General features: G+C 35.7%; 1 protein-coding gene across 1 annotated transcript; it reads left to right on the forward strand.

The window, feature by feature from the left end:
* The first annotated feature begins 16,618 nt into the window (after positions 1–16,618).
* USP38 (ubiquitin specific peptidase 38) lies at positions 16,619–54,840 on the forward strand. Its single transcript, XM_047717543.1, has 10 exons — positions 16,619–17,806; positions 19,397–19,532; positions 26,376–26,505; positions 28,199–28,300; positions 32,296–32,454; positions 34,917–35,110; positions 40,605–40,698; positions 43,848–43,954; positions 45,344–46,709; positions 52,753–54,840. The coding sequence occupies exons 1-10, from the start codon at positions 17,125–17,127 to the stop codon at positions 52,912–52,914; spliced, it is 3,132 nt and encodes a 1,043-aa protein (XP_047573499.1). The 5' UTR covers positions 16,619–17,124; the 3' UTR covers positions 52,915–54,840.
* The last annotated feature ends 17,249 nt before the right edge of the window (positions 54,841–72,089 follow it).

Raw genomic sequence — 72,089 nt, forward strand, 5'->3', positions numbered from 1 at the left:
CTGGAAGTCACTTCAGCCTGGGGGATGGGGGATTGTTACAGTGGGAGGAGGAAAAACAACACCTGCATCTCTGTGATCAGACCTTGAGATTTGGAGGAAAGGGTCTCTTTTACCCAGTTTGGTTCCTGCAAGCTATGTGGAAACTGTTCCAGGAACAGGTCCACAGCTGCCTGCCACGGTGGCTGGTAATAGGGAGTTGGTAGTTACTACTGAAATTGACCAAAATTAACTGCAGTTTGCCATCTAAGATATCCCCTGCAATCTGCAAGACTTCAATAGATCCGAGTTTCGAAAAAGTTGCAGCAGACAGATTCTGCCAGTGTAACTGTTATCTCAATGAGAAGACAGCTCCTGGTGCTTCCTACTCTATCAGCTTCTGAGACTCCTTCATAATGTGTTTTTAACATTAATAATTTTATTAATTTTCCCACAAAAAAGTACGTCCAACAATAATATAAATTACATTAAAAATCTAACATTCATGGATTTCTTTTGAACTTTATTACTATGTATATTTTGTGAATTTATTTCTCTAATTCTTGAAAGTACAAAATTAGGTATGAATGTAATTTTGTTATCTGGTTCTATATAAGATGCTATTCTAATATATAAACAGGTGGCCCTTGGTAATAATGTTTTGATTGTGTTAGTGATGTATTTCAATCATACCAGTTCTATTAAATAATCTTATGAGACATATATTTTGCCATGTGATGAAAAGGTAGTTGTTAGGTTATTTCATTGTGGTACGGTGGTATTTAAATGATACAAGCAATATGAGGTGTTTTTAAAGTAGTTTTCAAAAGGTTATATCACTCTTCTTTCTAGGGTAAGGTTGGCCTTGATTAGTTCCTGGGACAGCAAAGTATCTTAGTAGTTGTATAACTACAAAGTAGTCACTGAAATAATGACTGTTTTTCAGGGTAGAAAATCATAGACTCAGAGAGATACAAAAGTACCCAAGAGGGGGTTCTTCCTGCAAAAATAATATCTCTTTTTTCTTGGTAAATGATATCGATCTTTGTCTAATAGATCACTCTTGAGTAAAATATGAACAGAGGAAAATAATTTTGTTATTAAATTACTAAAATGAGGATATATTTATAATCACATAAATAATAGAAATCTTTTTCAATAATTTAGAAGTGCATATGCCAAAGTGAATTACATGGTTAAGGCGAGTTTCACTGGTAATTCTCACTGAGGCTCACTAAAGCATAACTCCTGAGCTATAAGTGTATGTTCTTTTTCACACAGTTTAGACAGTGTAAAACATATGTTACTTTATAAAGTTTTGTTAAAATACCATGAACTCCTAAAGGGTAAATATATAAGATGATAACAAGATTTAAGAAAGGAACATGTACTTAGAAAGTGAGGAGAATGGAAAGAGACTGATAATACAAGGATAAAATTGATGAAGCAATGTATCACTAAAAGGTGAGAAGAGATGGAAGTCACAAGCATCAGAATTAACAAAAAGAGGACGTTTTCTTTTCTGAGATTAGAAGGAAGATGGGAAGTGTATAAAAATTCAAAAACTTTTTTCCAATGAAGAGAGAAATTAATAGAATTGATGTGATAGTCCTCAATCTTTCTAATAAAGAAAGAAGGATATTATCAAAAAAAAAGCAGGGGGAGGGTCCTTGGGTACTGGGGGAATATGAAATATTTAGAGATGAATGTAAAACTTGTTTAACAGCAATGAGTATACCTATTTCATGAGTGGATAACATGAACTAGAAATATAATTAATTAGTGCATTTTCCTGACTTAATATTTCAGCAAACAGGGAGTAAGAGAATTGAATTATAGGACTGACCCAGCATTTGAATCCAATTAATAAAAATTTCAATAAACTAGATAATGCCTACAGCCTGTGACTACTGACTAGTTGAAATTTCTTTCCTTTCTGTAAGGAAGATCTGTTATTAACCATAATAATTCACAGGGAGTTAAAGCTACTGACTGTGGTATACATCACTGGTAAGAATCAAAAAACTCTGGAGTAGAACAAATTAATCATTTGTATAATTGTATCTGTTGTAAGCTAAATTGAGTAAGTTGGTTAATTTATTGTTGTGATTCATCACTTCCAGATGATTTACCAGAACCAAAATATGGAACTATGAGACAGAAAGTGTCCTGTTAGATAAATACAGTTGCACTGACTACTCCAGAAGTGACATTAAAAGGGGACAGGCTTTCTTTGGCTTTGGAAGACTATGCTTATAGATTACAAAGTTCTTACTACAAGCTTAGAAAAAAGTGACTCCCCATCCTTTTATCTCAAACAAACAACCAAAACAAACAAACAAGAAAATTCTAGCCTGCCCACCAATCCAACTTCTTTCTTTTCATGGGTTCCTTTGTAATATAGAAACTCTGTAATTAGCACTTGCACCTACATTATGGACTCATGAATAATAAATACATTTAACAATTCATTAGCTGTTTTCCTCAATGCTTTTCTAAACAATTTCTTCTCCAAAACTTACAACCCCACCACCCCCAGTTTTCTGAGCTGTCTAAACCAATCCAAGGTATGTGCTATGGTGAGTGCTGTGAAGTGTGTAAACCTGGCGATTCGCAGACCTGTACCCCTGGGGATAAAAATATATGTTTATAAAGCTGTAAAAAAAAAAAAAAAAAAAAGAAAGAAAAGAAAAAAGAAAGGATGAATACCCAAGTTTTGTAGCAACATGGACGGGACTGGAAGAGATTATGCTGAGTGAAATAAGTCAAGCAGAGAGAGTCAATTATCATATGGTTTCACTTATTTGTGGAGCATAACAAATAGCATGGAGGACAAGGGGAGATGGAGAGGAGAAGGGAGTTGAGGGAAATTGGAAGGGGAGGTGAACCATGAGAGACTATGGACTCTGAAAAACGATCTGAGAATTTTGAAGGGGTGGGGGGTGGGAGGTTGGGGGCACCAGGTGGTGGGTATTGTAGAGGGCACGGATTGCATGGAGCACTGGGTGTGGTGCAAAAATAATGAATACTGTTATGCTGAAAAAATAAAAAAAAAAATTAAAAAAAAAAAATCCAAGATATAGACATGGATATTTGAGAAAGTATGTATGTTTCATTAACCTCACATCCTAGTGAGCTTCCTCATAAAAACAAAGGACAACCCAAACCACAACCTTTACTTTTCAGATAGAAGGGAAAATAGAAGCAAGGAATGACGGGAGGAAGGAAAGAATGGGAAAGAAAGGAGGGAAGGTGGGAGGAGAGGAGAGGAAATTGGAAGGGTGGGGAGAGGAGAGGAGGAAGACCTGGTCTGAGTGTCAAAGAATATGGTTCAGTAAAATCCTACATTGCTGTTTTTTCCTCAGCCAAATCACCAACTAATAAATGAGGAAAAATAAATATTAGTTGTGTGCTATCATGTGTCAAACTCTTTATGTACACTGGATTATTTAATCCATAGAACATTCCTGGGAGTAAGGACTAGAGTGCATTTTGCAGATGAGGAAACTGACTGAGGTCCAAGCATGTAACCCAAGGCCACACCATAAGAGTAGGGTCAATGCATTTTGGTCTGTTTTGAAAAACATTTGAAAAAATATTTTTTCTTCACTAATCTATAATTGAAAGTGAGAAAAAATATGTAACATATTAAAAAACAGAAAGATAACTTGCCCTGCTTTGTTCCCAATTCTCTGGTTCTTTGTTTGCCACCACTTAGAGTTAGAAGGGATACTTCAAATAAACCCTCTGGATTGTTCTTCACATGAAAGTGCTTTATAGCTAAATCTGACTCAAGTACCATCTTCCTAAAATACAAATATTTTTTTCTACATTGGAACCTGTAACAGACTATCACATCTTGTTTTATCTAAGAAATCTAAGCTAGCTGGTGATACATTTTTGAGAAAAAGTATGTACAAGGCCTCAGAAATAAGGCATTAAAACATTATTAAAAATATTTAGGCATTAAAATATTATTAAAAATATTTAACAACCTACAGACTGACAATGTCCACATTATCTTAAGAAAACATATACACACACACACACATATATATGTGTATATATATGTATATATATACACACACGTGTGTTATAGCAGTTACAGCAAAGGAAGCTAAGATACAGAATTACTAAAGAGACATAATACCACTGAAGAACTTATTTCCTGTCAAACCTCTCTTTAAAAATATTTATTTTTGCCAAATGAGCATATCACCAAAAACATCTTAACTAAAACCAAGATTAATTATTTAATATTATTGAATGCCTGTGCTGGGTGCTGGGTTAGAAACAGGAATGAAGATAAATATGATCCCTGTTCTTATGGAACTTAGCTCCCAGTGTAGAAAAAAAGATATTCAAGAATTACAGAAAAAATAATTATAATCATGATGAGTGCTAGAGAAAGATACAGAATGCTCTGAGAATATTTTATAATAGTACAACATTAAAGATCTTATCTAAATATTAGAGAAGTTTGTTGCAGCCAGAAGTCATTATTTCTGTAACACATTAAAAAAATGAATAGGCTAATTTCTCAGAAAATTCTTTAGAAAGAAAATTCAACCTGGGCTGCCTGGGTGGCTCAGTGGGGTAAGCCTCTGCCTTCAGCTCAGGTCATGATCTCAGGGTCTTGGGATCAAGTTCCGCATCGGGCTCTCTGCTAGGCAGGAGCCTGCTTCCTCCTCTCTCTCTCTCTCTGCCTGCCTCTCTGCCTACTTGTGATCTCTCTCTGTCAAATAAATAAAGTCTTAAAGAAAGAAAGAAAGAAAGAAAGAAAGAAAGAAAGAAAGAAAGAAAGAAAGAAAAGAAAGAAAGAAAGAAAGAAAGAAAGAAAGAAAGAAAGAAAGAAAGAAAGAAAATTCAACCTAAGCCAAGCACCTGGCTATGTACCTTGCATATTTTATTTAATTTACTTTTATAACAAAACCACAAGGTACCTATTGACAGACCCTGGTTTTATTCTCCGATTTGGTGTGCCAAGTGCATCTTACACACTGTCATGACAGAAACTTTAAAAATTACCTAAACAGTACATGAAAAATTTCTCAGTACTGTTTTCCGTCTAAATCTTCAAAACCTGTACACAAGCATTGCACCATTATCCATTCCAGCCCTCTCCTTGTGTTAGCAAACATGAATTTTCAGATTATGCAAAGACCCCAATCACAAAATAAATAAAACTACTACCATTGCATAGCCCCCTGCTTTCTTGCTCTCCACTTCATTCCTATTTACACCATCCTGTGGTTACATGCCCTTCTCTGAGCAAGGCAATACCTCAGTTGTCCCCAACCAGCAAATTGCTCCTCTCTCAACATATAACAGTAGCAATGGTAGTTCTGAGTTCCTGATAAAAATAAGTGAAGAGGAGACACACAGGTCTAGTCTTAGGGAAAATAACTGTGTTGACCAAAACAAGAATATTCTCACCCACTGTGTTTACTTGTATTATTTTTGGATGATTCTAGGCAGCAGAGGGGGAGCCATAATAGTTTTTTATGTACCTATAAACATTTCTGCCCGTTTTTTAGGGCCATATTTGGAGTTGCCCTACTGTTTCTTTATTCTGAATTCATGTTCAGCCAGTTCTGACTGCATTAACCTTTGGTGACTTTTAAAAATTAAATTTCAAGTTTAAAATTTTGTTTGAATGTAACTATAGGTAAAATGTCTACAAATCAACAAGATGCTACTATTACACAAACTCTTCTCTGGTAAGAGGGAAAAAATTATTGCTTAGCTTTTGAGAAAAATCCCCTTATGATAATGAAAGTCTTTGATATAGCAGCAATAATTGCCTATGACATAAATTGAAGGCAATGAATAATCAGCCTTATCTTCAAGGTCTTCAGATTCCTTCATAACCTCATATACTACCCTGTACCCTTCAGAGGTAGACATTTTGCCAATAGGTATTTCATTCATGAGTAATCTGAGCCCAAGTTTGTCCCTGAATAGGCACTAAAGGGGGACATTTGTTCATTACAGCTTCAATTCTGAACTTAAAGCTTTTATCAAAGCCTTTCATCAAGATTAATTTCACAATGCCTTTTATGCATGTTGATTTCAGTTGTCACAAAAATAGCCTGAGTAAACTCTTATCTTCAAGACTCTAATTCCCATAAGGCTCTGAATATCCCTCTTTTTGGCCCCATTTCTTATCCCTGTCCAAAACCAGAAATAATACCTAGGCCTTTTGAGACTCAATCATCAGCAGAATGGCCTTCTTGGAACATTCTCTTCACTTCTTGCTTTAAAACCTGATCAAGCCTTCAGCCCTTTTCTCTGCAGCTCAAAGTCCTAACTCTACTACTAGAAGGCCTGGAGGTAGAGATGACATTCTCATTTTTTGTTGCTCCTCCCATACCATTCTTCTTCCCTCCTCCATAAACATGTTCCATTTAAATTTCACGACATCAACTACAGCATTAATTCTCATTTCCTTGCTGCAGTGCTGGAACAATCTTGTCTTCCTCCACCCTAGTCCTTGAAGATTTTAGTTCCTAACTCCCCAATACTCTCTCGGACCCTATTCCTGTCATAGATTTCAGTTGACTTCTATGCCCACATAGATGATCCACCCAATGCGTTGTCATTCAGTGCCTTGACCTTCTCTCTTCCAATTTTATCCTCCAACTTACTCCTGTTATTTACTCACATGACCATACCTCCACCTTTGTCATCCCTAATAACTACATCTTCTCAATCATCTCAATTTGAGGCATCCCACTTTCTGACCACCATCTCCTATCTTTCTAGCTTAACTACCTATATTTGAAGAATTCCAACAAGTCTCTGACCCTACAAAAATCTACAATTCATTGATTCTATCCACCTTAAATTGCATGGTCAATCATAATCACTTCCTTGCATATACCACATATACCCTTAACTCTCCTTCCCATCTCTTTGTATTTGGCTAAACCACAACCGTGTTTATGTCCAATTCTCTGCCTGCTCCATATTTGCACCTGTGCATGTAAACATGGCTGGAGGAAACAAATAAATCGACTTGTGCAACCAAAACAGAGGCAGAACCTTTGGTGGGCCTCTGGATTTGGAAGGCAACATATTCTTCATTTGGGAGGTTTAAAAAAAAAATAATTTTAATTTTGTGTGTGTGTGTGTGTGTGTTCCAAAATTCATTGTTTATGCACCTTACCCAGTGCTCCATGCAATACATGCCCTCCTTAATACCCACCACCAGGTTCACCCAACCCCCCACCACCCTCCCCTTTAAAACCCTCAGTTTGTTTCTCAGAGTCCACAGTCTCGTGGTTTGTCTCATTTGGGCATTTTAATCTACCCCATTTACTGAGTGACCTGAAAAGCTTCTAGTTTTGACAGGGGTCTAGAACAGAAGGCTCTGCAAAAGGTCCAGGTGGCTGTACAAGCAGCTCTGCTACTTCTGTCATATAATCCACCACATCCAGTGAGCCTGAAAGGTCAGTGGTAGATAGAGATGCTATTTGGAGCCTTTTGCAAGTCCCTAGAAGTGAACAACACAAGCCCCTAGGATTTTATTTTATTTTATTTATTTTTTAAAGATTTTATTTATTTATTTGACAGAGATCACAAGTAGGCAAAGAGGCAGGCACAGAGAGAGGAGGAAGCAGGCTCCCTGCTGAGTAGAGAGCCTGATTCGGGGCTTGATCTCAGGACCCTGGGATCATGACCTGAGCCGAAGGCAGAGGCTTTAACCCACTGAGCCACCCAGGCGCCCCAAGCCTCTAGGATTTTAAAGCAAAATTCTGTCATCTTCTGCAGATGGTTACTCTGAAAAACAGCTCCTGGCCTGCAACTGGGACTTCATAGAAACTGGTACAACCATGAACCACCAGGATACCATGTAACCTGAGTTTCTAATCGTGAACTGGATGTTAACTGACCCACCAAGGCCCAAATGTGGCATGCATAGCAGTACTCCATCATCAAGTGAAAATGGTATGTATGTGATTAGTCTCAAGCAGGCCCTGAAGGCAAAAGTTACCTGTAAAAGTGGCCCAAATGCTCATGGTCCTCACTCCTGCCACACTACCTTCTCTCTCCCAGCCTGCACCTATGGCCTCATGGGGAGTTCCCTCCAATCAGTTGACAGAGGAAGATTCTGACCTGGTGTACAGATGGTTTTGGACAATACGCAGACACCACCCAAAAGTGGACAGCTGGAGCACTACATTCCCTTTTTCTGGGACATCCCTGAAGGGCAGTGGTAAAGGGAAACCCTTCCAGTGCACAGAACTTTGAGCAGTGCACCTGATTATTCACTTTGCTTGGAAGGAGAAATGGCCAGACGTGATTACATACTGATTCACAGACTGTGGCCAATCACTTTTGCCCCAAACACCCCTGGCATTGTCCAGTGGGCTCATGAACAAATGATTATGGTGACAAGGATGGAGGTTATCATGGGCTTAGCACATAGATTCCCACTTACCAAGACTGACCTAGCTATGGCCACTGTTGAGTGTCCAATCTGTCGATTGAAAAGACAACATTAATCCCGATATGGCACCATTCCCTGAGGTGGTAGCCAGTTACCAGGTGGCAGACGGATTACTCTGGACTGCTTCCATCATGGAAGGGGCGGTATTTTGTTCTTACTGGAACAGACATTGTCTCTAGATATGGGTTTTCCTTGTCTGCATACAATGCTTCTGCCCAAACTATCATCCATGAACTTACAGAGTACCTTACCCATATCCATGGTATTCTACATAGCATTACGTCTGATCAAGGGATTCATTTCGCAGCAAACAAAGTGTAGCAATGGACCCATACTCACGGAATTCACTGGTCTTCTCTTGTTCCCCACCCCCTTCCTAAAGCAGCTGGCTTGACAGAACAGTGTAAAAGCCTTTTGAAGATTTTAGAGACTCAATTACAGTGCCAACTAGGTGACAACTTGCAGGGCTAAAGCAAAGTTCTCCAGAAGTCTGTGTATTTTCTGAATCAACATCTGATATATGATGCTGTTTCTCTTACAGCCAGGATTCACAGGTCCAGAAACCAAGGGGTAGAAGTAGGAGTGACACCACTCACTATTACTCCTGGTGACCTACTAGCAAAATTTTTGTTCCCTCTTACTGAGACATTATGCTCTGCTACTTCAGAAGTCTTGGATCCAAATGGAGGAATGCCTCTACCAGGAAACACAACAATGATTTCAATGAACTAAGAGTTGAGAATGTCACTAGACCACATTGGACAACTCAAACCAATGATTCAATAGGCAAGAAGAGTTGTTGTGCTTGACTGAACCTGACCATCAAGGGGAAATCAGGCTGCTAGTCTACACTAGACATGAGGAATGTACTCTGTCCAGAATATGAGAGATACTTTAAGGCATCTCTTACTATACTCCCTAAGTGATTAAAGTCAGTCTGTAAGAATCCAATAAAAATAGGACTACTAATGGACCAGACTCTTCAGGAATAAAGGCAAAGAACCATAACCAGCTAAAGTGCTTGCTGAAGGCAAAAGGAATAGTGAGAAAAAGGTTCTTACAAATACCAACTATAACTACATGACCAGTTACAGAAATGAAGACCATAATTATCCTAAGTATTTTTTCCTGACTTTTATTTTATGTTTGTGTGTGTAATATGCATGTTATGCATGATATGCGTAACAGAAGTATTCGCTTAGTATGTACATATGTGTATATATATATATAAATATATGCAGCAAATATTTTGTCTTTCCTCTTATTTCCTTAAGTAACATGGAACATATAGTGTGCAAGTATTATTAATTTTATATCATTTGGTATTTAAATTATAGGATATAAAGAAGAGAAAGTATCATTCAAAAATTTTACCTCCTCTTGTAGGGAAGCAAGAAAACAGTATTTTAGGATATTTGGTAAAATTACGATCTTGTCATTGTTTCATTTGGAGATTAAATATGGTTAAGGAGATGTGTGTGAGTGCCAAACACAACTGTGTAATTTTGTGTCACCTTGACTGAGCCACAGAATGCCCAGATATTTGGTCAAATAGTATTCTCTGGTGTGTGTGTAAAGACATTTCTGAATGAGATTAACATATGATTCACTAGACTGTGTAAAGCAAATTGCTTTATCCAATGTGGATGAGCCTCATCCAATCCAATAAAGGCCTGAATAGAAGAAAAAGGCAGAATAAGAGAAAATTCATTTTCTCTGCCTGTCATCAGACAGACTAGAACTATAGGATTGACTCTTCTGGAACTCTAGCTTATCAACTTTAGATCCCAATACTTCTGTTTCCATAACTGTGTGAGCTAATTCCTTATAATAAATCTCATACAGTTCTGTTTCTATTCATTCTGTTTCTCTGGAGAGCCCATGCTAATACACGAAACTATTTCATCACCACAAAAATCATCCTCATGCTATCTCTTTACAGTCATACCCACCCTTCCTCTTCTCCAACCCCACCATCCCTAACTTCTGGCATTCACTAATCCATTCTTCATCCCTATTTTTTTCATTTTGAGAATGTTATATAAATGGAATCTCATTACATAACTTATGAGATTGTCTTTTTTCACTTAACGTAATGTCCTTGAGACCCATCCAAGTGGTGTGTCTATCAAGAGTTTGTTCCTATTTTGATTAGTGTTCCTTGGTATGGATGTAGCACAAGTTGATTAGTCATTCACCTACTGACAAACATTATGGTTGTTTCTAGTTACTGCTTATTACAAATAAAGCTGCTATGAATATTTGTATGTTTTTGTAGAAACATAGTTCTCATTTCTCTGGAAAAAAAACCCAGTGTGATGACTCAGTCTATGGTAGTTGGGTATTTAATTTCTAAGAAACTGCCAAATAATTTCCCAGAGTAGCTGAATGATTTTGCATTCTACCAACATGTATGAGAGATCCAGTTTCTCTGCATACTTGCCAGCATTAGCATAGACACTATTTTTTACTTGAGCTGTTCTAAGAGGTGTGTAATGATACCTCATGGTTTTAATTTGTATGTCCCTAGTGACTACTGATATTGAACATCTTTTCCTGTGCTTATTTGCCATCTGTGTATACTCTTCAGTGCAATGTCTTCATGTTTTTTGCTTTTTATGGATTCCTTAATTTTTTACTGCCCATTTTCTACAAAACTCTTTACTATGGTAAAACATACATAAAACTTATCATTTTAACCATTTTTATGTGTACAGTTCAATATTAAGGACATGTTGTGAAATCATCACCACTATCCTATTCTAAACACTTTTTTCCTCCAAAACAGGAATTCTGTACCCAGTAAGCAGTAACTCCCAAGTTCCTCTTTCCACTAACCTCTGGTAACTTCTATTCAACTGTCTCTGAATTTGACTTTTCTAGGTACCTCCCCTAAATGAGATCATGTAATTTTTGTTCTTTTATGTCTGACTTATTTAACTTAGCATAATGTTTTCAAACTTGATCCATGTTGTAGTATTTCACTCCTTTTTATGGCTGGCTATTGTGTAGATATAACTTATTTTATCCACTCATCTATTAATGAATATTTACATCCTTTTTTAAAAGCTTTTAATTTTGTTGAAGTCCAATTTATTGCAAATATTTTCTCCCATTTCATGTTTAGTCTTTTCACTCTCTTGATAGTATCATCAGATACACAAAAGCCTTTTATTGTTGAACTCCCTGAGTTCTTTATTCTAGATATAAGTCTTTGTCAGATATCTGGTTTACAAATACTTTCTCCCAGTCTATAACTTTTTTGTTCATTCTCTTAACAGGGGAAGGTTTCACTGGGGAAGGTTTTTAATTTGGATGAAGTCCAATTTATTGATTGCTTTTAGTATTACGTCAAAGTACTCTCACCAAGCCCTAGGTCCCAAATATTTTTTCCTATGTCTTCTAAAAGTGTTATGATTTGATGTTTTACATTTAAATCTATGATCCATTTTGAATTAATTTTTGTATAAGGTGTGAAGTTTAGGTCAAGGTTTTTTCTTTGCCTATAAATATCCAATTTCTCCAGCACCATTTGTTGAAAAAGCTACCCTTTCTCCATTGAATGGCTTTTGCATCTTTGCCAAAACTCAGTTGTCTATTTCTGGGTAGTCTAACCTGTTATATTGATCTATGTGTTTATCCCTCTACCAGTACCACATTTTGTTCATTACTGTAATATATAGTAAGTATTAGATTTGGGTTAAGTGATTCTTCCCACTTAACTCTTCTTTCAAAATTATTGTTACGATTTCAGTTTGCCTTTCCATATAAATTTTTGAATACTCTTGTATCTCAAAAAAAATCTTGCTGGGATTATAATAGGAATTATGTTAAACCTGTACGTCTCCTGGGGAACAATTAGCATCTTTACTATGAGTTTCCCAATCCATGAACACAATACGCATCTCTATATATTTATATTTTCCTTTATTTCTTTCATAAGTGTTTTGTCGATTTCAGTGTAAGTCCTGCTCATGTTTTACAAAACTTAAACCCATCGCTTCTTGGCCTTTTGGCTAAGATCAGATGTACAAAACTTAAACCTAAATTGTTTTGTTGTGACTGTAAATAGTATTACATTTTTTATTTTGGTTTCTATGTGTTCATTGCTAGTATATAAAAGTATAATTGATTTTTGTCTATTATCTTGTATTCTGAGAACTTGCTGAACTCATTTTAAGTTATTTTGCTGATTTCTTGGAATTTTTAAAATAATTCCTTCATTTTGTTAAAAAATAAGTTCGTTTGTTCAATAAATTATTAGATTGTTTACTTTGTGCCAGATACTGTTCTAACTACTAGATATGGAGGTTACTGAGAAAATTAGAGTTTCTTGACCTCATGGAGCTTAGATTTTAGAGGAAAGAAAAGGACTGCAGTCAATTAAATAACAATTAAGTTAATTTCACATGATGGTTTAGTACTATAAAGAAATAAACAGAGTAACATAATAGAGTCGTAGATAATCTAGAACTGACCATATGAGGAGATGACTTTTGAACAGATTCAAATTATAGTAGCCAGAGAAGAAAATTTCAGTAGGTACAAATGTCCAAAGACCTGAAAGAGGATGACCTGAGGAAGAAACCATAAGAAGGCCAGTGTGGCTCACATTTTAAGGAGGAGAGTAGTAGGAAATGACTCAAGAGTTACTTCATGTAAAGTCCTGCAGTTAATAGTAGGCACTTGAATCGCTTGAATTTTATTCTAATAAGATAGGAAGCACTGACAGTTTTAAAAGTTGTTAGGGAATTGCTTTTCGGCCTTTTGGCTAAGATCAAGTATAAAAGTTGTTAGGTTAAGTTTGGTGTACGTTATTGAAATCATAAAAAATATCACCCCACCATACCAGTGATCAGTATATTTCTTTCCATCTTTTTAATTTAAAAAATGTACATCAACATAAAATGCATAAAGTGATTATTAGTAATTATTCACAAGATGATTTATTAATCACAGTTCTTTCTAATCTACACAATGAGTTTGCTTTTGATTCTATAGAGAAATATAAATAATCTCATAGTAGTGGTGTTGCAGTTGGCCAACTCTAACCAATGCCTTTGAAAATGTCTTTCCTCTTTGCCTATCACAAATATATAAATGCACACATACTTCTCAACTAATAGCTATTTATTTAATCTCTGGTGCTTTCATGACCTTGTCTGTAAAATGTGTCCACTGATGTCTACTTCCAAAGTCTGTTTTGAAAACTAAGAATAAAGTATACTATATTGAGTCCCAGGAAAACAGAGGGTGTTTAATAAATGATATTTCCCTATCCTGAACTTTTTCTCGTTCACCCCCATCACAGCTCCTACTTTCAGATTTAAGATATTTCTAAAACTATTTAACTCATAACTGGAGTCTTAGAGTAAAATTTTATACAAAATTTTAAAGCCTGTAGCAATAGCACCTATTAATTCAATGATTGGGGGAGAACACACTTCAGCAAAACCTTTCCACAGACTTTTGAAAATATTTTAAGATGTTGAACAAGAACATGGTACTGTATATAACTTTTAGTTGTGGGATAAAATCAATTATGTAGGGGCGCCTGGGTGGCTCAGTGGGTTAAGCCTCTGCCTTCGGCTCAGGTCATGATCTCAGGGTCCTGGGATCGAGCCCTGCATCGGGATCTCTGCTCAGCGGGGAGCCTGCTTCCCCCCCCCCCCCCCCCGCCCCGTCTCTGTGCCTGCCTCTCTGCCTACTTGTGATCTCTCTCTGTCAAATAAATAAATAAAATCTTTAAAAAAAAATCAACTATGTAAAATCACTTTCAAATGAAATCTTAAAACAATAGAACAGCATATTGTGTACATTTTTTTCTTTTAACCAATGGCAATATAGGAAAACATGCTTTGACTATTTGAGCATAAAAACCTACTAGATATTTTATTTCATGCATCTATCACTCAAGAAATACTTTAAAAACACTGAGTCATGGTGCTTTTGGAAGCCTGATAGCATGAAACTATGTTATCTGTGTTACGCAGACTGAGAACAACTTGCACTATGTTCTCTCAGACATCTTATTTTACAACACTCAATTTCTCAAGAGAGAATATTAACAGAAAGAAATGTTATTAATGATCTGTTAAGTTTTTAACTAACCAGTATTTTTTTTTCCTATTTTGGAGTAATTACTTCACTCCTGTTATTCAGCAATCTTCAATCATCTTCAGTTGGCTACCTAGCAAATCCTTAACTAAGGCTAATTCCAAATCTCTGCTACTCCTCAAATTCACAGGCCTACCGTTCATTCCTCTTAATGTTTCACTTTTTATATTATTTTTGTCTTCCAATACGGCACCATTCCCAGTAAAGTACAACCTTCCTCTGTAGTTTTACCCTCTATCTATTTGAAAAGGAAAAGTTCCAAAGTTATTCCTGTGCTCTAGCATGGTTGTCTTTTAGACTCATCAACTGCCTTATTTCTCTTTTATCTTCAAGTTCTTCCTACAAACTCAGTCAAAAAGTTTACTCTACTTGGTTCCTTTCTAATCTAAACTGCTATTCTTATGATTACCACAATTGGCATGTTAAATATTTTGGTGTAATCATTTTGTAAAGTGGTAAGAGAAAAACATACAACTTTATTCATTTTTCTATTGGAAAATATTTCTATTTTATTTCTATTCTACCTTAAACCATTTAAGTTTTGTCATTATTAGAGGCCATTTATGCCTAATTTCACAACTATTATTTAACTATATTAGCTAAAGCTGAACGGGGCTATAATTATGCTCTTTTTCTTTCCAATTTAAAGGCCTCTGATTAAAGGCTATATTCTTAGTGCAAATCTTTGGACTTTAACTTGAAAAAGTACAAGCATAACTGTAGCTGTTTATTGTAAACTATCTTCAATGTCAGCATGCTCGCATAAAGGCATACCTCAGAGATAACGTAGGTTCAGTTCCAGACCACTGTAGTACAAAGTAAGTATCACAAGAGTCAAATGAATTCTGGGGTTTCCCAGGGCATCTAAAAGCTACGTTTACACAATACCGTTGTCTATTAAATGTGCAATGGCTTTATGTCTAAAAAACTACATACCTTAATTTAAAAGTATTGTATTGCTAAAAGATGCTAACCATCATCTGAGCTTCCAGTGAATCATAATCACTGCTCACAGATTACCTTCACAAGTAATTACTAAAAAGTCTGAAATATTACAAAAACCAAACTGTGACAAAGCCACAAAATTAGCAAATACAGTTCAAAAAACAGCGCCAACAGACTGGCTTGACACAAGGTTACCACAAAACTTCAATTCATAAACCAATATCCGCAAACCACTATTTACTCTAGCGCGTGAAGTGCAACAAAATGAGATATTAAACACTGTGAAATTTTCACCTGGTTTTCTATTTTCAAAGTACTCTTCGAGATGACATAGGCAAATATATACCTTTCATTCTTTCTCACCTGCCACCTTTTCCTTACTCTTCCATTGTTTGGACACCTTTTAGTTTTTCAATATGACCCAAAAGCTCACTAAAAAGATACTTAGAGGCTTGACAAAACAAATCCCTACCCATACTGGCCCTCACTAAACGCACGCAACTGCCAGTACAGTTCTTACTTTAATAACCACAACACTGAAGGCACTCACATTTAGGAGCCTTAGCTCATTTCTCGATGAAGGAGCCAAGACCTAAACCATTTCTTCTCAATCACAGTTTTGAGTTCTCTTCCTTACTTACTCCCCAAATGTTTTTCTCTCGTTTCCAAAACGTTTTCACAAAATTTTACACAAATAGCACTTCCTCAGGCTTTCACGAGCAACCTGACCGGCACAGAACCTACAGAGTTTCGAAGGTGGGCATACTAAAATCGTGGTCACTTCCTCAGCGTCCGCTCCCGGCCGCACCTGCCAGAAAACCGCCTGTGACTCGACACACGCTTCCCAATGACGCGAGTGTCGCCGAGCGACTCCACTGGAGGCGGCCGCACCTGCGCAGCTGCGAAGGAGCTGGGCGGGGCAAGGCGAGGAGGGGCGGGAAGGCAGCGGGAGCGTAGCCTGGAGGGTGGCCGCGAGTGGGGGAGGGTTTGGAGGGGGAGAGGTGGACAGAGAGGTGGGGGCGGGGGGGAGGAGGGCCCGAGGGCTGTAGGGCCGGAGGGCGGGCCTTTCCGGAGGGAAAGGTCTTTCACTTCCTGTTTGCGGGAACTTCTGAATCCGGGTCAAGGAGAGTTCGCCTCCTCATCTTCTCCGGGGCTGACCCGGCACTTTCAGTGACAGCTGCTTCTGACTCAACCTAAGCCTGGTTTCATCTTACGACCTGCTGAGCCCGGACGTCCACACCTGCCTCGGGACGCTAAGTTGCGCTTCCTCCACCTATTGGGGGACAGCCACGGGCCTTAAGTGACCGCCGCCGGGGGTCTTCGCCAACCGCTCCGCGCTGATGCTGAGAGGGAGCGTGGGCCCGGGGCGGCGGCGGAGTGCGAGCCCCTGGCTCCCTAGGCCAGCCGCGGGCGCTGCCGGTTCTTACGCTCCCCAGGCTTGCCACCTCCCGCCCGGGCTTGGATGGGCCCCTCTGCCCGATAAATGTGGCTGCTGAGACTGCGGTGGCGGTGGTCGGTCCCGCTGCTGCTGCGGCGCTCCAAGTTCACTTGTGCCGCGGGGCTCTCCTGCCCCACGTCGGAACTGTCGCCCCCCGATCCTAATCCCCCGGCCCCGGCCTTGCAGTTTGGCGACAATGGACAAGATCCTGGAGGGCCTGGTGAGTTCTTCGCACCCGCTGCCCCTAAAGCGGGTGATTGTGCGGAAGGTGGTGGAATCGGCAGAGCATTGGCTAGACGAGGCGCAGTGTGAAGCCATGTTTGACCTGACCACCCGGCTCATCCTGGAGGGCCAAGACCCCTTTCAGCGGCAGGTGGGGCACCAAGTGCTGGAGGCCTATGCACGATACCACCGGCCAGAATTCGAGTCCTTCTTCAACAAGACCTTCGTGCTGGGCCTCCTTCAGCAGGGCTACCACTCGCTGGACAGGAAGGACATAGCCATTCTGGACTACATTCACAACGGCCTGAAGCTGATCATGAGCTGCCCATCGGTGCTGGACCTCTTCAGCCTGCTGCAAGTAGAGGTGTTACGTATGGTGTGTGAGAGGCCGGAGCCGCAGCTGTGTGCCCGATTGAGCGACCTCCTGACCGACTTCGTGCAGTGCATCCCCAAGGGAAAATTGTCCATCACCTTCTGTCAACAGCTTGTTCGAACGATAGGCCATTTCCAGTGCGTGTCCACCCAGGAGAAGGAGCTGCGGGAATATGTCTCTCAGGTGACAAAAGTGAGTAACTTGCTGCAGAACATCTGGAAGGCCGAGCCCTCCACACTCCTGCCTTCCCTGCAGGAAGTTTTTGCAAGCATTTCTTCCACAGGTAAGTGTCATTATATTCCAGAAAAATCTCTCTTGGAAATTCAGTATCTCTTAGACACACACCATGTTTGCTTCTCTGCCTTGAAAACATTCTTAATGGTGAACAAATCTTAATACCCTCATCCAAAGTTTTATTCTCATCCACTTCCGTATTTAGGGTGTCCCTTTGTACCTTTGAGGGGGGGGGGAAGCAGTGTTCCTATTTTAAATGTTGAAAACATTGAGGTCTAAGACCTTTGGCACTGAGTAAGTTGCTTAATTACCTAGCCTCTGCTGAAGTTATGGAATGCTTTGAGGATGACAGCGACTAAATAAAGCTTCTATTCATTAGTGACTAATGATAGCATAATCTTGTTTACCATATTATTATTGTACTGTGACTCTGTCATCTTGTCGTTACAAGTTTTTCTCCTGTTTTTTAATTTTCCCACTTTTTTGTTCATGGGCTGTGTGGTTTGTTTATTACTGGATTATCACAGTTCAACTATGTAGTTTTTGCATATTGACTTTTTTTTCTCTACAGTAGTGTATGAGAGAGAGGGTATAGGTAGAAGGAGGGAAAGACTCTGAGGACTTAAATAGATGTTTTTGTGCTCAGTGTATATAGCCCATGAACTACATCCTTAGAAAGTGGGAAGGAGTCAAGTGATAATTGGCAAGAAAATGCTTTCTCACCAGGAATTTTACCTTGTATTTACATTCCTTTTTTGGACTTGGAGCTTTCAGCTCTGTAAGTTGTGAGACAATAGACCCAAAACTGTATTCCTTTCCTCTCTACTTGGTACAACCATTCTCCTTGGCTATTTGAAATTGAACTTGTGAAGGAGGTGTCTTTTATCTTGGGAACCAGAAATAAGAGTAGAGTTTTAACAAGCTCCGTATATTCTGATGAATTAAATATGTTTAGGAAAGAATAGTCAACTAAATATTTGCAGTATCTGAGTTGTCTTATTTTTTCATTGTAATTTTTCTTTTATTACCTGTGTTGCTAGAACTGTTAGATTTCCCCAGAACTTTTTCAACAGTAGCAGTAAAGGAACTTGTCTTGAATTTGCTTAATCATTATATAGTTTAAACAAAGTCCCCTCGAAATTCACCCTAATTTTTACTTCTTTAAGAGATTTCCTTTAAGTCTTCCTTAGAACAATGTAATGGCTACTGTAATTAATAGTTATAAGTTACTTTGGAAGATCTAAAGTGGTAATTTAAATGATACCTAAATTTCTTTTCTGACTAGTGACTTACAAATGAATATTTTAACACAACTTAATATTAATATGACTTAATATTAACTAATGCAGGAGAATAAAGTAACTTATGAGCTGAATATGGTGATAGTGAACAGTAGTTTTTATATTGCAGTAGTTCTGTCTATGATGAACAATCATTGCTGCTCACGTTTCATCCCTCATTTCTGTAATTTAACGTTCCTTGGATGTTAGCCTGCCCGTGAGGTAGAGCATAACAGCTTGTCCTGAGTAACACCTTTGCTGCGAATACATTTTTTTTTTTTGTAAATTGTTGTTTCTCTCTAAATACTTCACTTGAACCTTCTTGCCATATCCCTTTTTCTTTTTAATTAAAAAAATAGATACATCATTTGAACCTTCTGTAGCATTGGCAAGCCTTGTGCAGCATATTCCTCTTCAGATGATTACAGTTCTCATCAGGAGCCTAACTACGGATCCAAATGTAAAAGATGCAAGTATGACCCAAGCTCTTTGCAGGTACTTCTTCATGACACTGTAGATGGTGTTGTAGATTTGGGAGGAGGAAATACTTTATTGTATTTTGTGGGTAATGAAAAACTTAGATGTTTAAACTGAAATCATAGAATGAAATACATATTCTCCAAATTAATTGGAATGAATTATTTACCTTACTATCTAGGTTTGACAGGTCTCCCAGTAATTCAAAGTCCATTTTCAGTTCAGCTTTTTTTAATTCCAAAAATATACACATGAGTAGACTTACTGTACAATAAGGAATTGGTTGGATTATCAGTATATTTTACTAATTTACTTACTGATTGTGGTTCCTGCAACCTGTTTTCCCTTGGTTTTTGTTTTTTGTTTTTTTAAGCTAAGTACATACTTTTACTTTCTCTTTCAATCAGAATCTCTGGATAATACACTCTACCTTAGTCTGTTTAAAATGTGTTTTTTCTTCCTTATTCTTAAATAGATGATTGGGTAAAATGCAGAATTCTAATTTAATAGTCATTTTCTCAGCATTTTGAAAATAATACTGCACTGTGTTCTGGCATTTATTGTTGCTGATATGGAGTCTGCTGTCAATCTAGTTGTCATTCCTTTGTGAGTAGTTAGGCTTTTCTGGTAACATTTATGTCTCTTGATGTTTTTCAGTTTATTCTTATATTTCTAGGTGTAAACTAAATATATTAATCCTCAGCATTTTCATGCTTTTATTAATTCATTTGTTCAAACCATATTTATAGACACTTAACTTACCATGAGTGCTAGGCAGTGTTTCAAAACCTCTTTGAACAAATGGATAAAAAAAAATCTGTCTTCATGGATTTAGTTTCTAGATGAAGAAGACAGTAAATTAGTAACATATCTCTTTGATTGCAAGATGCATTCTAATTTCAGAGATGTTAAAATGTGGAAATATACAATCACTTGGTATTCTAATCTAATTGGCATGACTTTTCCTGCCTTAGTGGTACATAAACTAATTATACATCCTAAAATTAATTTTGTTTTAGATTTTATTAAATATGATAATTAAAATTATAATTTAGTATTTGAATAGTGATAACTGTTTTTGGAAAAAAAGTAGATAGGAAGGACATAAAGTATGAGAGATTGGTTTGCAATTTTAAATTAGGTGGGTTAGGAAGGCCTCAATGAGAACATGAAGATGAAGTAAAGACATAAAAGAGGGAGCAAAGCCTGTGGAGATCGAAGGGGAAGAACATCAATATCGTCTTACAACTCACTGATTTTTTTTCTTCAGAGGTACCCTTTTATAGGGCTTATTCCAGCAATTGAATTTCTTTATTTCAGTGACTCTATTTTTCTTTAAAACCTCAACCTCTGCTCTTTTTAAAAAAAATTTTATTTATTTATTTGACACAGAGACGCAGTGAGAGAGGGAACACAGTAGGAGTGGGAGAGGGAGAAGCAGGCCTCTGGCTGAGCACGGAGCCCAAAGTGGGTCTCCATCCGAGGACTCCCAGATAATGACCTAAGCTGAAGGGAGATGCTTAACAACTGAGCCTCCCAGGTGCCCCTCAGTGATTATTTTTCTAATCGAGCTTTCCTCCTCTACCTATTTTTGTTTCACATCTGCCTGAATTTTTTTGTAATTTTTTTCTACAGTGTACACATTTGTGCATGTGTATGTGGCACATCTAAATAAAATAAATATAAGGATTTGGAACAAAATAATTTCTGTGTACCTGTTACAAAGTTGTAGTCATGACATAGAAACTTAAGTATTTATGTTGGATATTCAGAAAGCTACATGTATACAAATCTCACTATCTATAACACAAACTTTGGGGACATGGATTTTTTTTCCACTTTTTCCCCCTTTTTGTCTAGTGTTCGAAAAGACCCTTCTCTTCCAGCTTTCCTTCTTTTTTTCTTGCACTCTTAAATTTAACTGAATCAATTTAGCTGTAACTATTACTTTCAGTTTCTTGTTTCTCATTCTTTCAAACTTCCATAGATCTGTATAAATGTTATTCCTGCTTTATGGCCTCTATATCTACTACGTTCAATTTATGGTGATCTCCTTGCCGTATTTAGTGGTCTGTATTTTTGTTTTCATCATCTTGATATCTTTGTATTCATAGTCCTTAAAATTATAGAAATCCTGTGACACCATGCTGTTAGGATTTTCTTCATATTGTTGTTCTTATTTTTCCTTTTCCCTTTCTATATGTGGTTGATTTCCAAGTCTTTATGTAAAGTTCTCATTGTTTATTTTTAATTTTAAGAAACACTCTTACCAAGGCAGCTGGTGGCTTAGTCATTTCAGCCTCTGACTCTTGATTTCAGCTAAGGTTTTGATCTCAGGGTTGTGTGTTCAAGCCCCACATTAGGCTCCACGCTAGACGTGGAGCCTACTTAAAAAAAAAAAAAGAAAAGAAAAGAAAGACTCCTATCTCATCCATCTCTCCATAATGAAATTCTGTATATGTCCTGTTTAGCAGTAACACTCCACTGTAAGTGTGACTTCAACAGCACTAAAATTTCTTTCTCTTCGAGATGAAGATATTATAAATTATGTTGTCCTTAAATAAAATAGGAAGATTCAGAGAATTATATATTTCATAGCTGAAAGTGAAATTAGAAATCCGTTTGTCTGTCACCTTCATTGCCTAGGTAATAATATCTAACATTTTTCATTACATGCCATAAATCATTGCAGCAGAGTCTTCTAATTGGTCTTTTTGCCAACAGTGACTTATACTTCTCTCTTCTCTAAGTCATCCTGATCTATTCAGTTCTCCCTTCTGATTAACAAACTGCAGTGACTTCCACCCATGACTAAATAAAGTGCAAATTCCATTTTTTGACAGTTGGCGCTTTTCATCTTAATTTTCCAACCTTTTCAAAATAGCCATGGTATCCAACTTCTGAATTTGTCTTGTTTTTAAAATATATTTGGTAGTTAATTTTTGCCTATTTGTTTCTGTGGGAAGCTGTGATCCACTTTTTAAAAGTATTGCATTTTTAATTTATCCTGTATGATCCTGTTTAACTCATAGTCTACCTGAAGTAGTTATTCTTGTATTACAGATGTAACTCAACAGGATAGCAGTGTTTATTTTTATCATACTCCCACCTTCTCCTTCCTCATAGTCTGTATTTCCCCACACATAGCACTTACTATGCTTGAACTGTTATTTTCTGTAATCTAAAGAAATGCAAATACCATACCAGAAACAGATAAGTAACATTAAAGTATGAGATTAGCCAGATGTAAGTGAAATAATAAGGAATGGGGTACATAAGCACCTTCTAAAAGAGAATGCTGATCCTCAACTCCAGTTTTCTTGTTGTCATAAGGAAATTTGAATTCAGTATGGCTGATCTGATTTTTCAAAAGCCTGTGAACCAGTTTTTTTATGTGAAATTTCCCAATTTTTAAAACAGTGGAACAAGGTAAACTGAGGCTGGCCATGAAGGTGCCATCTAAAAGTGAAAATTGGTTTTATTCTCTACAAATTAAGAATAAATCTATTTTTTGTCTTTTGTAATATTGCCAGTTTTAATGTTAAGATTTTCAAGTTGCATTTTTTTGCAACTTGAATGGTTTCATTTATTCATCAAATTTGAATTCCTTCTCAGCTCCAAACACTATGCTAAGTACTGGAGATCCATAAATTAAAGGCTAAAAAAAAAAAAAAAACAAGATCACTGCTCTTAAGCTCATGATCTAATGGAGGAAAGATTTCAAAGTACATAAATTATAACTATAATCAATGTTTTTTAAATAGTAAGAAATTAACTCAATATATCAGGGTTAAGTATCCTTAAAATTCATGTAGAAACCAATATATGTTGGACAAAATTAGTGTAGTTAATCATAAAAATAACTCACCCTACAATACCAGTGCCTGAAAGGATTTGGGCATATGCAAGTCCAATCAAATTGAAGCAGAACTGGAATATAATTAACGTGTAGCTCAAAACATTGCATTTATACACCAGCAGAGCTTAGTTCAAACACCAGTACTGCTATTTATTAATTGTATAACTGTTGACAAAATTCCTAATTTTTCTTACCAATTTGAAAGCAGAAATTGTAATTACTTTGTTTTCAGCACTTAACAGAGTAACTGTTATGGAATAGGCACTCAAATATTTGTTGAGTGAATGGCTTCTTATTCATTTACTTTTGACTGGAAGTTTCTTTAGTATGCTGGAGGACGTTGTGGACATATGGGATAAGGTAAAGAGTGAAGGCTTTTGAGATGGGAAGCTAGAAATGGGAAGGAGAGGAAAAAGCTGATTGGGTGATTAGGTATAATGCAGAACCATGGCCAAATGGAATTTTCTACTCTACTCTTAGACCTGAGCTAATGGGAGTTCTGGCCCAGGGCCCCCTGTTCTGGAGAGCCCAGTTTCTTTCTACTCTGGTGGTACCATTCCCCACACGGGACAGAGTCCACAAAGCCAAGTAGATGTGTTCACATATACTTCTCTGGATCACATTTTTGTATGTGTGCATATTTGTACCAAAAAAATATGAAATGTGTCCAGCATGATTTTTTTAAACAAGAACAGTTTTTTGTTTTTGTTTTTGTTTTTTTTTAAAGATTTTTTTTATTTATTTGACAGAGAGAAATCACAAGGAGGCAGAGAGGCAGGCAGAGAGAGAGGAGGAAGCAGGCTCCCTGCTGAGCAAAAAGCCCGATGTGGGGCTCGAACCCAGGACCTGGGATCATGACCTGAGCCGAAGGCAGCGGCTTAACCCACTGAGCCACCCAGGCGCCCCTAAACAAGAACAGTTTTTAGAAGAGTTATTGGCACTCTTTTTCTTCTTTAATTGAACAATATCTCAGATCTTTCCATGTTAGATCCCCACGGATAGATTCATATAGATCCATCTCATTCTTTAAAATTAGGGGCCCCTGAGTGGCTCAGTGGGTTAAGTCTCTGCCTTCAGCTCAGGTCATGGTCTCAGGGTCCAGGGATCGAGCCCCACATTGGGCTCTCTGCTCAGCGGGGAGCCTGCTTCCCTCCCTCTCCGCCTACCTCTCTGCCTACTTGTGATTTCTCTCTGTGTGTCAAATAAATAAATAAATGAAATCTTTAAAAAAAAAATACTAAGTTTAAAAAAAAAAAGGAATAAAATTCTACATAATGTTCCATAGTATATTTAGCCATTCCCTCATTGATGGACATTTAGATTATTTGCATTTTTCCATATCCTAAATACAATGCAACAGTGAACTTACTCTTTATACACCAATACAAGTGTTTCTCTACTTCCTATATGTAGAGTGGCTACAAACTTTTATGAAAATCAACTTAACAACAGTTAGAATATGTGGAACAGCTGTCAGAGGCTATTTTAATGATTTGTAACCATCATTGTTTAAAGGAGATGGCCAGAAAAACAAGAAAGGAAATAAAATATGGATTTAAAAAAATAAAATAGGAAACATAAGGAACATATAGATAACTAACATGCATTTGGACTTTGGGCTACTCTTAACATCTGATGGAACATTTTAATCTTAAGAGCAAAAACTTTAAAAAAGAAGATAACACTCTAGTGTTAATATAGATGGTTATAACATTAGCTGTTGTGAAAATAACCATATCAATTTTGAAGTCAGTTTTTTAAAGATATTAGTTGCTCTTTTTGGTCATGTGCTTTTGTGCTTAGTATTTATGTTTGACATTTTATTCAGTTATTTATTTATTGCCTTATGTGTTGATATTTGGTAGAAGAGAGGCATTCACAATGAGTATTTCCAGTGTCATATATTAACTCATGTAGTCTTCAAATCAGCCCTGTAAAATAAACATGTTTATCTATAATCCATAGATAAGGAAATTGAGACATAGATATTAAGGCCCCCCCAACTAATAAATGGTAAGTTAAGATTTTGAAACCAGATCATTCTTGATTTTAAAAACCTTTTTTTCCCTACTACCATTTTCTTATTATGTAATCCCCAAAACTGGATTATTGGATCAAAACAGTTGTACTGCTCTTTAATGTGATTGATATTTAACATTAAGGACAGTCTCCATCACACCCCATATTATTTTGTCTTTATTTCCTTTAAACTGGGTTGATATTCAAGAAGAACACTGATTAATTCAGTATGAGGCCATTTAGTGTATTTACAGATTCAGTGCCCTTTTATCTATGTAAAGCTTCCTTCTTTGTCTTGGTATAGTAGGATAATGAAAGGGATAAAAAGACCTATTTCTCAATTCAAAATAGTCATTTTTAACAGTGCATTTCATTTTTAGACTGCAATCACCAGAAAGGAAAAATTTTGTTTTTATATATCTTTTTTTTTTTTTTTTAAGATTTTATTTACTTATTTGACAGAGAGATCACAAGCTGGCAGAGAGGCAGGCAGAGAGAGAGGAGGAAGCAGGCTCCCTGCTGAGCAGAGAGCCCAATGTGGGGCTGGATCCCAGGACTCTGAGATCATGACCTGAGCCGAAGGCAGAGGCTTAACCCACTGAGCCACCCGGGCGCCCCTGTTTTTATATATCTTATTCAGTAGCTACATTTGAGCTCTTCTTCTTAGGGTAAATTTGCCTAATAAATTCTAGTTAGCACTGTGTAGAGTCAACTTAAAACTGCATATATGTGAAATGACACTTTATCAGAATTTCTTTTTATTGAAGTATGTAAGAAACTGTTAGTTTCCTACAAGTTCGGAAACTCGTTGAATACAAGCACCTTTATACTTATTTTTGCATCTTGAACAGTGCTTTTCACAAGCCAGCTCAGTAAATATTGAGTCACAAAGGGAGAGGTTGTCTACTGTAACTCTTATTATTCCCAACTAAAAGATGTTGAAAACATTTTCAAGACTGATAGTTTTCTTTTTCAATTTTCAGAATGATTGACTGGCTTTCCTGGCCATTGGCTCAGCACGTGGATACATGGGTGATTGCACTCCTAAAAGGACTGGCAGCTGTCCAGAAGTTTACTATTTTGATAGATGTTACTTTACTGAAAATAGAACTGGTAAGTGGGAGTATATAAATCTCTTTGAATGAATGGTCTCAATCTTTTAATCTTTGGGTAGTCCCCTGTAAAGCTTCTAATGCTGAATATGTTCTTGTTTTTGGTTGGTTTTGAATTTGAAATAGAAATTAAGAATGGTATTTTAGTATAGATAATTAAAATAATTTTGCTGTTTTCAAGTATCTAATATGAAAACATTCCTCCCATTATCTCTTAAATCCAGCTAATCAAGCTTTTACCACCCTTATTCTACCAAAACCATCTTTGACACCAGTGCTTGCCAGTATTGCTAAACTCAGGAGTTGTTTCTTAGGCCTCCTCTCATTTGACCTATCAGAAGCATTTGACACAGTTGATCGCTCCCTCTTGAAACACTTGCCTCACTTAGTTTTTGTTCTAGTTCTCTTGGCTTTTGTCCTAGTTTATTACTGGCACCTCAGTCTCCCATAATGGATCTTTCTAACTTTAGAGTGCTTTAGAGTTTCATTTTTCAACCATTTTCTACTCAGTCCATTCTCACAGCATATGGGTCCCATCACTTTAAAATAATGTTTCTAAGTTAATGACTGCCAGATATATATTTCTTGTTCATTATAATCCCATGAACTCTACAGTCATGTATCCAAGTGTCTATACTTGAATATCAAATCCAGCTTATCCACGATCTAATTTCTGATTTTTCCCTCCCAGACCTGGTCTTCCCCATCTTAAATAGTGACTCCATCCTTCTACTTGCTCAGGACAAAACCTGAAAACTATCCTTCTTGCTTTTCATTCTCTCTCAGCCCTTATCCTACAAATCCTATTGACTCCACCTTTAAGATGTCCAGAATCCTACCACTTTTAACCAGCTACATCACTACCACCTTGGTCCAAAGCTCTCATCATCCCTTGCTGTACAGATTGCAGTAGTTCCCCTGCTCCTACCCTTTGGTCACACAAGACCTACATGATCTAGTCCATTGCTCCTTCTCTCCTCAAGTCTTCCACTATTATTGCCTCAGTCTCTCTACTTGGCTTACACTGCCCTTTTCGCTTTATCTCTAGTACACCAGGCTGAAGACATCAGGGCCTTTGTAGTACTTGGCCTTTGCTTTGCTTATTATGCTCTTCTCTCAGGTGTCTTCAGGCTTACTTTCATTTCCTTCAGCTTTTTTATACACAGATATCACCTTTTAAATGACACATTCTTTGAATACTCTAATAAAATAATGGGTCCCTTTGCTACCCAGCAGTCCGTATTCTTCATACCCTATTTTCAGAACTTATCTCCATGTTACTTTTTATTGTCTACCTACCCTAGAGACAGTAAGCCCTATCAAATTGGGGATTTTTTTTTAATCCACTGTTGTATCCTCAGTGCCTAGAATAATGCCAAGCAATAGTAGATACTCAATCAATGTTTGTTGAATGGAATTGAATGAAGTGTGGGCCAAGGAACAATCACTTTGTAGATAAAGCTTGACAGATTTGTATTTGATCAAGGGGTTTTAAGAGTTTTTTAGACCACTATATTTTCTTGATCTCTGTTGTTATTTCCCAACTTTCTCTCCCAAAGTGACATGTTATGATAGAACTTTCTAGGAAGGGAGATAGTCACATAAATATTTTTGGTCCAAGGAAAATAGCCACTGATTGAGTTAATGATTTCCCTACAAACTCCTCTAAGGTGGATGTCTTCTCTTTTTTGAAGGTTTTTAATCGACTTTGGTTTCCTCTTGTGAGACCTGGTGCTCTTGCAGTTCTTTCTCACATGCTGCTCAGTTTTCAGCATTCTCCAGAGGCATTCCATCTGGTAAGTTAGGACACAAGCTTTCTGCACTGAAAAACTTTGTGTTAAAATTTTTGTTTAATGGAGTCACATTTGTATATAGTGAAAAAGATTATAAGTTAGTCCTGAATCTATTTTCTTGTAGCTTTATGATTTCTTAGAAAATTGAGATTGTGGGTTTTCCCTCCAAAAAATATATTTTCAAAATGTTTTGAGTCTCACGAAAACTGCTGCCCTTGGAACCACTGCCAGCAGTTAAATATTATTGCTCTACATGAGAGATGTTACATGTCAGCATCACTGATGGTTGTCTCTTGCACATAGGAACAATGTTGAAGAAAAATGCTTTAGAATTTCAGAAATGTGAAAACATTAGATGTTGTTTTATAGTCCCAGAATTGAGATGTCATTCTCTCCCAACCCATAACCTATAAATCCAGTTAACTCCACCTTTAAAATACATCCAGAACCCTACCATTTAATGAGCTATATCACTGGTTTTGATTTAATTTGATTTCAGTTCTTTGATTATCAGTCTTACAGGTGGAAATGACAAAATCTTATTTTGAGAATCTGTCCATTTATCTGTCTAGTGCATCGCAGGAAAGCAGTGCTTTATATGGTTATTTGCTGCTTTTAGGGTCTGGTCCCCAGTTTTACAGGACTTGAATTTTATTACTAGTACACCCACGATATAAATATCTTAGGAATGCTGACCCAATACAAGCAAGTTCAAGGGAGACTGATGAAGAAGTCCTGAATTCCAGTTGTTGATTATTAGCTAGAAATAAAACTAGCCTCAAAGAACCATGTACATACTTAGGCTGCTTAGTGCCTCACTGCCACTGAAGGAAAATCTGCAGGCTTTATAGAAAGTAGTCCTTATCAACAACTAATTATATCATCCATTGTCACTTCGAATGGGTTTTTCTGAGAATTTCTACAATTAATTTCATAATTGATGCATCAACCAATAACTTGATATTGGTTTGTTACATAAACAAAACTCAGAACTCAAGCTAAGATAGCATGTGTACTAGCTAAGTCTAACAAGGTAAAGAACATCAATTATTTGTATCTGTCTTCAGGCATAATCATGTGTAGGCCAGTTGAGAAAAGGTTTATTTTCAGATTTTCTGAGAAGGAGATTCTTTAATAAAACTTACTCATCCATTCTAATGTTTACTGCTCTTCTCACTGATGACATTCCTTAATCTGATTTGTCACTTATGCCATACTCTAAACCTATTTTTTGGCTCCCAGTTGATGGAAGATATCTCCATATGTTGTATTACTTCTTTTTCTGAAAAACATAGTTGAAATAAAAATGGTTGACTTTGAAATATTTGAAATATTTGGCTTATTGAGCTATTGATATGAAATCATTTATTTAAGGTTTAGTTAGATCTGAAATTGAAAATTGTCATCTGGCTTAGTAAATTCTAAAAACTAAGATCTAATTATTGCCTATATACTGTATGTAGCTTGACTGGCTACTCAACTAAAATGAACTTGGGCATCTAATGGTCATGTAGTAGTTAAATCAGTATTACTCTAACTCAGTAAAGGATGCAGGCTTATAAGGTGTTAAATGTGAGCAATAACTTGGAATCACCAACATCATTATTCATAGCATTTTAGAGCAAACTAAGATTGATGTTATAATATATATTATTATAGACCAAATTGCTTTTCAAATGCTTTTTATAAGTGGGAAGAAATTTATTTTAAACCAAAGAAAAATATCAAAGTTTCTAATAAGTCATACACCTTTTCTCAAATGGTAACTTAAGTTTTGTAATGTCCACAAATATTTAGATTTACTCACTCAAAAAAAAGCAACTTTCAAGCAGTTAGAATGTAATAGCCTGCATGGACATGTATCTATATACCTGTGAAGAACTTAGTCTCATTTCTATGTCAGTGATAATTTTGACCATACAGGATATAATAGTAGACACCTATATTACCTGATTGCAAAGACCAAATCTACACCAGGAAGGCTTTTGGAAGATTTAGAGTTATAAATTAAATAATCATTTTTTTTTTTAATTATTTTCTCTTCTCTTCCACTTCTCTCTCTTTTCACCTGTGAGGAAGCAAAATAATTTTGGATTTCTGCTATTTTAGCAAGAGACTATCTGATAGATATAGCTATATGAAGCAAAATTATAATTCAGCTTTGTTTAGAAATGAGAGATGAGAGCAATACAGTGAACTCATTAGGAACTGATGGTTTCATGGTGATGGAGGTAAGATCAAAGAAGGTTGTGCAAAAGTTAAAAAGCGATTTTGAGACCTCAGGCATAAAATCAGAGCAAAATGAGAGTAGCACTGTTAATTTAAGAATATGATTGTTCCCGGAGAAAGACAACTATCATATGATCTCCCTGATATGAGGGAGAGGAGATGCAACATGGGGGGTTAAGGGGGTAGGAGAAGAATAAATGTAACAAGATGGGATTGGGAGGGAGACAAACCATAAGTGACTCTTAATCTCACAAAACAAACTGAGGGTTGATGGGGGGAGAGGGGTTGGGAAAGGGGGGGTGGGGTTATGGATATTGGGGAGGGTATGTGCTATGGTGAGTGCTGTGAAGTGTGTAAACCTGGTGATTCACAGACCTGTACCCCTGGGGATAAAAATATATGTTTATAAAAAAAAAAAAAAGTAAAAAAAAAAAAAAGTAAAAAAAAAAAAAAAAAAAAAAGAATATGATTGTTCCTGGGGCTCCTGGGTAGCTCAGTGGGTTAAAGCCTTTGCCTTTGGCTCTGGTGGTCCTGGGATCGAGCCCTGCATCGGGCTTTCTGCTCAGCGGGAAACCTGCTTCCTCTTCTGTCTCTGCCTGCTTTTCTGCCTACTTGTGATCTCTCTCTGTCAAAGAAATAAATAAAGTCTCTAAAAAAAAAAAAAGAATGTGATTGTTCCTTTTAGGAGGAAGGAAAGGGAGTTGATTATGATGCTACTATAATTGTTGTTATTGCCATTTAGTGATAAGACGATAGAGCCATAACTTCACTTTTATCACAAGTTAACAACCAAAAAAATGTTCTACAAATAGAACGTAATATTATTAGAGACCTTTTACATGTGAAGTATAAACGAGTATTATTAGATTAATTATTATTAATTATTATTAGACTAATGATTAATAATTAATTGGAACAAAGATATCACTGCACTAATGGAAAGAGCCATTTCTGCAAAACCGAGTTCATGTTGTTAATAACCTCTTGAATATGTGATGACCCTGTATTGACTTTAATTTTGTAATGAAAGCACACTGTTGTGCTTATTATCAAAGTACTAAGTTTTCTGCATGTTTTTGAGCAATGAGCATTTTAGATTTCCATTTTAACTCCAGTTTCTTAAAAGTAATAGAAATTTTTATTCCATTTATTCTTTAGAACCATCTCCTCTTTTTGGAGGTGGGGAAATGGAGTTGTTAAAAAGAATAACCATGCTAACATAAGACATCTTCTCTGTATCTTCTCCATACTTACCTAAAAGTAGAGCCGAACTGTAATTTCAGTTAAGTTAGTTACTTTCTTGAAGTAGACTTTTAATGTGCAATGTACTGTGTTTAATTCTTTCAAGTGAAAAATCTAAACTTCACACTAGATGGAGCTCTTAAGCTAATTCTAGGTTTATATTTTTAAAAAGTTTTTTCTATTGAACAATCTGGTAAATAAAATAGTCCTAACATTTTTCAGCCTAGCATTTTTCAGAATGGCAGAAGAGACTACGACTTCTATTTTGTACCTTAGTTTGTGTTTTAGGTGGAGTATAAGGATAAGGAGATGGGTCTTATATGGAATTAAAATTATATGTGACTTTGAAAATTTGATTTACCTTGATATTCTAGAAATTTTAAATTCATAACTTTTTTAGAAAAAGATGGTGACTGAACTTACAGAAAAGTACTTGCTGATCATGTAACATTTGCATTCCATTTGTAGGCTAGAGAATTTGTTGCCCATTTGTATATTAGAGGAATGTTTGTCTTTTTTCTCTTCAGATTGTTCCTCACGTAGTTAGTTTGGTTCACTCCTTCAAAAGTGATGGTCTGCCTTCCAGTACAGCCTTCTTAGTGCAGTTAACAGAACTGATACACTGTATGATGTATCATTATTCTGGATTTCCAGATCTCTACGAACCTATTTTGGAAGCAATAAAGGTATGATGGTAGTTGTACCAGTATTTGTTCAGCTGCAAACCATGATGTGATAGATGAATGTAGTGAAACATTTCTATAACTAGATACTCAATTTACTATTCTATGGTAATGTGCTTTTTATTTGAAAAATGTAATTAGAATTAGGGAGTAATCTCTTATTTGCTATAACTAAATTAATAACCATATTTCTTCAGTTCTACAATGCCATCAGTTATAAGGCATATCTTTAAATTTATAACAGCTGTTGGGGAAATTTGTTTAAAATTAAATGCTACATTAAGTGAATCCATATAATATCTAATATCAGAATTGTTAAAATATTTTTTTAAAGATTTTATTTGTGAGAGAGAGAAAGCATGAGCAGGGGGACAGGCAGAAAGAGAGGGAGAAGCAGACTCCCTGCTGAGCAGGAAGCCCAACATGGGGCTTGATTCCAGGACTCCTGGATCATGATCTGAGACAAAGGCAGACACTTAACTAATGGACTGAGCCACCCAGGCTCCTGTAGTAGTGTTAAAATATTTAAGAACATCTTAGAACCAAGAAAAGACAGTTTAACAAAATATTTGACTTTGTTTCCTTACTTACTTTTATTCCATTTTTGTTGTGGACTATTTATGGATATCCATATTTTATAGAATCTTTACTTGAGTTCTTTGTGAACTCACCCTGTTTTTCAACTTTGTGTAAATAGTAGACCTAAAAAGCACTGATTCTATTTGTCTTAAAGAATCAGTCATACCTAGACATACTTCACTCTTAAATTTACTACATAATCAGGGTATTGCAAAAGAACTGGAAAATGTGCCTCAGGCAGACCTAATGAGAAGTTATTAGAAATCAGTTCTATTAATAATGTTCCTTTTTATGCTGAAATACAAGATAAGCCTCATTATCTTTATTACTTCTTCTGTATCTGAAATGAATACATTTTTTTACTATATAGCTCTAGCTAAATCAAACTGATTTTGGTTGAATATAAAACAAGACTGTTGAACATGGTATTCCACTAGGTATCCCACTAGTGTTATATTTGACACTTCAAAAGTAGATGTTTTGGGGCTCCTGGGTGGCTCAGTGGGTTAAGCCTGGGTCTTCGGCTCCGGTCATGATTTCAGGGTCCTGGGATCGAGGCCCATGCCAGGCTCTCTGCTCAGCAGGGAGCCTGCTTCCTCTTCCCCCTCTGCCTGTCTCTCTGCCTACTTGTGATCTCTGTCAAATAAATAAATAAAATCTTAAAAAAAATTAATGTTTTTATGTACAGGAGCATTTTTTCATGGATTTAATAGTAATGTTAATCTCTTTCTACAGTGTCGCTCTGTGTCCATAGATGAAACCTCTTGCTGTTAATTGCCATTTTTCAGTGCTTTATGTGTTGAGAATTCTGATAACTGAAATAGGCTCAGAAGAAGCAAGGTTCTCACTCTCAATCCAAGGGCAACACTGTTCTATTAGCTGTCAACAATAAGAGAATTAAAGAGATTAAAATTCCTTCAGAAAATGTTTTCTGAGGTCTAAGTACCTCAGAAAGGACTGATGATAATATCAGTCCAAAAATAGTCTTAATGATGTTACCAACTTTCATTATTCTGCATTGCTCCATTCATGCTTGAAATCACTTAGATTTAAAATTGTATCGTGGGGCATCTGGGTGGCTCAGTCTGTTAAGCATCTGCCTTCTGCTCAGATCATGATCCCAAAGTCCTGAGATCCAGCCCCGCGTTGGGGTCCCTGCTCATTGCTTCTCCCTCTCCCTCTGCCCTTCCCCCTGTTTTTGCCTTCTCTTTCTTTCTCTCAAAAAAAAAAAAAAAAACAAAAAAAAACTTTTAAATAAATAAATAAATAATTGTATCTCAAGTATCGTAGAGCAAATAAAAGAAGCTATATCTTATAATAATTATATTGTTAAACAGGAGATTGAGTTTAATTTTTTGAAGTCAGAAGTCGTTGTGCTTAGGTGCTTTCATTTTTCGTATCCTGATTACTTTGAGCTTTTATTTCTAAGGGTTAATATTGAGTAAATAGTAGTAGTGAATGAAAAGGAGATATTTTTAACTTTCACTAGAAAATTTGAAAGCAAATTGTCTAGGCTATTCAGTTGTGTGCTGATTTAAGTCCTCATTCTGATGTCTTTGAGTAGCACTGCAGTATGCTCTCTTGTCTCAGAGTTTTATTCTGAAACATTTTGCTGGCACATTGGAACATAAATAGTTCAAATGTGACTTGAATTCCTGGTTCTTGAATATTTCTTCACTTGATAAACTCTACTTTTAGGATGTAGTTATTTATTTTAGGAGACAATTATTTTTGCCAAGTATTTTCGTCAAGTATTAGGGGTGATTTCAAAACTAAGTGGAGGAAAAGAAAAGTTAAATGTCAGTGGAAGAATCTTCTTTATGGTGTTAATTTAATAACAAAAATAGTTTATATTTTTAAGCTTTTTTCTTCTTGATGTTCTACAGGATTTTCCTAAGCCCAGTGAAGAGAAGATCAAATTGATTCTCAGTCAAAGTGCCTGGACTTCTCAATCCAATTCTTTGGCCTCTTGCTTGTCTAGACTTTCTGGAAAATCTGAAACTGGGAAAACTGGTCTTATTAATCTAGGAAATACATGTTATATGAACAGTGTTATACAAGCATTGTTTATGGCTACAGAGTAAGTTTAAATTTGAACCTTTTTTGTTAACTGTAGAAATTGATGCGTACTGATGAAATGTAAGATGATGGGATTGTCTTGACATTATTTCTTATAAATGGCAGAAATATTAATATTTGTATATAATTGCCTTATTTAGAAATGTAATTGCTGTCAGTGCTCAGGAGCTATTAAAATGTTAACTTATATAAATTCTGCTCTATATTTATATTGTGTATTGCACTGAGACTCTTTTGATTATTCTGGCTGGATATTTATTAGGATAACAGAAAGATTAAGTGGGCTTATTCCAAAGAGTTTAAGTGTCCTCAAGTACTAATTTATTATTATCATATAAGACAGTGTATTTTTTTAGCCTATATATCTTTTAAGGGAGTTACATTTAGTTTTTTCTGCTTATAGATATTTTGCTGTTTATCAGATTGATAACTTCTCTGTTACTGTGAAAGAAGCATAAGCTGTTTCCCTCCACAAGTTGTAGATACTGAACAAATATGTAAACATTTATGTTCCTTTGTCCTCTTACAGATTTGCTTTCAAATTAATTTTTTTTTTGTAGCCAAACAAATACGAAATCAGAGGTTGTTAGCTACTTGAGTGCTAAATGTAAAAGTAAAAAATAATGATAAACTTTTCCTAACAAAATATGTTGGATTTTTCTCTTCATTGCCAGTAGAGTATTTATGGAACTTGACCGATGGTCTTTACAAATTGAGTTCCATGCCTTTGTAAGTTTTTATGCCTACCTAGAGGAATCATAAACTAAAAGATGAATTCTTAGGTTTAGTTTATTTTCTGGCCCCAGAATCTGCTTATAACACTAAGGTTTTTTTTTTGTTTGGCTCAGTGTTTTATTTTGTTTATTTGTTTGTATTTGAGATTTTTAATTTTAAAATGTGTACACTCAGACACAAGTGATACTAAGCATAAAACTAAATTCAAATCTGTATCTCACCACCAGATGTCATCTAGTCCAGCCAGATGATGGTGAAAGGAGAGACCCAAAGCAAGTGTAATTGGCAACAGCAATTCAAAGAGCCATCTTATTGAATAAGCCAATTATACTACCTAAAAATAGGCATATAACATATTTTATTTCTTTGGTAATATGTGAATTCTTTGTGGTTTAAAAAAATAAATTTAGAAGTATATAAAATAAAATCAGGTATAAAAATTTTTTTTTAATCAGACATCCCCATTCACAAGAGTAATTGGTTAACAGTTTTGTGTGCATTGTTTCAGATCAGTCTTTTTACAGTTACAAGATTTTATTTATAAGAACAAATGCATTGTTTTTAAAAAATATTTATAATCTTATTTATATGGTTTTTTTCTAGCACTTTTATCTTTTAATGATTCATGTTGGCAGTATTCCCATGATAGGGTAATGACAGAATTATCATTCTGAATAAATAGATGTACTGTATTTTATGTAACCATACTCCAGTTGATGAACATTAGGTTGTTTTGCTCATAATTAACATCTCTCTGCGCATATGCAGATGTAGAGGATTTGCTTTGAATAGGTATGCCAATTGCTCTCCAGAAAGACTGTAGCACTTGAACTTACATACTAATATATAATAATACCTGTGACCCCATTCCTTTAGTGGTACTTGATATAGTTAGTCTTTGAGATTTTTTTCTAATTGGGGGAAAAATGTCTTTTTGCTTTAATTTGTAATATTACTGACCATTACAGAGTTTTCTGTCTATATTTTTCTTTGTTTATTTGTGTTTGTTTTCTGAATGACCCATTCTTTCTTCTGTGCACCTTTCTATTGGGTCTTTTTCTTTTTCATTCTGATTTATATATACTCTGGATGATAATCCTTTATCACATGCTCCCTTCCCGTCGGTGTGATTCAGATTTATAGAGTGTTTCATTTGTAATTTTTCATTTTTTTTTAAATATTTTATTTATTTATTTGACAGAGAGATCACAAGTAGGCAGAGAGGCAGGCTGAGAGAGAGGGGGAAGCAGGCTTTCTGCTGATCAGAGAGCCCGATGCGAGGCTCGATCTCAGGACCCTGAGAACATGACCTGAACCGAAGGCAGAGGCTTAACCCACTAAGCCACCCAGGCACCCCATAATTTTTTATTTTATGTGATGAAATCTGCTATTTCTCATTTGTAGTATCTGAATTGTAGGAAGGCTTCTCCCTCGACATTTCCCCCATTTTTTTCTTTTAAATACTTCAATAGTTTTCTTTCTTTTTTTTTAAATTTTTTAATTTTTTATTTCTTTTCAGCATAACAGTGTTCACTGTTTTTGCACTGCACCCAGTGCTCCATGCAATCTGTGCCCTCTCTAATACCCACCACCTGGTTCCCCCAACCTCCCACTCCCACCCCTTCAAAAACCTCAGATTGTTTTTCAGAGTCCATAGTCTCTCATGGTTCACCTCCCCTTCCAATTTCCCTCAACTCCCTTCTCCTCTCCCTCTCCGCTTGTCCTCCATGCTATTTGTTAGGCTCCACAAATGAGTGAAACCATATGATAATTGACTCTCTCTGCTTGACTTATTTCACTCAGCATAATCTCTTCCAGTCCCGTCCATGTTGCTACAAAAGTTGGGTATTCATCCTTTCTGATGGAGGCATAATACTCCATAGTGTATATGGACCACATCTTCCTTATCCATTCGCCCATTGAAGGGCATCTTGGTTCTTTCCACAGTTTGGCGACAGTGGCCATTGCTGCTATAAACATTGGGGTACAGATGGCCCTTCTTTTCACTACATCTGTATCTTTGGGGTAAATACCCAGTAGTGCAATGGCAGGGTCATAGGGAAGCTCTATTTTTAATTTCTTGAGGAATCTCCGCACTGTTTTCCAAAGTGGCTCCACCAACTTGCATTCCCACCAACAGTGTAAGAGGGTTCCCCTTTCTCCACATCCTCTCCAACGCACGTTGTTTCCTGTCTTGCTAATTTTGGCCATTCTAACTGGTATAAGGTGGTATCTCAATGTGGTTTTAATTTGAATCTCCCTGGTGGCTAGTGATGATGAACATTTTTTCATGTGTCTGATACCCATTTGTATGTCTTCATTGGAGAAGTGTCTGTTCATATCTTCTGCCCATTTTTTTTTTATTTATTTATTTGACAGAGAGAGATCACAAGTAGGCAGAGAGGCAGGCAGAGAGAGAGGGGGAAGCAGGCTCCCTGTGAGCAGAGAGCCTGATCTTCTGCCCATTTTTTGACATGATTATCTGTTTTGTGTGTGTTGAGTTTGAGGAGTTCTTTATAGATCCTGGATATCAACCTTTTGTCTGTACTGTCATTTGCAAATATCTTCTCCCATTCCGTGCGTTGCCTCTTTGTTTTGTTGACTGTTTCCTTTGCTGTGCAGAAGCTTTTGATCTTGATGAAGTCCCAAAAATTCATCTTCGCTTTTGTTTCCTTTGCCTTTGGAGACATATCTTGAAAGAAGTTGCTGTGACTGATATCAAAGAGGTTACAGCCTATGTTCTCCTCTAGGATTCTGATGGATTCCTGTCTCACGTTGAGGTCTTTTATCCATTTTGAGTTTATCTCTGTGTATGGTGTAAGAGTGGTCGAGCTTCATTCTTCTACATGTAGCTGTCCAGTTTTCCCAGCACCATTTATTGAAGAGACTGTCTTTTTTCCATTGTATATTTTTTCCTGTTTTGTTGAAGATTATTTGACCGTAGAGTTGAGGGTCCATATCTGGGCTCTCTACTCTGTTCCACTGGTCTATGTGTCTGTTTTTATGCCAGTACCATGCTGTCTTGGTGATCACAGCTTTGTAGTAAAGCTTGAAATCAGGTAACGTGATGTCCCCAGTTTTATTTTTGTTTTTCAACATTTCCTTAGCGATTCGGGGTCTCTTCTGATTGTGTACAAATTTTTGGATTATTTGCTCCAGCTCTTTGAAAAATACCGGTGGAATTTTGATCGGAAGCGCTCTAGGCAGTATAGACATTTTAACAATGTTTATTCTTCCAATCCAAGAGCGTGGAGTGGTCTTCCATCTTTTTGTGTCTTCTTCAATTTCTTTCATGAGTGTTCTGTAATTCCACGAGTACAGTTCCTTTACCTCTTTGGTTAGGTTTATTTCTAGGTATCTTATGGTTCTTGGTGCTATAGTAAATGGAATCGATTCTCTAATTTCCCCTTTTTTTAAAAAGATTTTATTTATTTATTTGACAGACAGAGATCACAGTAGGCAGAGAGGCAGGCAGAGAGAGAGAGAGGAGGAAGCAGGCTCCCTGCTGAGCAGAGAGCCCGATGTGGGGCTTGATCCCAGGAGCTGAAGGCAGAGGCTTTAACCCACTGAGCCACCCAGGCGCCCCTCTAATTTCCCTTTCTGTATTTTCATTGTTAGTGTATAAGAAAGCCACTGATGTCTGTACATTGACTTTGTATCCTGCCATGTTGCTGAATTGTTGTATGAGTTCTAGTAGTTTGGGGGTGGAGTCTTTTGGGTTTTCCATATAAAGAATCATGTCATCTGCAAAGAGAGAGAGTTTGACTTCTTCCTTGCCAATTTGGATACCTTTTATTTCTCTTTGTTGTCTGATTGCTGTTGCTAGGACTTCTAATACTATGTTGAACAAGAGTGGTGAGAGTGGGCATCCTTGTCGCGTTCCTGATCTCAACGGGAAGGCTGCAAGCTTTTTCCCATTGAGGATGATATTTGCTGTGGGTCTTACATAGATAGATTTTATGAAGTTCAGGAATGTTCCCTCTATATACTTTGAAGCGTTTTAATCAGGAATGGATGCTGGATTTTGTCAAATGCTTTTTCTGCATCAATTGAGAGGACCATGTGGTTCTTCTCTCTTCTCCTATTGATTTGTTCTATCACATTGATTGATTTGCGAATGTTGAACCATCCTTGTAGCCCTGGGATGAATCCCACCTGGTCATGGGAGATAATCTTTTTAATGTGCTGTTGGATCCTGTTTGCTAGGATCTCTTCAATAGTTTTCCTATTTTACATTAGCTCATTACTCCTGTGTGGCATTTGTAATAATTTAAAATTTTATTTAATTCCATTTTTTTTCCAAATGGATATCAAATTGTTCCTATTCTCTTGTTTGAATAATTTATCCTTTTCCCATCCTGTACTTGTACCACAGTCTATAAATCACTCTAAAGTTATAGTATGTTTTGTTGACAATATATTTTATTTCATGCAGGTGTATGAAAGAATTTAAAAGTTGCTTATTTAAGTTATTAATTAATAGCTTAATCCATATCTGTTTGCTAATCCAGAAAATAGTAATAATATGTGACAGCACATAGGCCATTGTCTGGTCCCATAGCAACTGTTTTATTGTCATTCTTCCCTTCCTTCTTCACAACATTGTAAGTAGTAACTCTGCTAGGTAAAGGGCCATCAGATGAGTGATGTTTTACTTTGAAGATAATAAGTTCTAGAACTAATTTCCTTTTAGCTTTTAAAAAATGTGTGTGTATATGCATGTACATGTATACAAGAATCACTGTTTTATTCTCTGTCAGTTTCAGGAGACAAGTATTATCTTTAAATCTAAATGGGTGCAATTCATTAATGAAAAAATTACAGCATCTCTTTGCCTTTTTGGCTCATACACAGGTGAGTGTAAGTGTGTGTAGTATGTATATGTTAACTTCATTGATAATATTCTTTAAACTTCACATTATACCAAACTTGATGAATCTTGTTTAAATAATATGTATTTGACACAGCATAACAAATCCACTTAGATGTACTAGACATCCTGCCTAAAATCAGGATATGCTTTGAGTTTTTATTTCTTCCTCCTGTTTTCCATTCTTTTTTTTTTTTTTTAAAGATTTTATTTATTTATTTGACAGAGAGAGATCACAAATAGACGGAGAGGAAGGCAGAGAGAGAGAGAGAGAGAGAGAGAGAGGGAAGCAGGCTTCTTGCTGAGCAGAGAGCCCGATGTGGGACTCGATCCCAGGACCCTGAGATCATGACCTGAGTCGAAGGCAGCGGCTTAACCCAGCGGCCACCCAGGCGCCCCATGTTTTCCATTCTTGTAGATGAATATTATGCTGACCCTTTCTTCTAATTATTATAGATAAAATCTGATTTCTTCTCTAATAAATAAGCCTCTTCATGAAGAAGTCTTTTTAAATGCATCTCTAATAGTTTATAGATACTAAATTGATAGATTTTTCATAATAATAAATAAAATAATTTTGTGGCACATTGGCTTCTTTTTTCTCCTATTTCTAATATATGTACCTTCTCATTCTCATTATGACCAAAATTTTAAGCTCTAGAGCCTAATGGGTAAACAACTTTATCCATTAAGTTCTAAGGCTTAAGATTTAAGATGATCTTTTATGTCCACAATTAATCCAAGGAAATGAATTTATGCTACTGGCAAGAAAGTCACATATAGTAAACATTCATTCGAAAGACTTTTATTGATGGACATTGGGGGAGGATATGTGCTGTGATGAACACTGTGAATTGTATAAGACTGAGGAATCGGGGCGCCTGGGTGGCTCAGTGGGTTAAAGCCGCTGCCTTCGGCTCAGGTCATGATCCCAGGGTCCTGGGATCGAGCCCCGCATCGGGCTCTCTGCTCAGCAGGGAGCCTGCTTCCTTTCCTCTCTCTCTCTGCCTGCCTCTCTGCCTACTTGTGATCTCTGTCTGTCAAATAAAATAAATAAAAAAATCTTTAAAAAAAAAAAAAAAGACTGATGAATCACAGACCTGTACCTCTGAAACAAATAATACTTTATGTTAATTAATTACTTAAATAAATAAAAGACATTTATTGAGAGACAATATGGAGTCTGGTAAGCATTCAAAGGGGAAGGCAATCCTTACGCTCAAGGAACTCAAGTTTTGAGCACTACATATGAACAATATATATATCATTTATAAATAATGTATACTCTTTTTTTCTGGTTTTACTCTGATTGTCTTACTTTTACTCTGTCTTACTCCTATAAAAGGAGTAGGTGGGAGAATCAGAAGAGAAGATTGCTTTAGTGGGATTGAGTTGATAAGAATGCTTTGTTTCCTATCTATAAGCTGTGAAATAGCTCAAGTATAACTCCTTAAATGGAAAAAATTAACTTTTGAGTGATGGCCTATAAGTAGTAGTACACTCAAATAATTTTATTGTTCTCTTTCTGAGGAAAATCTGTTCACAAATTAAATTTAACGTCTCAGGACCAAGGGAGATGAAATCTCTTCCCTCCAATTGCCAAACATTATTTTCCTAGTAAATTGATTTCTGTACTTGCTTTATCACTAGTCTGTATTTACCATATATTATATAAAATGTATATATATCTATGTGTGTATAGGTAGCTATAAATACATTATGTATACTATATTACCTTTCTGAATTAGAGCTGTTAGAAAAAAAAACTATAGGAGGGCTCCATGCTCCCAAGGAAAAGAAGACAGGAATTCACCAGAGAACCTAATGAAAGTTCTGTCATAGTTGAGACCTTGTCTGATAGCAAGCCAACAAGAATTTTTTTGGATTGATAGATTTCCCTATATAATTGAAAAGCCTTTATTTCTTATAACTGAGGAAGCTAACATTTATTAAGCATTTAAATTTGCCTAGCTTCTATCCTAAGTAGTTTACATGTATTATTTTTCTTTTTTTTTTTTTTTTAAAGATTTTATTTATTCATTTGAGAGAGAATGAGTGAGAGAGAACATAGAAGCTCAGAGGGAGAAGCAGACTCCCCAAGGAGCTGGGAGCCCGATGCGGGACTCGATCCTGGAAGTCCAGGATCATGACCTGAGCCGAAGGCAGTCGCTCAACCAACTGAGCCACCCAGGCGCCCCTGCATGTATTATTTCTTAATCCTCAGAAACAATCTATGAAGTAATAAGATAGTATCCCCATTTTACAGATGAAAAAACTGGGTTTATAGTACCTGCTTTTCAGGGTCATGTAGACAAGTGGCAAATTGGGGTATGATATGAACCAAATGACTGTAGAACTCATGCTCAACTAGTATGTTAAAGTTCCTTCCTTCAGAATGCTATCAACAACCCATTTTGATAAAAAATTTTTTCAACTGAGGACTCTGTTACATTCCACAAATATTCAAAATGTCAGAATTCTAAGTTTTCAGGTTTAAATCACATCTTTTCAGATGCCTTTTCAGTTACTTTTTGTTGTTGCAAAATCTAGGATTTGAACCAAGATTGCTTCAAAGTGAATGAGCAACCACTTCACTAAACCTCCCCCACACCAAAAAAGATCAGCAAGGACTCTAAACAGTATACTTACATTCTGTGCATTTATGAAATGTGTACCTAGTCAAAGAAATTTTCACCTAAAGTAGATATGTGTGGCCCTATATGGTACTCCCCTTATTATTTTATCCAAAATATGTATTCATTAGCATGTCTTTTTCAGATTTGGTTTTACAAAAAATTTGGATGCAAGCATATGACTGTCATAGATAATGCCAGTAGCGTTATATTAAGTGTTTGAGAGACCTGGATTCCCTCTGGCACTATTTTAACTGTAAAACTTTGGGCAAGTCACATGTTTCTCTAGATATTAATTCTTATCTGCAGAATGAGAAGTTATGACTGAAGATTACATAATTTATTTCTAATTTTATCTGTCCCCATTTCTGGGTCTTTGTAGTAGTGTTAAATGCAATATAATTTTAATTGATCTTTATTAAACATTGTATATTAAGACTTTAGTTATTTGATTCATGGTATGAGAATCACTTCCTTGTATTTTCTCTACTGATATCAAGAGAGAAGCATATGCACCTCGGGTATTCTTTGAGGCTTCTAGACCTCCATGGTTTACCCCCAGATCACAACAAGACTGTTCTGAATACCTCAGGTTTCTGCTAGACAGGTAAAAAGTATTTGAAAGTTACGATTTGAATTGTTTTCTTTCATAACAGATTATTTCTGTGGCATATTGTTTTTGCCTTTAAAAACGTATTTCAAATGTTAATCTTTAAAATACCTTGCATTTACTGTATATATTTAAGTGTGCTTTTGTTTTTAATTTGATTTCTTTTTTTGATTTTCTTACTTTGGACCAGCTGTTCTTAGAGTGTGGTACAAAGACCCCCTACGAGTTCCAAAAACATTCTCAGGGGTCTTCCCTTTTCTAACTATATATCTGTGTATATGTAATTGAGCCAGATTTTCTTCATATGTTTCATCCAGAGCAACATATCACAATAGATTAAATGCAGAGCAGCTCTGAGGATCCAGCTGTCTTCTATTAAGCCAGATACTTTAAATATTTGCAAAATGTAAAACAATGCTATTCTTCTCACTAAATTTTGTGGTTTTAGAAAATATAACTTTTTCATAATGAATATTAACACATAATGGGTTTATTATTTTCAAATGTATTATTTTATTAGTTTTATTCTCAGTTTTTGTATACAGTAAATATTGATGAGCATAACCACATGAATGAAAGCTGTTGGGTTCCTCAATTTTCCTCAATTACTTTTAAGAGTATAAAGGGATCTGGAGACCAAAAATTTAATAGTTGCTCCTTTAGATCAGTGCATAATTAGATGAGTTTGGTGTATTTTGTTCTATCCTTACCACTTAGTTAATAAAACTATCTTTTCCAGATCATTGCCTCCCTTCTATTACATGAATGACTAGTAAAGTTAGTTGAACTTAACATATGCAATCAGCTAAGGACATGTTGAGTGGTTTCTTTGTACCAGGCTTTCTATGAGATGCTAGGCAGACAAGGATATAGAAGATAATTAGTGGACATATATCATTTACCATCATGTAATAAGTGCTATAAAATAGCAGTATGAAGAAAGAATGAGACTATAAGGTAGTGATAGCCCCTAACTTCTAATCTGCATTCTCAAATTGTTCAGTATTCTTCTTGATTAAAAGAGGAAAAACTTGATTTTTTAAGTTAAGTATTATATTTGATAAAAAATAATTTGTCTGTTTATATAAGCCACCAATTTTTTTTAAAGATTTTATTTATTTATTTATTTATTTATTTATTTGATGGACAGAGATCACAAGAAGGTAGAGAGGCAGGCGGTGGGTGGGGGAATTGGGGGAAGCAGGCTCCACACCAAGCAAAGAGCCCGATGTGGGGCTCAATCCCAGGACCCTGAGACCATGACCTGAGCTGAGGCAGAGGTTTAACCCACTGAGCCACCCAGGCGCCCCTAAGCCACCAATATTTTTAAATAGCAATGTGAAACATAAGTGAAGCAGCGATATAATTATATATACTCTCCTGCAGGCTACATGAAGAAGAAAAGATCTTGAAAGTTCAGTCCTCACACAAGCCATCTGAAAGTCTGGGGTGCAATGAAACTTCTTTACAGGAAGTAGCCAGTAAGGCAGCTGTACTAGCAGAGAGCCATTGCACAAGTGATGGTGAGAAGACTTTAATAGAAAAAATGTTTGGAGGAAAACTACAAACTCACATATGTTGTTTGAACTGCAGGAGTACCTCACAAAAAGTGGAAGCCTTTACCGATCTTTCACTGGCCTTTTGTCCTTCCTCTTCTGTCGAAAACTTGTCTTTTCAAGATCCAGCATCATCACCCAGTACACAAGATGTACAAGGCCTAACGCAAGCCAGTGTACCTGGTCCTTCAGAAGAACCAGGAGTTTATAATCCAGCAACAGCTGCCTTTGTTTGTGACTCAGCTATGAATGAAAGAATGTTAGGCAGTCCTTCTGATGAGTTTTGCTGTACTGAAAACGCTTGTGTCCCCAGTGAATCTAGCACAATTCTTGTTAATAAAGATGTACCTCAGAAACCAGGAGGTGGAAGCACACCTTCAGTAACTGACTTACTAAATTATTTTTTGGCTCCAGAGATTCTTACTGGTGACAACCAGTATTATTGTGAAAACTGTGCCTCTTTGCAGAATGCTGAGAAAACTATGCAAATCACGGAGGAGCCTGAGTACCTTATTCTTACTCTCCTGAGATTTTCATATGATCAAAAGTATCATGTGAGAAGAAAGATTTTAGACAACGTGTCACTGCCACTGGTTTTGGAGTTGCCAGTTAAAAGAACTACTTCTTTCTCTTCATTGTCAGAAAGTTGGTCTATAGATGTTGACTTCACTGATATTAGTGAGAACCTAGCTAAAAAATTAAAGCCTTCTGGAACTGAAGAAACTTGCTGCTCCAGATTGGTGCCGTATCTATTAAGTTCTGTTGTTGTTCACTCTGGTATATCCTCTGAAAGTGGGCATTACTATTCTTATGCCAGAAACATCACAGGTACAGAGTCCTCATACCAGATGTGCCATCAGTCTGAAACTCTGGCGTTAGCATCCTCCCAGAGTCATTTCCTAGAGAGAAATAGCCCCAGTGCAGTTATTGAACAGGATTTAGAGAATAAGGAAATGTCAAAAGAATGGTTTTTATTTAATGACAGCAGAGTGACATTTACTTCATTTCAGTCAGTCCAGAAAATTACGAGTAGGTTTCCAAAGGACACAGCTTATGTGCTTTTGTATAAAAAACAGAATAGCACTAATGGTTTAAGTGGTAACAGTTCAGCCAGTGGACTCTGGGTAAATGGAGACCCACCTCTACAGAAAGAACTTATGGATGCTATAACAAAAGACAATAAACTATATTTACAGGTAAGTTGGATATAGAAACTTAATCTGTGGAAAATATTTAAACAATTGGTTTAACAGTGGTTAAATGAGTACCCTAATTTTGAAATCCAACTTCTGCATTTTCAAGGAATTTACAGTGGCAATTCTGAAATTTGGGTCTGGGTTTATATAGAAATCAGCCTATATAAATTATCTTACTTTCTAATGTTATGAATTAGCTATGAAAAGTTGCAGTTAGATGCAGTTTAAAAGACCTCACTTGTTTTTAATTACAAAAGATGTGATCATTATACAGTCATTCAGTACCGAAATACAGGAAGCTTAGTAAAATGGAAGTATCTTCCCTCTCCTCTTTAATCCCACCTACCAGGGGAAACAGCTGCTGAATGTGGTGTTTATTTCATTCTACACTATTTGACAGGTATTTTAAGGGCACTTATTAACATTCAGGTGGATAAGATAAAGCACACTGAAAAGATAGAATATTTTAAAAAACAAAAACAAAAACACATAATTGTATTCTTTAAGGACCTGAGCAATAAAACCAGAGAGCTAATAGAACAATTACTAAATAAAAGCCATGGAACAAAGGTTTCATATGACCTGAATTTACTTACAACTACACTTTTTGCAAAGAGTTAGTGATTTTATTATTTAAAAGTTAATAAAGATCTTGGCTGCAAGTATTTTTCTCTGAAACCTGCTAACTTGCTAATAGCATAAGGACTAACACTAAATTATCAATGAAATTGTAGGTGTATTAACTGCGTAGTTCAAGTGATTTTACGACTTTTATTCTAAAATTTTGGTGTTTGAAAAAGCTGTAAAATACAGATTAAGAGAAAAAATGGGTCATTAGAGTACTGATTTTTAGAACTAGATTTTTAGTACTGATTTTTCTCAAAAATTTTCAAATTTGCCATGTTATAAAATACTCAAATAATGATACATGATACATTATTAGTTTGGCAATGTCCTGGAGTAACAGAAAAATTTTATATTTTACAGAAAAAAATTAGAAACAATATTAAGCCTGATTCACCACCAAAAATTCTAACATCCAGTCAGAAGGCTTATGATCAAGTTAACAGGATGTATTCAATCATATCCTTCTTGCTAGATATTACATAAGCACCAGATATTAATCGTCATGATTCTTGGAGATTAGAAGGAGGAGTAAGGGCAAGAGGGTTAGGTTGAAATAGAAATTTTCTGTGATATAAGATACAGAAAATAAGGCCCAGTATAATCTTGACTTGTGGAAGTATGAAGATTATATATCAATGATTAGGTAAAATAGTATCTTTATCCAAGGATAGAGACATAGATTTTTAAAAGATGAGGAACCTACTACTCTCTTTCTGTGATTGGATTGCCAAAAGCTCTTGTAACCATAACTGTTTCATTATAGCCTACCTCCAAATGATTTTCTCTGTCTTAACTATTTCCCCCATTACAGTATTTACAATATCTGGGTGTGATAAGCCATTCTTTTCCTTATTGTTTTAAGGCCCATTGTCACTATAAAGGAAAGCATTGTGTACTTTATTAATTCAGTTTTTCAGTGTCTGCAGTTGTTCTAAATTCCGTCTGAAGTCTTAGATTGGCAAGGTAATGTAATTTAAAAGATATTGCCAAATTTTATTTTTTTATTTCTTTTTCTGTTTCCTTTTTGCTTTATTTTTTTTTCAACTGATTTATTTTATTTTATTTTTCAGTGTTCAAGATTCATTGTTTATGCACCACACCCAGTGCTCCGTGCAATAAGTGCCCTCCTTAATACCTACCACCAGGCTCACCTAACCCCCCATCCCTCTCCCCTCCAAAACCCTCAGTTTGTTTCTCAGAGTCCACAGTCTCTCATGGTTTGTCTCCCCCTCCGATTTCCCCCAACTCACTTCTCCTCTCCTCCCAGTGTCTTCCGTGTTATTCCTTATGCTACCTGAGTAAGTGAAACCATATAATTGACTCTCTCTGCTTGACTTACTTCATTCAGCATAATCTCCTCCAGTCCCATTCATGTGATACAAAAGTTGGGTATTCATCCTTTCTGATGAAGGCATAATATTCCATTGTATATATGGACCATATCTTCTTTATCCATTCATCCATTGAAGTGCATCTTAGTTCTTTCCACAGTTTGGCAACTCTGGCCATTGCTGCTGTGAACATTGGGGTACAGATGGCCCTTCTTTTCACTACATCAGTATCTTTGGGGTAAATACCCAGTAGTGCAATTGCAGGGTTATAGGGTAGCTCTATTTTTAATTTCTTAAGGAATCTCCACACTGTTTTCCAAAGTGGCTGCACCAATTTGCATTCCCACCAACAGTGTAAGAGAGTTCCCCTTTCTCTACATCCTCTCCAGCACTTGTTGTTTACTGTCTTGTTGATTTTTGGCCATTCTAACTGGTGCAAGGTGGTATCTCAATGTGGTTTTGATTTGAATCTCCCTGATGGCTAATGATGATTAACATTTTTTCATGTGTCTGTTAGCCATTCGTATGTCTTCTTTGGAGAAGTGTCAGTTCATGTCTTCTGCCCATTTTTTGATGTGATTATCTGTTTTGTATGTATTGAGTTTGAGGAGTTCTTTATAGATCTTGGATATCAACCCTTTTGTCTGTAGTGTCATTTGTGAATATCTTCTCCTATTCCATGGGTTGCCTCTTTGTTTTGTTGACTCTTTCTTTGCTGTGCAGAAGCTTTTGATCTTGGTGAAGTCCCAAAAGTTCATTTTTGCTTTTGTTTCCTTTGCCTTTGGAGACATGTCTTAAAAGAAGTTGCTGTGGCCGATGTCGAAGAGGCTATTGCCTGTGTTCTCCTCTAGGATTTTGATAGATTCCTGCCTCACTTTGAGGTTTTTTATCCATTTCGAGTTTATCTTTGTATATGGTGTAAGAGAATGGTCGAATTTCATTCTTCTATACATAGCTGTCCAATATTCCCAGCACCATTTATTGAAGAGGCTGTCTTTTTTCCACTGGATATTTTTTCCTGCTTTGTCAAAGATTAGTTGACCATAGAGTTGCGGGTCCATATCTGGGCTCTCTACTCTGTTCTTCTGGTCTGTGTGTCTGTTTACATTAAGATATTTATGATCCTGTATTAAGACAGGCTTCTAAAGCTTATTATCAAACTACCTTTTTAAAGCGAATTATGATAATAAATACTCAACTCTTAAAATTTTAAATACATTTATATTTTGTATTATTTACTTTTAAATACAATAATGTAATTGATTTATGATGAGATTTGAATTGTGATGGTTCGCATATTATTTAACTGAATCATTCTGGTATTTTAAGTTAGTATTAAGAGACATTTTTTTGAATACGGAGCATATATTTTTTTCTTACTTTCATTTTTTTATATTTTTGAGGCATAGTTCAAAATTTTTGCTCATTTCATAATAATAATGCTTTGAAATAGATTGCTATGTCAAGAATACAACTTTGGTTTTAAGATATAGCTTTATACCTATTTATAAAACAATTGTAAAAACTTAACTAAGTCTTAGTAAATGTAGAATGCAGAGTGAATATTTTGAGTTCCTTTGCTCTTGAGTAGTACTCCAAATGAATTTACCATCATAGTACATATCAGGGTAGCTACTTTCTTTTTTAATTCTTCATAATTACATTGGAAAATCATCTTGTATAATTTGGGGGGATTCTATTTTTAAATTTTACTAAAATCACATCTAGATTGACATGTGTTGGAGAAAAACTCTTGCTCTTTCTGGTGCTGATGAGACTAGTGATTTTGAAAAGTGGGCAAAAAATCCTATGTGACCAAACCATTTTCTGCTGTGTATCATACCTGACACATAGGATAGCAGTATCATAACTGTGTATCATAGCCTGACACAGCAGTGCAGATGGTGGATCTCGAAGTAAATTTTGGGAAGGGCTTTTTCTTCTTTTATTTCTTTCCCTCTGATCCAACTTGCATAAAGAGTGTCTCTATTATTTTAGTGTCTGCACTCCAAAAATTATGCTTTTAGTTAGGATCCAGTGAGAAAAATGTTGTGTGAGAGCACCAGCATCGCACTGTGAAGTGATATCACCACCTATCTCCACGTGTCCCGCGTCAATTACAGACAGACCTTCTGTCCTTTATTTTTGGTTTCTTTCCTTTGTTTCTTTGGAGGAGGTGGTAGTTTAGTGTCTTAATATTTTTCTTTATCATACATACAGAAGAATATACATAATATATCTGTGTAGTTTGAAGAAAAATAAAAGATGGATTAATTTAATGTTAACATATTTACTTAAATGAGAGATCTAAATATTCTGCAAGTTATTTGTCCCAGAGCAACAGTAACTCCAGGCCTATAGTCCATTACTGAACTAAGAATTAATTTTAATACTTAATATAAATTTGGAATATAAAATAAACACTATGAGAATCATAATTTTTAGCATTCTACACAATGCTCTCACTGTACTAAAAGAAGTAAAATGAGAAGCAGTTTTCCCTGCTTCAGTCCATTAAGCTTCTGAAAACAGGATATATACATTTTTTTCTGTCAGCCATATATTTATATAAGTATATAAAAAGCAAAAAAAGAATATTCCTTTCTTAGGAAGCTGTTTTGAAATAAAATATAGTTCTCATGCATCTCAGAAGCAATGGGGTTAAATTTGTATTGTGTGTGTCCTTTAACACTGCTTCTGGGGAGGAATTATTTTGTAACAAAATTTGGCCTATCTTTTGGGAGCAGAACTTCTTGAACTCTACTTTGTGTATTCAGTTTTATTTATTTCATTAGGGAACATGATCTATATCTGAAACCAGATCTTAGATAGAGTAATTTTCATTGCTTGTTTGGATAGTTTAACAGGTTATAGAGCTAGAGCAATGAGGATTTTGTTTCTTATTTTTGTGTCTATTTCTTATATACATACCTATAGCTTTTATTTTCTATCAGTAATATTGAAAATTTTAGTTTCTATTTTGATTCTTTCTTTAATTCTACAGACTAAAAAATAGATTATGTCTTTAAAAACATTATACAAAGGAACCAGTACAGTAAATTAAAAAGTTTTTGAGAGGTATCTTACAAATTAAGTTTTAAAAGCCTCTCTAAATCCTCCCTGTGACTCGTTAATGAGGCCATTCTGTTACAAGAATTTCTTATCTAAGGTCACATAAATATAAATTATACATATAAGTACAAATAATATAATATATAACATATATAATATAAATATATATAAATTATAAATAAATAATTTTATATAATTATATAATTATAACATATTTATATAATATATAAATATATAATTTATAAATATAAATTATAAATATATAAATTCTATATTTATATTTATAAATCCTTAAAATATTTATAAATGAATTCTATAAATAAAGTGTTCTAATCTGAGATCATTAATATTTATTGAACACCTAATATGTGTCTGGCACATAGACCAGTACAACTGGTTCCTCATAAAAATTCTGATAATCTGGTAGGGAAAATGTTATAAGTAATACTGTAAGGTTCCATTTTCCTTAGCAATGTTATTGAAATTCTACCTTTATTTACTGAGAAATATTCTAAGGAAAGGGTAGTTAACATTCAGCCTTCTTTCATTATTTATACCTTTTACTGTATCACCCACATACAAAATAGCCCCACTACTTGATAAAGAGTAGATAATCCATTGTCATAACCTTTAAATATCTACATTCTGTGTATTAGAAAGGAAATCTGTTCCTATGTGTATTGTTGAGTATTTACAAGAACTATAGTATTCCTGTAGAGGAATTTTAGGATGTGGGGCTTCAGTTTTCTCTTCTGCAGACTGAAGTATTGAAACAGAACAGGCCATGGGTTTGTCATTCTGTAGAGTTACACCAGGATTTTGTTCTCTATCTTACTTGTTCCATCTGTGATTATGTACTTTACTTAGTAATATTTGGTGAGGATTAGTATAGTCAATATTTTTTAAATTACTGAGATTGATGGATGCTTATTAAGAATTAAGTCAGTTTTAAAATATTTATACATCCATTGTATTTAGGGTTTTAATTTTATAAAAATTCTTTTTAATTTTAGGAACAAGAGTTGAATGCTCGAGCCCGGGCCTTACAAGCTGCATCTGCCTCCTGTTCATTTCGGCCCAATGGATTTGATGACAATGACCCACCAGGAAGCTGTGGACCAACTGGTGGAGGGGGTGGAGGAGGATTTAATACAGTTGGCAGACTCGTATTTTGATCCTGAGAGAATCCAAAATGCACTGGTCACAAAACATCTAATACTATGACTGTTAACAAATATCATAACTATCTTTTATTTTTCTTTTCATTAGACCCTTATACTTTAAGAAAACACACTCAGTGCTTGTTTTGATTTTCTTGACAATACCTTTATTAACAAGTGCATCATGGGAAAAGAAAATCTACCTCTTAAAATTCCATTTTGCTTTCATGGTTAGACATGCTTGACCAAAAATTTTCAGAGGAAAATATGTACCCGGTCCCTAATTAAGCTGCATTAAATTTAGCAGAGGCATTTAAATGGTCTCATTCTCAGTTGTTCTTAACAAAAAAATATGATTCATTTAGCATCTTTTATAAAAGAATTGATGCTACAAATAATGGAAATATTGTTTAAAAAGAAAGAAAAAATCCTTTATTTCATGCATAGTACCCCATTATTCAAATCTTTTAAAATGCTAAAGATAATACAGTCTCTAATGAAGGCAATAACATAAAATTTATCAAGTTATAGTACTTTTCAGGTTTTTGTTTAGTGCTGTCTTCAGCATCACTGTATCTGCATTTCAAGTATAAGTGTTTTCAAAAAGGATTATTTATACATATATGCTGAACTGATTTTAAGAAAGGTGCATGATCCTGTAGAAACAACATTTTTACCTAAAAATTGCTAACTTTGTAGTATTTCTAATTGTTTAAGGATTTTTAAATTCTATTTCAGGGAGTCTATCTTCTGTGTGTTTTGAAGAAGGTGAGTTCTGTATGTGCCTTGCAGTACTGTAATTAAAAAATAGGAATCTTTGGCTGCGGAAAAGTTTTTAAAAATGAAATGTTAGAAAGTAATTTTTTGTGCTAACATTAAAATTATAACTTTTTGAAAGATATTAGATATTCCTGAAGTAAAATCTGACGGTTCTAAATCAATAAGTATGATAGATTATTTTTAAATTATAGAAGAATTCAGAGGGAATGAACCTAGGCAAGTAAAAAAATCTTTTGATTTTGTTACTTAATCCTCTGATTATTAAACATCAGTTGCATATTCTTAGAGTTGGACATTTGGGATTTTTTTTCATTTGAATCTTGTGCTTTGCACAGTTGTTTCTATTTCATAGTTTCATATAAAATGTTGAAATGTAAGACCCTACCATCCCACATTTTCTTTTACCAGAGAGTGAAAAACAAGTCAGTTCTCCTGGGTCTTGATTATATGTATTCTATAGTTATCCCAGTTTTCCCTTTCCCTAAAACTTTTAACTTATCCATGGTTGTACATTGTGCTAAAATCTGTCTCATATTTATTTTGAAAACACTTAAAGGAAAGGGTGTTCCTTGGTGATTTGGAGTTTATCTTTTTCCCAACCTTTTAACGGTGATAGTTAAAAACAGAATTCCTCATCTTCATTCCACTGTATCCCACTCCTAACTTGTTTCCAGTCACCAGGAAAATTAGGAAAACTGATTGGATTAGAACTGGAAATTCTTTGCGAATTGATTGAGATTTGTCTTTTCTATAAATGAATGAAACACAAATTTTTATCACGCTGTCTTTTCCTGTGCGCTTCCTCTTGTCTTAATAGTGTATTCCTGAGGTACTCTATGTGTTCAGTTATCCACTGGCTAATTAATGATTTATTATCAGATTATATCAGTGTTAGCATTTACTGAAATTGGTAAAGTTATTTAATACTTGGTACATTCATATTGGGCTCAGCTGCTCCTGGGAACTTTCTTAAAGACCGACCTACACGTGGTTTTATCTATGAATACCAAATCATTCAAGGATTTTGTCTGTCAAGGTGATACATACTGAGTTGTCAAAATGATAAAAAGATGGAATAATACTGGGACTATTCAGATGATAATTTCATACCAGTAGCAAAAACTTGAAATTAAGGATTTCCTTTTCAGATTAAAACTGTAATAATGTGGGCGCCTGGGTGGCTCAGTGGGTTAAGCCGCTGCCTTCGGCTCAGGTCATGATCTCAGGGTCCTGGGATCGAGTCCCGCATCGGGCTCTCTGCTCAGCAGGGAGCCTGCTTCCCTCTCTCTCTCTCTCTCTCTCTGCCTGCCTCTCCATCTACTTGTGATCTCTCTGTCAAATAAATAAATAAAATCTTAAAAAAAAAAACAGCCATAAAAAAAAAACTGTAATAATGTTAATCATTTGCTGAATTTAAAGTATTTATATCTATGTAAATGAACTTGAAACTTGAAATTGAAACCAGAATAACCAGAGGCTCCATTTCTTACATTCCTAACCCTTGTGCTTTCCTCTGCCTCTTGCAAATTTTATAAGGTCTGACTTGGCCAGAATATTATTGCTGTTTCTCTTTAGTTCATTCCAAGGTAATCAGTTCAAATGAAGCTGCTCAGTGCTGCTTAAAAGAGCGTATTAGGCCACACCACCAACAAAAATGAAAAACCGGAAATCTAAGTCTGTTCCTTTCAAAGATCTTTATTGACACATTGAGAAAAATAGATTTTTTTCTTCAGAGAGATAGGCAAAGAAGAAAATGTATGTAATGTGGTCAGTCATGCAAGCCCTTATAATCCATTCACTAAGCAGGTGCCTATGCAGCTCTGCCTCATGACATTTACATAGCTCAAGTTGGAGAACGGAATCTAATTCATTCTTTGTTCAAGCTTCTTCCCACCACCTCTCTTCCAGCTGAATAATCAGGGAAAGAGCAGCATTGGGCTTGAGATCCCTGACTTTTGTCTCCATACCTTAAGACTCCAGAAGAATCCTTTGGATGTAAAAATAAAGATTCCTCATGATGTGTAGAGGTATTGGGGATCCTTATAACAGGTTCAAAAAAGCCTAGTATTAGCTGAAATCTAGAAAGGACAAAAAATATTCCAAAACTAAAGTTTTAAGCTGAAATCTGTAGTATTTCTTCTCAGTTAGTTCTATTCCCTTTATGGTCATGTTATTTACAAGAACAGTTGTCTTTTCATATACTACACCTTTAAAAACTTCTGCTACCTTCTTATAAGAAGGAGTTGAATGCTTCTTATGTGTGTACCACAGTTGAAGAAAAACAAAATTGTCATAGTCTGTTCAGTACACAGATGTTAATGGAAATCACCATTTTAATGTGGTATACTTTGTTCCAGTTCTTAATTCTCAGTGTATCTTTTTCCTGTGATTGTGCACTTCACATAACATACACTATACAAGGAGAGCTTTTTAAGTGACTGTTCAGAGAAAATAATACCATACCTTTATGTATAGTATTTTTTCTTGTATGAATGCTATGCTTTCTATATCCTTTCATCTTTGGCTTTTTTCTAATGAGTTTAGATTTCTAAAACTATTGCTGAAGTAAAGAAGGATAAATCATTCACATTTTATAAAAGCATACGAAGAAGTGTTAACTGACTTCTATTAACAACTCAGTAATGTCGTCATCTGAGGGAGTAAGGCTAAACCTTGGATAATGTAATCTGAGAGCTTAAAGTGCAACAGCTAGCAAATTTAAATTAAAAATTATCTCAAGCTTAAAAAAATCTAAAATAAATGTTGCTCCATATATACAATCTTAAGCATTTACCAAACTATTACGTACCGTTATAGTATTAGCCTTTTTTGATATTACTAAGTTAATTTTCTTATAGAGTTCTTTATAGGAGTGAGTAAATCTCAGAATGAATGGAGGATTTAAAATAAGCAGGGCTTTAAAAAAAAAATCTTATAAAGAAACTGCAGCTTCCCTTTATAAAAAGAAATCGCTATAGAACTAATTTTTAAAGAAATGAAATAAAGATTTTTATAAAATCAACAACCTGAGTTTTACAGATTCAAAGGGACTTGTTATGTAAAACTTTTAGCCCCAATGTTATATAACCAGTGTGTATTTGGCATTAAAAATAGAATCTAAGAAGTCAGCCAAGTGTGTTGCCAGCGCTCATCAGTGTCAGTTATGGCCTGCAGTTGTTTTTCTCTTGATAGATCTCATGTTTTCACATTTTGCTTTGTGTGCTAGACACACACAAATACACGTAAACATGTACACATACACCTTGATTTCAGAGAGACGAAAAAGCCTTCCCTAGCTAGATCAGCAGTATTCAACTTTGCGTTCCTGTTAAAATCACTCAGAGTTTATAAAAATAATAGCATACCCAGGCCTCACCCCAGACCAGTTAAATTATGTGGGGACTGGGCATCAATATTTTTTGAAGTTCCTCATGTGATTTTGATGTGCAGCACTGGTTGAGAACTTCTGGACTAGAAAAGGAGTTAGTTTTTTCCTAGGGCTTTTATCCAAGAGAACTAGCATATTGACTATCTACCCTGTGCAGGAGACTGGTTGATATTTATATGTTTTTTGCTCATAACTGCTTTCCCTAACCCCATTACAGATCAATAATTAAATTCTTATTAAGGAACTTGCTCAAAATCATGCAGCTAAAAAATAAAAAATTGAGATTTTTAAAAATCAAAATTGAAATTTTAACCTAAGTCTTAAGAACTCCAGAGTCAGTATTCTAGTGGAAAGATAGTAACAAGTAGGAGAAAAATGTGAACTAAAAACTACACAAATTACATATTAATAAAGGCTTGGCAATAAATTTTTGAAATAAATTTTCTATAATGTTTCACTTCTCCTTGTGCCCTTAAATATGATTCCAAAAATAAGTAAATAAAGTGAGATCTGCTTTGTTAAAACCTGTCAGTAATTATCTAAATGGTTAAAACATGGGGCACCTGGGTGGCTCAGTGGGTTAAAGCCTTTGTCTTTGGCCCAGGACATGATCCCAGGGTCCTGGATCGAACCCCACATCGGGCTCTCTGCTAATCAGGGAGCCTGCTTCCTCCTCTCTCTCTCTCTGCCTATCTCTCTGCCTACTTGTGATCTCTGTCTAATAAATAAAATCTTTAAAAAAAATAAATGGTTAAAACATGATTCTTAGCAAACTCGTTTGCTAGACCAGTTTAATTCTGTTTACCTGCCTAATTTCTTCCATTTTTCCCCTTCTGTCCTCCCTCAGTCCTACCAGATCTTCCATAGTTCTTATTCACTGTGTTCTTGCCATCTCTAGGCTTTTGTACATACAAGTCTCAGTAGAGCATACCATTCTCCTTAATCTACTTTCCCCTCCCTGCATTCTGTTCACTAATTCCTGCTCACCTTTTACTATGCTCAAGTGTTCTACTATACTCCCAAAATTATTAGTCTCCCATTTTATCCTGGATTGCATCTTACTGCTTCTGCTTGAAAAGGCCATGGCTTAGTAGTGGAATGAAATTAGTCCTAAAGTAAAGGCTGATTATGTACACACAATAAAGATTAAAAGCAGACCTTCAACAATCAAACTCATCTGTGAGTAATTTAATTGTAATACAAACTCCAATGCTTTTTAAAGGTGTACAAAAAGCCTAGCATTTAAGAAGATAAAATTCCAGCATCTTTTAAAAACTTACCAGACATTCAAAGGAAAAAAATATATATCCGGGGTGGGGGGGATGGAGAGAATACAAACAGATTCAGAAATTATGAAAGGGAATTGACAAACTAGGAGTTTAAAAGAATGTAAAGAAAAACATGAACACAATGAAGAAAGTGGAAAATTCAAGAAGTTCAACCCTAGCAGAATAACATGAAATCTCATGATGACATCATAATCAAATTACTTAAAAACAAGGACAAAGAAATTCTTTAAAGCAGCCAAAGAAAAAGAACACATTACACACAAAAAGTCAGCAAACTATATATGACCCTCAAGCCAAATCTATCCTGCCTCCAGGTTTTTCACAAAGTTTTATAGGAACACCTCCACAGCTATTTGTTTACCTATTGTCTGTGACTATTTTCACACTACAAAGGCAGAGTTGAGTAGTTGTGACAGCCTATATGGCCCACAAAGCCAAAAATATTTACTAGAATACTTTATTTTTTAAATAAAAGTGACCCCTGATAAAAACAAAGAAAAACAGTCTTAAAAGAAAATATGCAAGCTAAAAGACAATGGAATGACTTAGATCTAAAAAGTGCAGAAGGAAAATAAATTGTGAACCTGTGAATAATCACTGCATCATGAAAATGTCATTCAAAATGAAGATGAAATAGACATTTATAGACAAAAGCAAGAATTTTTCCTTGAAAATTTACACTACATGATACGTTAAAAAAAATTATTTGGGCTGACGGAAAATGATACCAGATGGAAACTTGGATCTACATAAATGAATGAAGAATACTGGGAATAGATTTTGCACCACTGACTCTATAGAATATCCAGGAATGGAGGAACGGCTTTGGAAAAGCTCAAGACACACTGTGCCCATGAGCAGCAATTTAGATATCCTGCTGCATCCACCATGCATCTAGCACATACCATAAAGACAAGAGACTACCTTCCAGGAAAAGAAGTATAAACACGGATTAAAGTAGGATTTAGCAAACTATACCCTGTGAGAGCCAGCCACTTATTTACATAGAAAATCCAAAATAATATAAGAATGCTATATATAACATATAAACTTTTAGAATTAAGAAGTTTAACAAGTTCTCTGAATACAAAGCCAATATATAAAATTTAAGTGTATATCTATACATCAGGACAAGTATTCGAATATAAAATTCAATAATAATACCATATATAGTAATATTTTAAAAATCCATTTTTTAGAACCTAATAATAGATGTATAAGACCTCCACACAGAATACTACAAAATATTTAGGAAATTAAAGAAGACCCAAATAGGGGTGCCTGGTTGGCTCAGTGGGTTAAAGCCTCTGCCTTCGGCTTGGGTCATGAGCTCAGGGTCATGGGATGGAGCCCGCATTGGGCTCTCTGCTCAGTGGGAAGTCTGCTTACCCCCTCTCTCAGCCTGCCTCTCTGCCTACTTGTGATCTCTCTGTCAAATAAATAAATAAAAATCTTTAAAAAAAAAAAAGAAGACCCAAATAAATCATGGCTTAGAAGACTCGATATTATAAATATCTAATTTTTCTTAAACCGACATAGAATCAAGATATTCCCAATCTTGGGAGTATTTTTTTCTTTTTTTATTAATTGAGAAGCTGATTCTAAAATAGAAATGGAAAATTTATCAAAACTAGCCAGATTCTTGAAAATGAAGAACAAATTAGGATGACTTTCTTTACAGGATAACAAGGCTTATTATAAAGCTAAAATAAACACAGAGTGAGCTAATTATTCTGTTCAGAAGTAAGAAACCAGAAATGGACCCAAAAGTATATGCACATATGATTTATGACAAAAGTAAGATGATCATACATCCTAGTTTGCCTAAGAAAGGCTGTTCCCAGGTCACAGAACTTACAGAGCTAAAATTAGGAAAGTTCCAGGCAAATTGGGATGAGTTGATCACCCTAAGCAAAAGTGGCACTTTAGAGCTGTAAGAAAAAGATGGTCTTTACAATAAATTATAGTGGGGCAATTGGATAATCATTTAAAATTAAACAGCCCTCACCTCACACTATATACAAAATACACTTCAGGTGGATTATAAATATAAACTAGTAGATGAGATAACACTTCTAAAAGATTATTTAGAATATCTTCAAAACCTAGGAATATGGAAAGATTTCTTAAATAGAACCCAAAAAGCCTTTGTCAATGAAGGAAAACAATGATAAAATGGGAACATAAAATGAAAAACACATTCATCAAATATACCATGAAGAATGAAAAAGAAAACCATAGAATGGAAGATATTTGCAACTCATAAGTGAATATATAAATAACTGCTGCAAATAAAAAAGTTCATAGAAAAAATTAAAAAAATAAAAATTCATAGAAAAATGAGAAAATGATGAGCAGACACTTCAAAAGACAACAAATTTCTAATTTCTAATACAAAAAGATGCTGAACTTTATTAATCATCAAGAAATTAAATAAAACACAATGATAATTCTCACAGAGTTTAAATCCTCACAGAATAAATGTAAAAAAGGTTGACAAATCAAACATTGATGAAGATGTAGGATGTAAGCTCTCATATACTATTTATAGGAATGAACTGATAAAAACTACTTCGGAAAACTGTTGGGCAGTATCTTCCAAACCTGGATATAAGCATACTCTGTCACCCAGTAACTCACTTTTAGGAAAAGATCATACAGAAATGTGTGCACAAAACCAAATTTTAAATGTTCTAAGCAGTCTTTTTCATAATAGCCCAAAACTTGAAATAACCAAAGGGTCTATGAAGAGTAGAAGAGGTAAATAAATTGTGGCAAATTCATATATTAAATTCCTAGACAACAGTGAAAATGAGTGAAATCCAGGTAACCATCATAATATGGATGAATTCCACAAGCATGATATTGAGGAAAACAAACAAGACACAAAGTAATGCATAATCTTACAATTCCATTTATATAAAACAAGTCATTTGTGGATGTAGGAAGTAAGGATATTACCTTTGGAGAAAAGGAAAAGACCAGGAAAGGGGAACTTCTGCAGTGTGATTAACTAATGTTAATTAACGTTCTATTTTTTTACCTAGTTGTTCATTTATCAGTCATGTTCATTTTATGATATATCAAACTGTATACTTATAATTGTGTACTTTTCTGTATGTCTCATATACCTTGTGAAAAGTTTGAATTTTAATTATAACAGGAAGTTTTTTTAAGACTGTCCTAGCAGAGTTTAAGACTAGAGACCAGAAAGTAGTTAAGAAGCTACCGCAAGAGCCCCAGTGATGAATGATGGGTTCAGACTAAGAGAGTTGCAGAATATTGGAGAGGATGAAATTTTTTTCACATATCTAAACTGAGTATTTTTAAATTTAAATTAAAATGTCAATTTCTTAGGTCATTAACCACATTTTAAGTGGTCATTGGCCCCATATGGCCATGACTACCATTGTGGACATGATTTAGTGGTGATAAACTACATTTTGTAATTTTATGCTTCATTCCCAACCTGGATACCCATTATCTGAGTACCCTTTTTAAAAAATTAAATATCTATCTATTCTCTAATTATGAAATAAATGAAAATACTTAAGAAAATAACTCCAGGTACCCATCTTCCTGGACATTTCAGACTCAGTCCTTCTTAGAGAATGAACCATATATGACTTCTAAAAGAGGAACTTATGACAATATTAATGACTTGCCAATTATTAAGTCTACAGAGCAACAGACTTATTTTAATGCTGCTGCTGTTTACCACTTAGTAACCAACCTTTCTGCCCATGACTATAAGAAAGGAAATAGCTCATAATGCTTGCTTGCCTATTAGAACATCCTGTCCTCTTTTTAATTTTATTTTTATTTCTTAAGCTTGGGGTTATATTCTGTCTTCCACTTGCTAGCACTGATCCTAGTTTCTTTAAGCGGGCAAAAACCAATGTGGTATGTGCTCTTGATATCAAAATTACAGCATTCCAGTAGAGAGCACTGCTGCCATTCAAATTTTCTAGGGTGATCTATATACACTTGGCCAAGTCCAAGGCACATGTTTATAAATACTATTCATGCTGTATTTTTGACGGCTTATGTTTCCAGAGAACTTCATCATTTTCAGGTGTGAAAGGCAAGCTTGACCTTCATTTCGTTCCATCTGAAACAGTTTGTTTTCAAACACTGTCCAGAGTTAATGAAGAAAATATTGAAATCTAGGTTCAAAACATGGAAACGTAATTTGCTATGGTAATTGATGGTATGCCTCTGTATGTCTCTGATGAATAATTTCTTGCATTGGATAATGCTCACCCTCTTGGTTTTCAGTAATAGCAGAAGCAACAACTGATCAATTAGCCAATGATCAGAGACAAGTTTATTTCTTTCCTCACTCATGGCTAGCTAAGATGAGCACAAAACTAAAAGTAAAACAATTAATAATGATAATAATACAAAACTCGCCTCTCAATCTCCATTGGCCTCCCTTAAATCCTGCCAAAATAATAATAAAGAAGAAATTCCTGTCTAAACCAAGAATCTTGCTTTGGGAAGTGACTGCCCAGAATATTCTATTTTGTCTTCAGCAAGGACACTGGCTGCCAAAATAAACATCAGCAATTGTCTGAAACGGTTCAGAATACTCTCTATCCCTTCTTGGAATATCATGGTTAGACACTTGTAAGTATATGAAATATGTAAGGGCAAAGTATGTATTAAATACCAGAGGTAGAATAATAGATTGGTTGCCATCTGGCAAATAAATGGTCTTCCTAGATCTATTACTGACTCAGAAAAAGTGCTTTAAACAATCCATTTCTCCATTTTCTAGGCAACCCAGTGTCAGTTAACAACACCTAGTATATTGGAGACTTGGTTTGAAAGAAGAACCACCAAGGGAGTTAATAGCATTTTTAATAAAGAGGATCTTCATAAAAAATACATATGATCACAACTGGCAAGACTTCAGTGATAACCCTGAAGACTCACAGTAGGTAGTGACTTGGCTTACTCTCACCACGGAAACTGAACAGAGGTGCTCGCAAGGAGTTACGTGACTAGCCCAAGTATACCTGAGCATTGCTCTAACCTTCATTCCCTGTCTCCTTCTACTCATCTTACGGAGAGATTTTAATTAAAAAATAAAGTCCCCCAAAAATAGGCAACAGAAAAGTGGAAAAATTAAAGATCTGAATCATCTGTAAATGCAATAATCAGGCACTTAGAAGAGTGAGTTGGTTTTCTTCATCACTAGGAAAATCTGTAACAAATGGAGGAGTGTTTTTATGGTTTTCAAATAACTTTAAACATCAATCATTAATGTATTAAGTTATCTGTAAACATTCTCCTCTGATTTTTTAAGTGGAGAGTTTGTTTATAATTTTCAGATTTCAAATAAATTGATTAATGTGAATTTTTTTGTCTTACAGGTTTAAATATATATTAAATTAATATATTATTTAATATTATATTTTAATATATATAATGCAATCCCCATTAAAGTGATGAATACATGAAGACAGTCAAATGTTAACTCTATTTGAAAATATGACTGTCTGTAACTAGATTGAATTCCCTCTGAAGGAATGCCCTCTTCGTCTTTGCATCCTAATGTCTACAATATTCCTGACATTCAGTGGGTTTTTCAAAACCAAAGAAAAATATAAATGTGAGGTAAATATTTTTTTAGAATTTTTTTTTTCTGAGCTGGCTGTGTAAATGATAGTCCAGAAATAAAAAGAAGCACTAAAATAAATCACAGATTGGGAAAAGTTAAAAACTATTCAATAATTTAATTTTCTACCATTATGATATATAATTATATTTTCTGCAAATATATTTAGAATATCTCTGGAGAAATACAAAATAAACTGCTAGTATTAGTGCTTCCAAGGAGAGAACTGGGGGACTAGATGTAGAAAGGAGACTTGTTTTTACAGTATATTTTTTTGTACTTTTTGAATTTTCTATCATGTGTATGTAATTCCATTTTTCAATTTGTTCTTTAAAAATCACCATTTACCTGACTAGACAATAAGCATAAATAAATTCTGATCATTGGTGCAAAATGTCTTTAGTCAATAGTGCCTCTTCAATATATGATTTTTTGGTTAAACCCTTTTTAAACTAAAATTTAGGGAGGTCTCAAGTGTGTTTATTATAGAGATGATACTATTCTATTAGCCTTATGCTATAGGAGAAAATAATAAGGTAGTGACTATAATAGTGTAAGCATGAATTAGTAAAAGGTTGGAATGAGGCTGGTGGCAATATGAAAAAAAAAGATGAATGAGTGAAACAAATTGAGGGGCCATTTGAAAATTGGCAAACCTCATGAACCTCTGAATTCTGATCTCCTAAAGCCTTCATTATTCTCTTGTGGTCTGAAAAAGTACGTTATCTCTAGAGCTTTGAATCTCACGGAGGAAACACATACCCAAATCTAACTAAAGACCTCAACTGTGTGAAGAAAACTTCACTCATAAAACTTGCAAATGTACTATTCAATGAGAATTTTCTCTCCTGCTGGCCTATATATAACTTATTTTTTAGACTGGAAAATTTCAAAGATATAAAAAGATGTATAATGAGCCTCCATGTACTTATCACCACTTCCCCTCTCCCAGGATTATTTTGAAGCCATCCCAGGCTTCATTTTGTCTTTAACTATTTCTATTTATATCACTACATCCTAAGAATTCTTTTCAAAATAAAATTTAACCAATAAAGGTTTCCTATCTTAAAAATTAACAATTGTTTCTTAACATCATGAAATTTCCAGTCCATATCATTTTCCCTATTGTCTTAGAATGTTTTGTTTTTTACATTATTTAGAAATGTTTTGTCTTAGAATGTTTGTTTTCATTTGAATCAGAATCTACATGTGAGCCATACATTGCAATGGATTTGGATATGCCCCCTCAGACTTCTTAAGTCTATAGGTTTCCCTCTCCACCTCTCTTCATTTTACTTTCCTTGGAAATTTTTTGTTGTTGTCATTGTTGGATGAAACAGTTTCTCTGTTTTATAGTTTCCCATAGAAAATATCCCTCTAAGATTTCAAGTTGCTGCTATAAAGAGTCATTTAGAATAGCTACTTGCTAAATGGTTATGCCTCTAACTTGATTCAGAGTTAGATTTCACTTGTCTTTTTCTTAATTTATATTTTGGGGAATTGATTTTTAATTTGTTCTCTTATTTTACAATTATGTAAAACATACATTATTCCAAAATCAAAACTATAGAACAAAGTATATTCAAAGATTAACTTCTACCCCTTTCCCCATTCAACTCTCTCCTCATTTATAATCCATTTTGTTTAATTTTATAGTTTATCCTCCTGCTTTTTTAAAGCAAATCTGTGTATACATTAGATAAAGATAGATAGATGAGAGATGATAGAGAGATAGATACACACTTAAATAAATGGTAGTTCACTATCCATGATATTATCCTCTTTACTTTTTAAGAAGCATATCCCGGAGATCACTCTATAATAGTAGAGAGACATAATGTTCCCTCCCTTTCGGAACCAGAATCAGGTGGATAGACAATGGTTCATTAGACTAGTCCTCATTGATGGACATTGGGTTGTTTGCCTGCTATCCTCTTTTTGAAGTGTTAACTCCTTGTGCTCATAACGACTGCAGAAGGTTCAAGGCCCCACCACCTTACCACAAAGAACAAATGGCAGTTCTTTTGACTCCTGTCATTCCCTCTTAGATGCCCTCCATTTCTCATCTTTCTCCTTACTCTGTTTAGGAGAGGCTTTTACATTATCTCTTTTCTCAACTACCCTATTTTCTGCAACATCTTCAACTCCACTTGGTGGGCAGGGAGAGACAGGACACATCTGTACTCTGCAACATTCTCAAGAATCTCATCTTTTCTTCTCTTTTCTTTCTTGGTGGAAAGTTGAAGGAGGTCTTTACTTTCCTTCCAAAATCTTGTTATTTTGATAAAATAAGTGGATTGTGGGTGGCATCACTAGAAAGAAACACTCCTCAAAAAATTAAACTCTTATGTCCAGCACTTCTGGCTTCTAAGAATATAAACCATTGAACATTCTCATATCAAACATTTCTAGCCACAGCTGCCCAACACACTATGCAGTGTGATCTTCTCTTACGATGCTGAGCGGGAACAGTGAACTGCCGCTCCCAGTCAGCCACATGCTCCCAGGGGTGAACAACAGATACAATCATTCTGTGCATGCAGCCCATTCTGTTTTTAGCTCTAGTACAGTATTTTAATAAGTTACATGAGATATTCAACACTATTATAAAATGGGCTGTATGTTAGAGGATTTTGCCCAACTGTAGACTAATGTAAGTGTTCTGAGCACGTTTAAGGTAGGCTAGGCTAAGCTATAATGTTTGGTAGGTTGGGTGTATTGAATGCATTTTTACCTTAAGATATTCTCAAATTTTGATGGTTTTAGCAGGACATAACCCCATCTTAAGTCAAGAGAGATCTGTATTGTTGGGAGTAGCCCATCTCAGTCTGTCCACAGGGCCTGAGGGTCTTCCCTTGATTCTCATTCTTTGTTAGAATTTATTGACTTGTAAGAAAAGAAAGCAAGGCTGTTGAGAATCCCCAAAACAGGTCACTGTGGCTGAGGTAGAACCTCAGGCCCATGTCTCAGAGAACAAAATAAAGGTAAGTCTGTAGAAGGAGATGGAGGTGTGGCTTCTACATTAGAGGTGATGTGGGCTGGAGATAAATATTGAGAATGACTTACAGTATTGAGCTGGCACTTGTTCCTCTCTTCTTACTTTAATCTTTCATCATCTCCTCCTCTCATTTGGCTCAACCTAAATCCAGGGGGATTAAGAAGTGGTAAAATAAGAACAAAAATAGGCCATAGTGAAGGTGAGGCACAGACCAGGCCCTCACTCACCTCTTTCCCTCTACTGTTAGTCTTTCTACGTTATTCTTATATCATTATATTATTATGAGTCACTATAAAGAGTACAAAGGAGTATATAGTGAAAAGTAAAATTCCCCTGCCCTCACCCCACACCCTACACAAGTTCAGCTCCCAAGAGACAATTATTAAGGGAAATACTTCCTATCCCTGATTTTTCCTTCACATGGGGATGTGTCAGTCCTGGCCTGTCTCTATTCCACCATGGAATTTGTTTTTTAAATGGCTTAATCTGGGTGCCTGGGTGGCTCAGTTGGTTAAGCAACTGCCTTTGGCTCAGGTCATGATCCTGGAGTCCCAGGATGGAGTCCAGCATTGGCTCCCAGCTCCACGAGGAGTCTGCTTCTCCCGCTGACCTTCTCCCCTCTCATGCTCTCTGTGTCTCTCTCACTCTCTCTCACAAATAAATAAATAAAATCTTTAAAAAACAAATAAATAGGGGCGCCTGGGTGGCTCAGTGGGTTAAGCCACTGCCTTCAGCTCAGGTCATGATCTCAGAGTCCTGGGATGGAGCCCCACATCGGGCTCTCTGCTCAGCAGGGAGCCTGCTTCCTCCTCTCTCTCTGCCTGCCTCTCTGCCTGCTTGTGATCTATCTGTCAAATAAAAAAAAAAAATCTTAAAAAAAATAAATAAATAAATAAAAATGAAAATAAATAAATGGCTTAATCTGAGAATTTGAGAAAGAGAAACTGGGGGCTGGACCTTCAGGGGGAAGCTGTGCTCTGCTGCTCGTCCAGATGTGGGCTCTGCCTGCACTTCAGGAAGGGCTACCCTGGTCCAGCACTTTTATGACTGCGTGGATCAAGTTCCTCTGACTGACAGGCAGTGAATGAGCCTTTTAGCTCTCACAACCATCATATACTCCAGCTTAGCTTTTATAAATAGTAGAGTTACACTGGAATCTCCCATCAACCCTACCCTTGCCTTACCCACCCATTTGTTCAGAAACTGGTTGGGAAAGAGGAGTTCCATTGACTAGTTCTCTTCAGAGGCTCCAACACCACTTACTTATGACTCTACTATTCATAATCTTTGTAATCTTTGTAATGTTAAAGAACTGTATCTCCTATTTCTCTATTGCCCCCACTTCAGATAGTGTTTCTCAACTACCAAATTTATAAAATGAAAATTTCTAAAATGAAGAATTAGTTCCCTACATTCTTGCTCCAACTTTCCGTCTACGTCATCTTCCAGCTTATCAGCTCTACATTTAATGTGTACATTATTGAAGTTTATGGTATTTTTACTTGATGTGGATTTACATACATGCAATTATAATTCAATGTTCTAAACTTTGTCTAAAAGCCAAATTATGAAAACTAAAAAACAATTACAAATATTTAAAATATGATTAAGGAAATGCTATTCTCAGCAGAACACATGAAAGAGTGGAACAGAAGCTTATGTTAATAAACATAAGCTACTTGAAGGAAATTTTCCAATGTTGAGAGGAAATGAATATTCTTTTCATATATTCCATCAATCATTATCTTGCTACATTTCTTCTTTGCTTCATATTCAGACAATGAGTTTTATACAGATGATTGTTTTCTCCCACTGTGTTAATCAGCCCAGGCTTCCACAACAAAACTCCACAGACTAGGTGACTTAAACAACGTATTTATTTTCTTATAGTTCTGGATGCTGGAAGCTCAAGACCAGGGTGTTAACAGAGTTGGTTTCTGATGAGATCTCTCTTCCTGGCTTGTAGATGGCCAGTTTCTCACTGTGTACTCATTTGGCCTTATCACTGGAGATCTTTTTCTTTTTCTGCAGACACTAGCCCTATATATATATATATATATATACAGCCTCACTTTTATGACCTCATTTAACATTCATTATCTTCCTAAAGGTCCCATTTCTAAGCAGAGTTACCTTGGGGATTAGAGTTTCAGTGTATGAATTTTGGAAGGATACAATCCAATCCAAAACAGCCATGTTTTTTCAAAATCCACACATTTAGTAAATTCTAGAATAAGTAATCCCCATGTCCATAAATAGAGAAAAGTATTATTTACCAAATGTCTAGAAACTAACCTGGGGATGTCCTAAAATGAAACCATGGGCTTGTCTGCTCTGGAAAATATATATAAAGTTGTAAAATTCCCAAGCCAAATTACTCTTGTCCTTGGAGAAACACAAATTCTTACCGAAATCCTAGAGCTCCCCCTTGAATGATCTAGGACCAGAAGTGTTCTTGAAGACACCAAAGACTATGCCCTCTCCCCCAATCTACTTTCTCCACCTCTCTCTCATCCTAGTAAAGTTATTTGTAGATATGACCTACATCCAAGAATGAAGAGGTGATGAGCCAGGCAATCACTCTCTTCATAAAATCATAGAGTGAAAGTCATCTTAGGTATCCACTTGTCCAAAGTCTCCATTTTATAGTTGAGTAAACTGGAACCCAAAAAATTTGGTTGATATTTTATGCTCAAATTACAGAGCAGGGCATATTAGCCTACATTGACCTGTCACAATAGTATAATAAAGAGGCAAAATAATAAAAAGCATTGGCTCCCTCAGTGTTCTATTTTTGTCTCATAGGTCAGCTCTAGGTGAGATTTAGATGTATTAACATAGATGAGGAAATTGTCTCACTATCTGGGAAGCTCTGGATGGGGAGGAGGACAAGAGTGGAAAAGTACTAAACACTGAGGCAGAGTGTAGAAAAGGGTCTTGAAGTCTTCTTGAGAAGAAGGCCACTGAATGAAGGCATTTGGACTAGGAATATAGGTATGTGCAATAGCACAGCTGGCCTGTGGGGGAACCAAGTGTCTGAAACACCCTCCAGACAGCATCAACAGTGGCAAAGGCAGCTTTCTCCCAAGAGGTCTACCAGATAAAACCTTTCTAATTGCCTATAATTGGGCTTGAAAGATCACACATAGAATTTTGGTCTGGAGCCAGACTCCTCAATTACCTATGCTAACAGCACCTTTTCATGTCCTTAGACATGGTTACAAAAGGTCTCTAACTCCCTATGTATGACTACTGCTTAATGTGTATTTTGACTATCACAGTTAACTATAGTCAGAATAAAGCTAATTATCACCAAATTTTCTTCAGGGTGAAGATACCAAAGATGATATAACTGGACATTATTATGTATTATTATGAGTGCTTTTCTGTGTTCAAATACAGAGCGGGGCATATTGCAAAAATCTCAATAAATACATGCATGTATTTCTTTTCTTGTTTTGGTTACTCTAAAGATCTAAATACCAGCAGAAGTCCATTATATTTTCATTTCCTGCACTATATGACCTTTTTTTTTTTAAGATTTTATTTATTTATTTGACAGACAGAGACCACAAGTAGGCAGAGAGGTAGGCAGAGAGAGAGGAGGAAGCAGGCTCCCTGCTGAGCAGAGAGCCCGATGCAGGGCTTGATCCCAGGACCCTGAGATCATGACCTGAGCCGAAGGCAGAGGCTTTAACCCACTGAGCCACCCAGGCACCCCCCTATATGACCTTTAAATTTACTTTCTTATTATTCTATTCATTGTATATGGTTTTAATTATAATCTCACATCTTTCTTTGTAGAAATAATCTTGGTAGAAATGAAGAAGATACTAAAGATATGTTGGCTGGTATGTAAGAAGTTGCGGGTGCTGACTAAGGAGATTTCATCCTGAGAAAAGATACCCCAGCTAGGACAAAGGAATCTCCCTTCCCTATTCTTGCCTCCAGACCCCACCTGCTTCCCTGCTTTAACACATCCCCTAAATTAGGACAAGAAAATCTGGAGAGAAAAAAAAGGTGGGAAAGAGAAGAAATTCACAGCCTAAAACAAGCCAAAGCATGTTCCCACCCATTTCATAGGACTTTTTGAAACTTACTAAAGTAAATTTAGCTCTGTAAATGGTTATTTTTAAAGGTTGGATATTAAGTATGGAAGGAAAATTGAACTGCAGAGCAAGATGGAAGTGTTGTGTGAAGTTTCAATAATTGTTCCCATTAACTGAAAAAATATTTGCTTAGGATTTCTTTGCACTACCGCCTTTAGGTTAGCCAAGGGAACTGGAATGTGCTGGCCAGGAGAGCGCCACTGCCATTTTACCTACCCACGTTTACAAAGCTGGAACATCTCCAGCTACGCCTTCCTATATTTAGTGTATTTATATACCTTCCTCGGTTTGAATAAATAACATGCAGAATGTTAATAGACCGGATTAAAGTGGAACTACACTACAAAAGGGAGAGCAATTGTTAAGCCTCATCTTTCTCCCTTCCATCCCTGCCTCAGGCTTAGAGCACTTTTTTTTTCCCTGAGAGTTAAAACCCTTTATTATGATTTTATTTATATGACAGAGTAAAATTAATTTCTCAGTTGGTATACTGCCCTACAAAGTTTGTTTGAGGTATTCTGCTCATTTGTTTTTGGCTCAGGTTCCTTTGTTGCTTTAAGACAATTCATAAGTGTTTTTAAAAGTAAGCCTCTAGTATTTCCTTTCCTTGTCATTTTTTTAGAAAGATTTTTATTTATTTATTTGACAGAGAGAGATCACAAGTAGGCAGAGAGGCAGTCAGAGAGAGAGGAAGAGAAGCAGGCTCCCTGCTGAGCAGAGAGCCCGATTCGGGGCTCGATCCCAGGACCCCGGGATCATGACCTGAGCCAAAGACAGAGGCTTACCCCACTGAGCCACCCAGGAGCCCCTCCTTGTCATTTTTTAAGGATTTATTTCTTTATTTGAGGGAAAGCAGGGGGGAGGGCAGAGGGAGAGACTGAATCTCAAGTAGACCCCCTGCTGAGCACAGAGCCCTATTCTCGCTAGATCTCAGGAGCCTGAGGTCATGACCCAAGCCGAAATCAAGAGTTGGATACTAAACCAACTGAGTCACCCAGGCGCC

The sequence above is a fragment of the Lutra lutra genome, chromosome 2 (assembly GCF_902655055.1).
Source record: "Lutra lutra chromosome 2, mLutLut1.2, whole genome shotgun sequence".
NCBI lineage: Eukaryota > Metazoa > Chordata > Mammalia > Carnivora > Mustelidae > Lutra > Lutra lutra.

Bases quoted from the DNA above. Each gene is read 5' to 3' on its own strand.
- USP38 (XM_047717543.1), top strand. From the start codon at position 17,125: ATGGACAAGATCCTGGAGGGCCTGGTGAGTTCTTCGCACCCGCTGCCC. The intron at 35,111-40,604 runs GTAAGTTTAAAT...ATTCTCTGTCAG, and splicing joins GCATTGTTTATGGCTACAGA to TTTCAGGAGACAAGTATTAT. The intron at 43,955-45,343 runs GTAAAAAGTATT...ACTCTCCTGCAG, and splicing joins CTCAGGTTTCTGCTAGACAG to GCTACATGAAGAAGAAAAGA.